A 72089-nucleotide genomic window follows, 5' to 3' on the forward strand; every position below is an offset into this window, starting at 1 on the left:
TAGCAACAATTCAAAGAAAAAACAATCTTAAAAGTGTGTATCTGGAAAACCAAATACGGGGGTTGGCGAGCGAAGCCCCCTAGTTTTTTAAAAAGCAATTTTAAGCACTTAGTTCGGCTAGACAGTGGTGTTATTAGCCTCTGAGGAATCAGGTAATGTCAGAGCTTATTTCTCCATGAGTAACTCGGTTATGTAGTCGTGTATATTCCGTTACACCCTGTTTGCCTGCCTAGCTTCGCACACGCTTTCAGCAGCCACAGGCAGAAGCGTCAACAGATATAAATTAACTAAGGCAAATGTTCGGACTATCGTATTTGTTCCTTCTCCATGCTAATATAGCTTGCCTCAATATTTCAAAAATCGCTAAATATATGTTGATGAGCTGAAGGTACAGTGCTGAACTCAGCAAAACAATTTTGAGAGTGACGTGTGTTATGTAGTCCAATCGAGAAACCTAACGCAATAATAACCTCGTTGAAGTAAAAATACCTTTGTTACAGTATTATTATTTCAGCAGCACTTGGTGTAAGGCATAAAGCATGTAAGATTAGATCTAATCTCATAATTATGAGATTTTATATTGTAATTACGAGATCTTATTTTATGATTAAGTAGTATACGATATCCTTATCCGGTAATTACCTATCTTGTAACAATGAAATTCATGATTACAAAATCCTTACATAATTACGTGATCCTTATGCGGTAATTACAAGAATTATGAGATACCAAGTCATAATTACGAGAAAATTGACCCACCCCACTCCCCCAGTATTTTTTCTTTAATGAATGCATTGCGCTTCCGTACTTATCGTTGAACTCACAGTAAATTGATAAAACAAATAATAATGAGTTCCATTAAGTGTCCACTAGATGGTGTGCATAACCACAGAAGTTGTCAATGTCAAAGGAAAACGTATTTAACAATGTTCAAAATATACTGAAACATATAAAAATCTAAGATAAGAATTATTAAATGCTGACTATACACATGAAGCACTGCAAGTTAAACAATGTACACACGTGAGTGCCTGCAAACCATACAACCTGATAGTGCAATATGTTTTTAGGTGGCACATACACTTGTAGTTGCACTCAGTTCTTCTGGTCACTTCTCTTTAGGTCATCATCTGTATAGGGTCAATATAGCCGCCAAGAAGGAGATGTTTGTGTTCTTCTCAAGATGGAGAAACGTTGTATTGTTGCTCTGCAGCTTCTGGCACACCTCCTGGACTGTTTCTGGGCCATTCACCAAGGAAACAGCTCAGGGACAACCCATCCCAGAGTTGCTTTGTTCAGTTGTGCCCTGTTCACGTCAACATTTTCATTCATTTGAAAGGAATGCACAAATGCAACTTCGGACAAACAAGAAAGTCATAAACTATCCCAGATGCACTGGTGTAGCAATGGATTGTGCAAAGTACATGGGCCTACGAGCTTGTTGGGCCATATCTCAAATTGAATTACAGATATCTAAAAATGCATATATTTTAAGATATCTAAAAAGCATTTTATGATATCTGAAATAGATTTCAAGACATCTTGAAATGATGTGCTGTACATTTTGAAATATCTGAAATGCATTTTAAGATATCTTAAATGCAATTCGAGATATCTCAAAATAGGTCCCTGTGCATTTTGAGATATCTCAAATACATTTCGAGATATCTTAAAATAACTTCCTGTGCATTTCAAGATATCTCAAATACATTTTGAGATATCTTAAACAAGAAGTTCAATTGAAAGAATATGAAATTTTACAAGAAGTGATTTCGAGATATCTCAAAATGTATTTGAGATATCTTGAATTGCACAGAAAGTTATTTTAAGATATCTGAAAATCTATTTGAGATATCTTAAAATGTGCAGGAAGTTATGTTGAGATATCTGAAAGTGCATTTCAGATATCTCAAAATGAATTTGACATATCTTAAAATGAATGGGAAGTTATTTTAGGATATCTCAAAATATAATTAAGATATCTCAAAAAGCATTTAAGATAATTTAAAATTCACTGTTGTTTGAGATAACAACATCTAAACCTAAATGTATCTAAAATACACTTTTAGATATCTAAAATTAATTTCACAATACTGAATCTTAAAATGGGTCTCCGCTCCATTTCAGATATCTAACAATGTATTTCAAGATATCTCAAATTGTATTTCAAGATATCTAAAATGCATTTAAAGATATCTTTAAAAGGACACTCAATTATTTCAAGATATCTCAATAGCATTTTCAGATATCTCAACATCACTTCCTGCTCATTTGAAGATATCTCAAATACATTTTAAGATATCTTATAATAAACAAGAAGTTCCATTGAAATAATAGGCAGTTTTACAGGAATTGATTTTGAGATATCTTGAAATGCATTTAAGATATCTTAAAATGCACGAAAGGTCAATTTAAGATATCTGTAACAGGTGTCTGGTCACACTTATAGGTAATCTAACTTAGACACCATTAAAATATCCGACAATGCCACCCAGTTTTATTAAGAGACTGGGAACTCCTGAAATTTACCAATAATAGCACACAGGTTTCTTTAAATTTGGCGGTGAGTAAACACACAATGAAAGACACAACAGTAATTTCAGAAAAAAGCAACAGTAAGTTATATTACACAAGACAATATAAGGTACATTAAAAAGATAAACGAACCTAACAAAACCTAAACATATCAGGAATTAATTTCCTGTTTTTTTAAGAGGAAAATACATAGTCCACACTCTAAAAGTCCGTTAAAAACAAGAATTGGAGGATACAACCTTTAGTGGTGCAGAGTCCAGTTGGTGCACTGTATTACCCCAACCCTTAATTGTTCAACTGTCCACGGATGCACTCTGTTCACTGGACACTCGTTCCCCTGCAGAAGTTGTGTCAAATTATTGAATCCCTGTCAGCGTCTCTTCGTTGTTCCTTTTTCTTCCACTTTGGGCTCCTTGTGTTGCTGGGACCTAGGCACGCCTCATTTCTCGTCTGTCAGCTTCGCTTGGTCCTTTCATGCGGATTCCCTCTCTCGCTGAACCCACATCCGGCGTCTCTTTGTGGAGCTGTCTCTTCCTCCCTGGAAGTGTTGCTGTCCTTGTGCCTCACGTCGTGCCAGCCAGGTACCCTTGTCTGCCTGCAAGCCCCTGTGCTCTGTCCGAGTGTCTTGGCAGCATTTTCTGTGGACTGTGCTACTGCCTTCTGCTGCCCAGGAGTTTTTAAATCTTTTCCAGTCCCTGCTGTTGTCAGTCCTGGACAATCAGTTTAATCAATGGCACATCTAAATTTCCTGGGTTTAACAATTAATGAAAACACAAGTTAACAAAGTGTATTGTTACCAACCATTAATGAGTACAGATCTGCGGAATCGAAACCAATATGGTCAAACATATTAATTTCAGGTAAATACAGACATCCTCCAAAGCCAGACTTCAAAGCGGTGATTGCTTTGCATGACAGCAAATACCTTCACAGACAACCCTGACACAATCAGTAACTGGATTATCCAGGAAATCAAAAAACAAGGTCCCCTTCTGACATATCTGAAAATTCATTTGAGATATCTTGAAATGCAGACACAGTTATTTTGAGATATTTGAAAATGTATTTGAGATATCTTGAAATGCATTTGAGATATCTTGAAATGCATTTGAGATATCTCAAAATGTATTGCAGATATCTTAAAATGTGAAGGAAACTATTTTAAGATATCTCAAAGCGAGTTTCAGATATCTTAAAAAGTAAATTACATTTTAAGATATCTGAAATTCATTTTGAGATATCTCTAAATGTTAATTCGGTTTCCCATAATGTCTTGTTGTTACCATCAATTCTGACCTCGATGGCTGACAATGAATTGTATGCTACAGCCTCCAGCCGATCTTCTCGTTGAACGCTATAGCGCCGACATTTCACTGGTGTTTTCCGTTCAATTGTTGTCATTTCATATACGTTTTAATCGACTGTTTTCGAAGTAGTTTAACTGTTGCTGATAGATCACTGTGCACTGTCGTCTACCTCCCGTGACGTTTGCATGGCTTACATGTTACAGCTGACTACACCAGTGACTGTTGCTGTGTGTGAATGGTCATTCTCCAAGTGAAAACTCTTATCAAAAACGACCTCAGAAGCACCACGTAGCAAGACGAACGTTGTGGCTTGGCTGTACTCTCAATCGAAAACAATCTTGTCAGACAATTTGACATGCCAAACATCGTTGAGACTTTTGCGCAACAGAAGGCACGAAAGTCAGTATTTTAAGGTACCCACTGTGGCAACCCCTAACAGAAGCAGCCGAAAGAAGAATAAGAAGTGATATCATAAGTAATATGATTTGTGGCTTGTCAGTCAGTTCAGTTTTTGTAAGCTTTAACAGTTTAACAAATCTATACTCTGTTTTATTGTGTACATTAGTATGGCTTACAGTGCATTAGTGTCACTACTGTGAGGATTTGTGAGCGTGACCACTTTATGATGTCCATTTTTTTAGAACTTGTGTAAAACAGGTCGATTGTATAGTAGTATCCTGTCAGTCGGCGTTGTCATTTTAATTTGTTACAAATTTAAATTGTTTCATTTTATAGCACAGAACAGTTTCTACTTTCTAGTATACGTTACATTTTACAAGTTACGCCTGCACAAACTGGTGAGGAAGGCAGACTCTATTGTAGGCATGGAGCTGGACAGTTTGACATCCGTGGCAGAGCGACAGGCTCTCAGCAGGCTCCTATCAATCATGGAGAATCCACTGCATCCACTAAACAGTGTCATCTCCAGACAGAGGAGCAGCTTCAGCGACAGACTGCTGTCAATGTCCTGCTCCACTGACAGACTGAGGAGATCTTCCTCCCCAAAACTATGTGACTCTTCAATTCCAACGGGGTGTGTGTGTGTGTTTGGGGTTTGGGGGTGGTAAACGTTAACATTATTCAAAGTTATTGTCTGTTTTTACCTACATTTTTATTACTCTTTAATTTAATATTGTTTTTTTGTATCAGTATGCTGCTGCTGGAGTATGTGAATTTCCCCTTGGGATTAATAAAGTATCTATCTATCTATCTATCTATCTATCTATCTATCTATCTATCTATCTATCTATCTATCTATCTATCTATCTATCTATCTATCTATCTATCTATCTATCTATCTATCTATCTATCTATCTATCTATCTATCTATCTATCTATCTAATCATCTTCTTGTCTTGGGAAAGTAGGCAGGTCTACATTTTACATATATTTATGTACAACTACTACTACCCACATCTCCCACATTCCATCCTCATAATAAACTTTTTTATTACAGCAACTGTAATAAAGCTATTTAAAAAGTTATTACAAATTTTATTTAGAGAGAGTTTGTTTCTGTCACCAGCATGACACCACTGCCCAGCCAGTCCCTAAGGATCTAGAAAGATAGATAGATAGATAGATAGATAGATAGATAGATAGATAGATAGATAGATAGATAGATAGATAAATACTTTATTATTCCCAAGGGGAAATTCAGTTTAATCTAGTTGTGAATAAATTACTAACAGTTATGCTAGACAGGAGGTGCCCACCTCAAACCGCTGCACAAGGGCCTTCGGCAAGCTAGCTATGCCCAGGTGCTTTTCGTATTAAAAGTTTGGTCAATTCTCCTCTTAACAGAATGTTTTATCTGATCTTTTAACTTCTAAATATTTCTGTGCACAAACTGGCTCATACAGCTTCCCTATTTTTTTTTACTAGACATTGTTAGAAGTATACTTATAAAAATAGTATTTATATAGGTATTATTGTTCAATACAGTGAAGCTATCATAGATTTAATTTAAGCATTCATCTGGTAAATGATGGATTTTTGTGTGTCTGGACCCTATTCTTCGACCAGTTTGCTTTAGAAATGCTGTCAAGAGTGCCAATGTATAGACAACACCGCACCAGTGATCACCCAGGCACAGCAATCCTCCCCATCACTGCAAGGTCAGAGTCCTCCAAGGACTACTTCTTCATGTAACTCTCAATTACTGTGCATTTTAAGTTTCCCTTACTCATATCCAAACGTTCTGTGACACAACTTTACATTGAATGTTCTTCTGATTTTGGAACTCATTTTTATGTTTTCTGGGTTGATGTCTTTTATGTGTATTTACCTGTTTTTGCCTGCTAGACTATTTTTTAGATGAGGGATTAACTTTAACACTAGACATGACTATTGAAACTCTCTCCAATTACAGTAACACAAAGGTGAATTTTGCAAATATGTTTCAATAAAATATTCACAAAATGCCTTTGTATTACATAAGATAAACACTAACTGGCTAATCAATATTGTGCTTTTTTCATCAATGGCCAAAACCACTAAAAGCTCAGAATTGTCTTAAAAAGACATACAAAAAAGTCAGAAAAGGATACTGCAGACATTTTATTAAAAAAATTGCATTATTTGCCAAATTAAGAATGTGATCATTTGATTCTTTCCTGGTACTAACAATTAAATATCATGACTGCTCCTTACTTACTAGGTCAGGAAGAACAATTCATGCATTCTCCCACAGTATCTTACTTTTTTATTTTTATTTATTTACACAATTACATAACAACTTCTAATTAGTATTTTCCTTATAATAACTTTAGATGAACATCAATCATAAACATTACGACCATGTTATTGGGAATATGTATTTTGATTTTAATACATTTAGCCATTTAAATGTCTTTATGTAGGCCTTCTTCTAGTCAATTCTCCAAAAATGGCCCCAGCTTTAATATCTGTTACTTCCATGGTTAATGTCATCTAGAGATATACTACTACTTGTACTACTACTACTAATACTACTACTACTACTACTAAAATAATAATAATAATAATAATAATAATAATGCTTAAAGTGGACTGGTGCAAGAAGTTGCTTACCAGCAGTCTTTACTATATACCTGTAGTGCTATCGAATGTGCAAGTATAATGAACCCCTCTGGAAACTCCAAGCACCTCCCTACCCACCCCCCAGCTAGCCAATTGAATGTTAGTGTATCTCTGCACTCAAATCATACAAAGAAAGTCCCCCACACACCTTCTCTCGTCCACCAAATGTTAATACATTGCGCAGCTCAGATCTGCAACGTCAAATAAATCAGTAAATCTAGGCCAGAGAGTACTGGTACTTACATAGAGTGTATCCACTTCAAGCACTGATAATAACAAAAACTGACCTGAGTCATATTTTCAAAAATGTGCTGGTTAGGTTTATTGGTGACTGTGCATCTGTGTGACTGTCATCCTGCCTTGTGTCCAGTGCTTCCAGGACAGATTCTGGACCACCACACCCCAGTATTGGATTAAAAAGGTTTGAAAATGTTATGTATAGTATGTTATTTTGTAATAATAATAATAATAATAATAATAATAGACAATTTACTATAATTACAAAGAAAAAAGGAACAAAGCTGCTTCATTAAAAATAATTTAAAAAAAAAACACTAAAGTCTCTTAACCTTATACTTTTAGCTCCAGAGTCTTAATAATTAAATGGAAACAAGGATGTCCTCTGTTTTCCCTAAGCCTGACAGCTTTCTGTGCCAAAGGTCATCTACTTTTTTGTATATAAACACCTATTTAGACATTACCAGGACAACTGTGATATACTTACTTCTTAGATTAATTTCTAGATGAGCCATATTCTAAAATACAGCTTTATCTCCACTGATTTTTCATTGAGCAGGCATGTTGACTCATTTTTGGTGGACACTACACACTCCTACCACCCTACACTGTGGCTTTGAAAGAAGAACTAAATAAGAAACTTTGACTTCAGTGCTCTGCATGTAAAGTTTCACACCGTTTTCTATCTCGCGTATTTAGTGTAAGCTAAGGAACTATATAAAATAATATAAGTAAGGTGAGAACGGCACAGTGGTAGCATGCTACCACCTTGCAATAAAAAGACCTGGTTTCATGTCCCAAGTGCTCCGTGTGTAGACTTTGCATGTTTTCTCTGTGTCACAGCGGGTTTTCTCCAGATGCACCAGTTTACACCTACTGTTCAAAAACACAAAGGCTAGATGCAGCCTCCCTGCAACCCTGCACAGGGTAAACAGATTTGCAAAACATGGACACAAATTGAACAGAACATATGCACCGATTTTATAATATTTTTTCATCGCTTTTGTTTTGGTGGTTCATTCCAGGACGTGGTAAAATTGATAGCAAAAGAAACACGTGATCTGATATAAAAGTATGTTGACTTCCGATTGAATGCTTACTCAGACTATTCTGCCTGTCAAATTATGATGCGCACCTTTCTCATTGGACGATGCTCTTCTAAGCAAGACCTTTTTTTTTCTTTTTTCTTTGCAGCCGTGGAAAGTCACTGCCTCGGAGTTTAAACAAAAGAGAACAGTGTAATCGGAATAGCAGGAATTAACCGTAGATGAGTGTTTGGTATTCTAATCTTAAAACTGAAAGTAATGCGTTCCGAAAAGTTAGGTCTGACTTGGTCTGTGACTGGAAAGAGCACCGCCTAGCGTCTGAACGTCACGAAGATGGAAGTGAAAGGAAAAGCACAGATGAAACACTTAAGATTCATCGACCCATAAATCCACCCGGCGGTTCCGTACAAGTATTCTTTTCAATAATTTAATATTTTTAATTCAATTATTTTTCAATTTCATAAGATAATCTAATGTTTTCAATTGTGTTGCTTACTTTATTGGACATCGGTAAGTTAAGTATTTGTTATTTGATTTTAAAAGTGAAAGCGCTGCGTTTAGCTATGATGTTTGGTGATTCACCAGCCCTAAACACTTATTCACTTCGTTATGTCTTAAGTGTTATTATTTTTCCAGTTTTTAATAATAAAATAAGCAAAAATGGAACGTGATGTATGTCGATGCACCAGGAGTATCTAAACAATAAAATCATTACTTGCACACCACTCATCGGTGCAAACCTGTACACGTCTGTCGTGAAAGTTACATTTAACCTTGCTCTTTAATTAGGAGCGAAGCTTATCTATCTATCTATCTATCTATCTATCTATCTATCTATCTATCTATCTATCTATCTATCTATCTATCTATCTATCTATCTATCTATCTATATCTATCTATTTTGATAATATATTTGCAATAAGGTTCTTGTATAGTGTACTCTATACATTTTTGTGTACTTATATAAAACATTACATATAAACAAATATACAGTGCATCCGGAAAGTATTCACAGCGCATCACTTTTTCCACATTTTGTTATGTTACAGCCTTATTCCAAAATGGTTTAAATTCATTTTTTTCCTCAGAATTCTACACACAACCCCCTATAATGACAACGTGAAAAAAGTTTACTTGAGATTTTTTCAAATTTATTAAAAATAAAAAAATTTGAGAAAGCACATGTACATAAGTATTCACAGCCTTTGCCGTGAAGCTCGAAATTGAGCTCAGGTGCATCATGTTTCCCCTGATCATCCTTGAGATGTTTCTAGAGCTTAATTGGAGTCCACCTGTGGTAAATTCAGTTGGTTGGACATGATTTGGAAAGGCACACACCTGTCTATATAAGGTCCCAGAGTTGACAGTTCATGTCAGAGCACAAACCAAGCATGAAGTCAAAGGAATTGTCTGTAGACCTCCAAGACAGGATTGTCTCAATGCACAAATCTGGGGAAGGTTACAGACAAATTTCTGCTGCTTTGAAGGTCCCAATGAGCACAGTGGCCTCCATCACCCGTAAGCGGAAGAAGTTCGAAACCACCAGGACTCTTCCTAGAGCTGGCCGGCCATCTAAACTGAGCGACCGGGGGAGAAGGGCCTTAGTCAGGGAGGTGACCAAGAACCCGATGGTCACTCTGTCAGAGCTCTAGAGGTCCTCTGTGGAGAGAGGAGAACCTTCCAGAAGGACAACCATCTCCGCAGCAATCCACCAATCAGGCCTGTATGGTAGAGTGGCCAGACGGAAGCCACTCCTTAGTAAAAGGCACATGGCAGCCCAAATGGAGTTTGCCAAAAGGCACCTGAAGGACTCTCAGACCATGAGAAACAAAATTCTCTGGTCTGATGAGACAAAGATTGAACTCTTTGGTGTGAATGCCAGGTGTCACGTTTGGAGGAAACCTGGCACCATCCCTACAGTGAAGCATGGTGGTGGCAGCATGCTGCTGTGGGGATGTTTTTCAGCGGCAGGAATTGGGAGACTAGTCAGGATAAAGGGAAAGATGACTGCAGCAATGTACAGAGACATCCTGGATGAAAACCTGCTCCAGAGCACTCTTGACCTCAGACTGGGGGACCGGTTCATCTTTCAGCAGGACAACGACCCTAAGCCCACAGCCAAGATATCAAAGGAGTGGCTTCAGGACAACTCTGTGAATGTCCTTGAGTGGCCCAGCCAGAGCCCAGACTTGAATCCGATTGAACATCTCTGGAGAGATCTTAAAATGGCTGTGCACTGACGCTTCCCATCCAACCTGATGGAGCTTGAGAGGTGCTGCAAAGAGGAATGGGCGAAACTGGCCAAGGATAGGTGTGCCAAGTTTGTGGCATCATATTCAAAAAGACTTGAGGCTGTAATTGCTGCCAAAGGTGCATCGACAAAGTATTGAGCAAAGGCTGTGAATACTTATGTACATGTGATTTCTCAGTTTTTAAATTTTTAATAAATTTGCAAAAACCTCAAGTAAACTTTTTTCACGTTGTCATTATGGGGTGTTGTGTGCAGAATTCTGAGGAAAAAAATGAATTTAATCCATTTTGGAATAAGACTGTAACATAACAAAATGTGGAAAAAGTGATGCGCTGTAAATACTTTCCGGATGCACTGTATATATATATATATATATATATATATATATATATATATATATATATATACAGTATGTATTATATGTATATACTTATATGCAAATATTTAAAGATATAATTTGCAAAATCTATTTATATATTTATAATATATACAAATATTTAAAGATGTAATTTGCAAAATCTATTTCATCATTGATTTTTCTCTTGGTCTTTATTTCATTTACACCAGCGTCCCTGCCATTCACTCACAGTGTTGATTTCTTGGAACCCACTCAGCCTCCTAGCATCCAAGAACATTTAGTTGATATTGTACTGGACTGCTACCTGGTGGAAGAAGGAGGAGGACGTATGGGAATGTTTGCTGCTAGTTTCACACGGGAAAAGGCCACATTTGTACTTCGGAAGATCCCTGTCCCAGAGGATGAAGCCCTAGACAGCTTTACAGAATTTCAGCCACCAGCATTTGATGAGGAGGCCCTCATCTTTGAGGTTACAGGTGAAAATCATTTCTAAGTTAAATAAATAAATCTTTTACATTTTTAAGGAGGCACAGTGGTTAACACGACTGCATTACAAATCTAACATCTTGGGTTTGAATCCCAGATCCAATCATTATTGTTTTGGAGCTTTTATGTTCTCCCTGTGTCTGCATGTGTTTTCACTTCTGGATGTTCTCCTACACCCCCAAAGAGGTGTGGTTTCAATTAATTGATGATTTCAAATTGGTCCTATTTGAGTGGAGGTGAGGGTGTGTAAGTGAGTGGACTATGCAATGAAATGACACTCTTTCTAGGGATGTTTCCTAGCTTCAGTGCCACAATCAGACTTCATGAGGTTCCATTCTATATAAAGCTTGGAGGCCCCTTGTTAACAAGTTACACCAGAATGTTTCACAAAGCATTGAAAAATGTAAAACATATATTTAATGTGAAAAATGCAAATTTTTTTTTAAATGTATGAAATTACTGATTACATATTAAGAACTACAATACACATAGAATTCACATAAACAAATTCTGAAAGTTTGTTAGGCTTCTACGGATTGTGAGGTCATAAGCTGTACTTGCTTAGCTTACGTCTAAATCTGGCACTGTCTAGCTCTCACCACTGCTGGGATTGACTCCAGCTCCCAGCAGCCCTGAATTGGATTGAATTATATTGTAAAGAGAACCAAATCTCATTGTAGGCAGACAGGCTTATAAAGCAACTACCATTACAGTAGAAAATGATACTCCTCAAAATTATTCTAATATTATAGTCAATAATGTCTAAAATGCCTAAAATATGACTACCATCAAACCATAGGGAGAATATTTTAAGTATTCAAACTATACAGTACAGAATTTCATAATGATAAAGATAATTTAAGCGGTTTAAAACAGAATGATACACTTGAATGATTATCTAAAAATTATAGATAATAGGTGCAGCTACAATTGCATAAAGAGTAAATGTTTTTGGTTAAAACAGTTCGTATATTTATTGGGAAACTGCATGTGAGATATTTTATTGTCATTCATTTTCATCTTTAATAGTGTCACACTGGTCCACTGGTTGGCACTACTTCTTTAAAGCACAAGGAAACTGGATTGAAATCATGACCATGTCAGTTTCTGTATGTTGTTTCCACATCTCCATAGCTTCATATGGGTTCTCTCATAGCACTTTAGTTTTCTCTTATAGCCTAAATATGTGTAGGTTAGATGGAGTGACCTCTCTACATTGGCTTAGTATTGTTAAATGTTAGGGTATGGGTATGTATGCCCTAGAATGTACTGGCTCCCTGCCTTGATTTGGTTCCTGCCATGTACCTAATAGCATGTGTACAGGCTGTAGCTCCCCACGACCCTTAATTAGAGGAAAGTGGGTTCAGAAAAATGTCGTGATGGTGTCTCAAGGTTTATTTGCATTTGCAACCTTCCATTTAAGGCAGAAAACAGCTACAGGTTTCATGATATCTATAGGTCCACACATTGTGAACCACAAATAGTATAGGGGATGAATCCCAGTCTAGGATCTTCAGTCTGGGACAGAAAATTTAACCAGCAGCTACCCCAAATACTAGTAAATGATAAATCTAATTTGTGCGTTCAATCAGTATAAAATACGCAATAAAAATGTAAGTAATAATTACACTTTTATAAGATGTAGTACTATAGTTTTCTTGCTGCAGTCCTTAAAATTTATAAAATATACAGTAAAAGAAAACTGAAAAATATTATTGTACCAAACAATACAAAGTATCCAAAAGCAATGTAATTTTCAGTGACATATAGATATGTATAATACACCTCATATTGCAAAGGGTGACAGTTACCTGGTCCTGTGATAAATGACAGTAGTTTTTCAATTAGGATTCCTCATCTATTGTGTTTCATGGAGAGGGCTAAGAAGTAGGTATCAGTATGAAGTGCTGGTACAGATTCTGTGATCTGACTGTTTTTCCTTGTTTAGCCTCATCAGTCCAGATTCCGGGAGCTGATGCCTTGCTTCATGCTGACTGCAATGAGCAGGAGGTTACCTGTGAAGTAAGTCAGTTTTACCCACGTGGTGAGAACTCTGAACATGAGGCCTGGTTTATTGGAAGCCTGCAGGTATCAGGAGGTGGGATCAGTCTTACTCTTGTAATGAAGACACAGCCAATGGTTGAAACAAAAGATGTCTCAATGAAGAAACAAAAGAAACTGGGCTTACCGCTTAGTGAATCTGGAACCATATTGATGTCTGGTAAGTTGCTTCCTGATTGTGATGTACTGAAATAAAACCTAAGATCCTGTAACAAAAACAACAACAACAACATTTATTTATATAACACATTTTCATACAAAAGCGCTATATCTATCTATATAAATGTAATGAATTATTATTATTATTATTAAATGATGTAGCTCAAAGTGCTTTACGTGATGAAGAAAGATAAAAAAAAGACAAAATAAATAAGAAAATAGAATTAGGGAGCACTAATTAACATAGAATAAAAGTAAGGTCCGATGGCCAGGGAGGACAGAAAAAACAAAAAAAAACTCCAGACAGCGGAGAAAAAAAAATCTGCAGGGGTTCCAGGCCATGAGACCACCCAGCCCCCTGTAGGGCATTCTACCTAACATAAATGACGTCACAATCAGTCCTCATTGTATTCAGGGTTCACATGGAAGAACTTGATGATGACGGTCATGTGGACATCTAGTCTTTAATCCATCAATCTAGGGACATCACAGTACTTTGATCAGGTGGTGGTGGTGCAGATCGCCACAACAGAAAACTGGAAAAGAACAGAATAGAAAGTAGGGGTTAGTACGGATTACGGAGCCACCAGGAATGATATTGATAATTAAATGCATATGAAAAAGCCATGTTAAAATAATGTTTTTTAAAGTGCTCCACCGTATTAGCCTGGCGAATTCCTATTGGCAAGCTATTCCAGATTTTAGGTGCATAACAGCTGAAGGCCACCTCACCACTTCTTTTAAGTTTAGCTCTCGGAATAATAAGCAGACACTCATTTGAAGATCTAAGGTTACGATTAGGAATGTAAGGTGAAAGACATTCTGAAATTTAGGATGGAGCAAGATTATTTAAAACTTTGTAAACCATAAGCAGTATTTTATAGTCAATTCTAAATGACATAGGTAACCAATGTAGTGACATTGAAACTGGAAAGATGTGCTCGGATTTTCTTTTCCTAGTTAAGATTCTAGCAGCTGCATTCTGCCCTTGTTGCAATCGATTGATGCCTTTTTTGGGTAGTCCTGAGAGGAGTGCATTACAGTAATTTAGCTGACTGAAAACAAAAGCGTGAACTAATTTCTCAGCATCTTGCAATGGTATAAGAGGTCTAACTTTTGCTATATTTCTTAAGTGAAAAAATGCTCTCCTAGTAATCTGATTAATATGTGATTTAAAATTTAGGTCAGAGTCAATAGTTACCCCTAAATTCTTTATCTCTGTCTTAACTTTTAATCCTAATCTTGTGAATTTCCCATTGGGATTAATAAAGTATCTATCTATCTATCTATCTATCTATCTATCTATCTATCTATCTATCTATCTATCTATCTATCTATCTATCTATCTATCTATCTATCTATCTATCTAATGCATCAAGTTTATTTCTAATAACCACATTATATCCCTTTTTGCCAATCAGTAAAATTTCTGTTTTCTCCTTATTTAGTTTGAGAAAATTACTACTCATCCATTCAGAAACACAAGTAAGAAATTGTGTCAGTGAATCAAGAGTGTCGGGGTCGTCAGGCGCTATTGATAAATACAGCTGTGTGTCATCAGCATAGCTGTGGTAGCTCATGTTATGCTCCAAGATAATCTGACCTAACGGTAACATGTAAATCAAAAAGAGCAGCGGACCCAGGATAGAACCTAGTGGAACACCATATAGAATATCATGGGTTTTTGAAGTATAATTACCACAACTAACAAAGAATTTTCTACCTGCCAGGTAGGACTCAAACCAATCTAAGATACTGCCAGAGATGCTCACCCATTGACTAAGGTGATTTCTGAGAATATTGTGATCAATGGTATCAATTGCGGCACTCAGATCTAAGAGGATGAGAACAGATAAACAGCCTCTGTCTGCATTTACCCACAAGTCATTTACTACTTTAACGAGTGCAGTTTCTGTACTGTGATTTGTTCTGAAACCCGACTGAAACTTATCAAGAATAGCATGTTTATTGAGGTGGTCATTTAGCTGCATAATGACTGCCTTCTCTAGGATTTTACATAAGAAAGGCAGGTTAGAAATAGGTCTAAAATCTTTAAAAGCAGAGGAGTCAAGATTATTTTTCTTGAGCTAGGGTTTAATTACAGCAGTCTTAAGACAGTCTGGGAAGACCCCATATCTAATGACGAGTTTACAATGTCAAGAATACTGTCAATTAGCACGCCAGATACTTCTTTGAAAAAACTTGTTATTGGGTCAAGGATGCAGGTGGATGGTCTCAGTTAAGAAATTATTTTATATAAATCAGGTAAATCTATTCCGGTGAAAGAATTTAATTTGTTTATAATGGAGTACTGGGATTTAAGAGGATCAGTATTGGAGAGATGTACTATATTATTTCTAATATCATTCATTTTTTGATTAAAAAATGCAGCAAAAGCCTCACAAGTTTCACTGTAGAAACTTTACAATAATTATCTAGGAATGTTTCAAGTGAAATTCATTCCATCATTTAATAAAGCAAAACCTGTAAATCCACTCCACTGCAAAATTGTTGTCCCAGTGTTAATACATGTACTTATGTACTTATTACGTTCACACAGAAAGAAGGGTCATTTATCATAATAATGGTACATTTAATTATATAACACATTTCACACTTTGATTTCAGCACAATGGGTTTTAAAGAAAAAGAGAAAAAATAAATAAATGCAGTACCAATTACACTTAGGATGTTTATATAATATTTTAATGAATGACATGGATGGGGTGGCACTCCAGTAGAATTATTGGTAGTACCTTCTCTGGGCAGATTGGATGGAGGGAAGAACAGGTGTCTCCAGGGAAAATATATTCCTATAGGACATTTTCTGGCAGCATCTCTCTGGAAGTAGTTCTGTTTCCACACACTCAGGGAATAGTAGTTTTAAGAGGGAGTCCTGTTAGAGTCTATCAGAACTGTTGGAAGGAGCATCTAGGAGGAGGCTCCATTGTTACTATGGTGCTTCTGAGCTACACTTCTAAGGTGCCAGGAGTCTTTTCAGTCTGGTTTTAAAAGGAACTGCTTTTCTTTTGCCTGGGAAGATGAAGTTGGGAGAAGTCATAAAGTTCGGTAGAGGAAAGAGAAGGAATAATGCTGAATTGTGTTGGAAAAACCAGTGGTACAGAGGTATTTTTTTTTAATAAATGTGTATTTAGTACCAAAGACCTCTATAGAACATAAGGAATTTGAAAAATGAGAAGAGTCAATTTAGTCCATCAGGCTTGTTTGATTATTGAATAACCAAAATGTCCCAATATCCAGATACTTCTTAAAGATTGTCAAGGTTTCAGTTGCAGCTTCATGACTCGGTGTTGTATTCCAAATTCCTACAACACCTTGTTTATAGGTGTGCTTCTTGGCTTCATTCCTAAATGAAAATTTCCTTAATTTCCACTGTTGTTCTTAAGTATGTGATTCTTGCTTAAGTGGAAAGAATTAAGATGGATGTACTTTATGAATGTTCTTGAGAATTTTGAAAATCTAAATTATGTCTCTACATAGTCTTTTCTGATTGACACAAAACAGGTTTATTTCTCTGAGTCTTTCAGAATATGACATGTTCTTAGGTCCTGGGATGCACATGGTTGCTGTCCTCTGAACAGCTTCAAGTGTTGCTATGTCTTTTTTGTAGAGTGGTGGCCAAAACTGCACACAATGCCCCAGTATCACTAGTTAATTATACAGTCTAAAGATCACGTCTCACAGTTTATATTCAAAGGTTTTTGAGATATAACCTAACATTTCTTTGCCTTTTAAATAGCTTCTGTTCATTGTTTAGGTGAAGAAAATGATCCTTGCCTTTTAAATAGCATCTGTTCATTGTTTAGGTGAAGAAAATGATGTGTCAACATAAACTGGTAAATCCTTTTCAGCAGTTGCTTCCACTAAGATCGTGTCTCCCATCTTGTGTTTTTAATTGACGTTCCTTTTGCCCATATGTAGCACTTTGCGCTTTTCTACATTAACCTTTATTTTCCAAGTGTTTATGAATATATCTGAAGATTGTTATTTTTTTATTGTGTTAGCTGCCTTCTCAGTGCCTGTCATTTCACTAATTCTAGTATCATCTGCAGATTTCATAAGTTTAGTAAAAATCCTAAACTTTATAGCATTAATATAAATCGGAAAAATTAATACAGCCAGACAAAGGGACTCCACTGATGACCTCACTCCACATGGAATATTCTTCTCTTATCTATACTCTTTTTCTTCTGCCAGTTAACCAATTTAAGATCCAGTTTTGTATGTTACATCTGATGCTTGCAGGTTCTAGCTTCTGAATTAATCTTTGGTGTGTGACCATATCACAGGCTTTTTGAAAGTCTAATTCAATTATGTTGGATGCTTTGCTTTTGTCGATTATTGCAGCTGTCTGTTCAAAAAATTCTAAAAGATTGGTTTGGCAGGATCTTCCTCTCATAAACTCATGCTGGCTGTTATTTAGTATGTTACAGTATTTTCATATAGGTACTTTTCTAATTTATTTGTTAATTTATTATAATTTTGTATGGTACAAAAGTAAGACTTATTGGTCTGTAATTACCTGGTCCATTTTGTCTTCCCTTTTTGAAGACTGGAGTCACATCTGCAACTTCCCAATCCTCAGGTGCTTCTTGTTTCACAAGTGACTGCTCAAATATGCCTAATAAGGTTTTATAAATGTTGTCTTTTGTATCATTCAATACAATTGATAAAATCCCATCAGGTCCTCGGGTCTTACTAGTCTTCAGTATATCAAGGTCTTGAAGTACATTTGACTCTTCACTGTAGTTGCCATAACCCTTGTAAACCCAGGACCATCGATAGTCCTGTACTGAGAAGAGCCAGGGCAATGAGGATACAAACTGACAAGAGTACAGTACAGTGCAAAATGTACCTACTGGTTTTATTATTCCAGTGTTCCAAAAATAAAGTACATTGCAGTCCTTCTTCTAATAAATAAATAATAAATTAATTCCAATAAATACAGTGTTCATGGTAAAGGATAAAATCAATAAATACATACTCTAACAAATAAGTTAAAATTGTAGGTAAATCACTGTCAGTAACCATTCATTAAATCCATAAGCCTCAGTGCCTACTTTTCAAACCTTATTCACATTTCTGCTGCTCACCCTGATGATCTGCCTTGCAGGAAAAGATGCTATTCAGCCTGCCACAATCCTGGCTTGCTTCCTGATTTTACTTCTGTCCCTTTCTGCAGTATACCATTATGACTTTCTTCCTCGTCACCTTTCTTGGGTCTTGCAGCCAGGCTGAGACACTGAAAGCTGCAGTCTCTCTCCCTGGTTCTCATCCCAGCCACCTCAGGCAGTACCCATTGGGGTGCTAGGAGGAGGTCTTCAATTGTCCTGCCACCTGACATTGGTCTAGCACAGTGGACTCAAACCCCAGTCCTGGAGAGCTGCAGTGGCTGCAGGTTTTCATTCTAACCCTTTTCTTAATTAGTGACCTGTTTTTGTTGTTTATTAACTTGTTTTGAATTAATTTTAATTGACTTGTTCTTGAAGACTCAGACCCCTTGTTTCTTTTTCCTTAATTAGCAATAATGAGATACATAATGAACCAAAACATGACTAGCAAACTGTGTCCATCATACAATATTTGACAATAAAGAAAGATGAAGGTCCCAGGAATGCTGATCTTCTCAGATCCCCAAAGCATTTTAACAGTGCTCTTAGAAAAGACAAAATAAACAATTTTGGAAACGTACACACCCCTGGAGTACCATACCACTTGTTCCTCTGTGGAATGTCTGCCATCCTTACACCACAGTGACTTGTACCCCAAACACTATTTCTAACCAATCACCCTCACTTTAACATCAGTCTTCTTTTATACTATTATGCGTGTGAGTGCCAGTGCTTTGATTACGCCCCAAACAGTATCAATGAGAAAAATGGCCATCAGTCACTTGCATATGAATTAGCCAGTTCCCTATTGAACATCCCTGGGACATATGGGTAGGTTATTACATACACCCACACTCCTTGAGCATGAATGAATTTTTTTTTTGTTAGAAAACACACACTGCTATGGACTCCTATGCACCTCATCAAAAATTCTTTTTAAATTACAACTGGTTATCAAGACACCCCCTATTTCCATATACTGGACATAGCAAATTTTTTAAATGTCCTACAGTGCCTGATTTCATATTACCAGTGGTAAAACATTCCACGCTTTTGGTGCATAAAAACAAAAAATACTTCTACAGTCATTTTATGCTTTGTTCTGTATTTGCTATCTCCATATATTCCATGTAACCGAGAGGTTAAATTTTATTTCTTAATTGGCCTGGTTAGAATGATATGTGATTGTGAGTTAGTGTACTTTGTGATGGATAGAGATCAAATCCATAACTGGTTACTTTCTAGTTCCCTATTTTAACTTATAACAGAAAATATAGGCTTTGAAAATTTATGGATGGTCAATTTAGTTATCATAAACAAAACATCAGACAGCCTTGTCTATCTAAAATTATAGTGAAATGGCAAAATATTTGAATGCAAAGATTGTACAACCCTATTACTTGAAAATAACTTCAATGTTATTCAATGTTAGGGGTCTCTCTTTGAACTGCCTTTCCCAAGGTTTCTTCCATTTTTTCCCTACAAGGTTTTTTTTTGGGGAGTTTTTCCTTGTCTTCTTAGAGAGTCAAGGCTGGGGGGCTGTCAAGAGGCAGGGCCTGTTAAAGCCCATTGCGGCACTTCCTGTGTGATTTTGGGCTATACAAAAATAAACTGTATTGTATTGTATTGTATTGTTACCAGGCAGGGTACTCAGAGATACATACATTTGTAGAACTAAATGAATTCCAGAATAAAAAATAGCCTGTGATGTTCCACTATAAAAATAGGGAATCTGTGCAAAATGTGATAGAGATACTGTAGTGTAAATAGTGTGGATTTGCATACCAGAGAAATACAAGCAGGGGTACACAGTGCTGCCCAGGGTGTGGGCACTGACTAAATTTCGGAAGGAAATATAGCCTACAATCTTCCCCTGTATTATTGAAAAATCTGTGCAAAATGTGGCGGAGATCATCTCAGCGGTGTGCAATTGCATATTGGACAAACACTCACAAATACACATTCAGTTTTATATATTACATATAGCATAATACTTTTATAGTATAAAGGTAAAGGTGCAAAATATGGGGTGGGTTCAAGAGAGGTCTGGAATACCCTAATTAGACTTCAGCTTTATATAATAATTCCATTGCCTTTTGTCTAAGAGTGCATATTTTTGTCACATCATGTGTTATGTTTATTCATGTTACATTTCTGAAAGAAACTCTTCTCCCATTTATTTTCATCTGTACCATTTTATGAGAAGTGCCTGGGTCAAAAAGAGATGTACAGTGTTGCCTGTCCATTAAGGAGCAATGTTCTTTTCTTCCTATTCCCCCGAGAAAAAAAAAAAAAACTCTTTTTAAATGAGTTTTGCATTTGCAAATTTGCACATTCAGCACATTTTAATTTCAATTTCATGAAACTGTACTTCCTGTTCTACTTATACTATATCACTACCTATATTTTTTTTATATTATATTTTTTATTAGGGTAGCACAGTGGTAGACCCGATGACTGACAGTAAAGAGACCAGTGTTGGCATCCCAGGTCCTCCATACATGGAGTTTGCATGTTCTGTCTGTTTTTTTTTTCCAGTTACTCTGGATTCCTCACACAGTCCAAAGACATGCAGGTTAGGTTGGACAGGAGATGCTGAAATGGCCCCTAGTGTGCTTATACGTGACTGCATTCATCCTGCGATGTACTGGTGGCCTGTCCTGGGATTGTTCCTTCCTTGAGGTCTATGCTTTCTGGTATAGGCTCCACAACACTGCTCAAGACTCAGTGGGTTTAGAAAACTGTATGGTATGGTATTTTATATAACTTAAGATATGAGATTCAGGCCTCTGGACAAACTCAGTGGTGAGTCTTGGTCAAACATGCAAATAGAAATTCCACTGTTGTGTTTACACGTAAGAATAAATCTGAAATCAACTGATTACACTACATTTATTATCAAAGGAAAGCCTCATATTTTTGAAAATGGCAATACCATTGTTTTTTAGGGTTTGGGCTAGGCCCCAAGTTTAAGTAAGAGGTACTGTTAATGCTACAAAGACATTTTAGACTGATTTGCACTTCCAACTTTGTGGCAACAGTTTCAGGAAGGACCTTTTTGTCTTTCAGAAGATTTATCCCTATTATACATCTTTGGCATGGACTGGAATGCCAATTGTGAGCCAGGTTGTTTCATCCAGCTTCATACCTGACCTCACAAATGTTTTTTTTTTTGGCTGAATAGGCACAAATTCCCACAGACACACTCCAAAATCATTTGGAAAGCCCTTCCAGAAGAGGCTGTTCTGTTTGAGGTTAGGAGCAACTCCAGAATAATGCCATTGGTCAGGCGTCCACAAATGTTTGGCACAAATGGAGTGTACAAATCTCACATGATCAAATGTTATAACCCTTCCAAAGTGATTTTGTGACAGATTTGATTTGAAATGATATAAAGGCAGTGTTAGACAGTTTATATAAATGAAAACATCCTGAATAATACTGATATTTACTAATTCATGTGGCACTGATATTATCATTTTTGAAATTACATTGATTTTAAGTGGTATTTATTTCTCGGTCACTGTAAATATACATGTCAGTGAATACATTTAAAACATGCACATGGTAAGATAAATAATGTAGTCAATGATGATCATATCGTATTTCTTATGTATAAAGCTCATTATGGGCGCATGGGTGTGTGTGTGTGTGTGTGTTTGTTCTTACAATTTCACATCCTTGATCCAATCTCAGCAAAGTTTTATACACATATCCCACTTTATAAATATACTATTTGCGTGCTCACAAAGCAGATTAGCAAATATTTGTTTTTCACAACTGTTCAAATACTGTTTTTTAGAAATGACTGGTGCTTTTTTTTGCAAATTCCAACAGTTAGGCTTTCATTTGCACTGAGGCCTTCCGACATTTGTTCTAGTTCAGTTGCATTCTAATGTTTGTCATTTATGTTATTGTTAAATATATTTTGTTTATGTTTAATATCCAAATAAGGTGCCACTCAACAGACAACTCTGAAAGCAGGAACCAGTGATGAAACTACCAGTCTAGTCTCATTTTTTTTTACTTATACACAGGTACACTAAAGTCTATACTGCATTATTTGTAAATTGGTTACATTAACCGTGAACAATGAATATTTGTATACTGAACTTTATGTAAAACGCGTCAGAAGTTACTACAGTAATGATCATTCCTTGATAGTCTTTCTTTAGTATTTAATATATTTTTGTTCAGGCAGTGTTTGAGACTGACTGAGCCAAACTTCCACTCTCTGACTGATCCGAACATCCAAAATTAATACTTAAAATTTGAAGCAAACTCCAATGTAAAGAACAGAAACAGACACATTTTTATGAGTGGTCCCAGAAGGATAAAAAAGAGAAAGTAGGCCTTGCCATATTCAACTTCTAACAGTTACATCATTAATCTTGATGATTTTTTACGAATAAATTGTAACACAAACACATTAGCTACGATGTTGCATAACAAATGATATTTAGTTCATTAACGAATAAACAAAAATCGCAAAGAGAGCCGCTGAATCCACAAAATAATTATAGGATGTTTATGGTAGATTAAAATAAAATTGCTTACTTATCTTATATATAATATAATAGCTAGCATATTTTAATCAAAATATAATCGCGAAATACGTTCAAAGTAGTGTAAAAATGATTGGAAAAACTAAGCCTTTTTAAAAGTATTTTGACAGATTAATTTTTGTTTTGTAGTGTAGTAATACGTTTTTACATGCAGAATTTTTGATATAAAAAAAGTCAATTAAATTAATATTATAATTAAGCTGATTTAATTCTATTACCACTACAACATTGTTACAATAAGAATAATGCAAAATGAAAATATAGTTAACAAAAACAAACATTAAGCAAGAAACAAATAATACTACAGATTTTTCATGATAACACTGTTAGTTTTCTTTACAGAGCACAATAGAAATGTTCTGAGCGTCAACTGGATGATAACATACATACAAGACCGCAAGCTTGTTACAGTCTGCTTTATACTGTATAAAGACAGAATGAGTCACAAAAATAGTTGGAATGCCAACCCGGCCAACTCTATTTAATTTCAAAAGCAACAGGGGCGTGGTGATGCTCAAACATAAAGAATGCTGGAAGTCATCTCCAGTTTGCCCTCTGCTGGTCGTTCTGAGTATCAACTGCATGATAACATGCATACAAAACTGCAAGATCACCCCACATCCCGCACCCTACCCAGAAGGGCGCGGGTTAGGGTTGATTTCACCCTACAGTATTTTTAGTCGACCAATGAGAAACATGTGTATCAAGTTTCATGAAAATTGCTCCAGCCATTTGGAAGTGATGGTGGAACATACATACATACATACATACACACACACATATATTGTCTTATATATATATATATATATATATATATATATATATATATATATATATATATATATATATATATACACATATACATATATATATATATATATATATATATATATATATATATATATATATATATATATATAGATTGGCATGTTGGTAACTTCATCAAGATTTACAATTTAAGAAATGACTGCTATGTTACCACGCATATATAAAGATGTGGCTCAAGCACACATGTTAAATATCAGAGAGGCATGGTATTCTTTTGGCAGCCATTTTATTTAAGGTTGAACTCTGTGCTCAGTGATTGACTGCACTTTATTTAATGACTAAATAGAAGAAAATGACTGAGATATAGTATGTTTTAATAATAGTCCTCGTGCTCAAGTGTGGATGCTTTTGTATTCAGCGGTTCACTGTTTATCATATAACTAATATGCATTCCTGTACCAATTAATATATTGATATTATTTACTGAAAAGTGTGTGTTTCAGAAATAAACCAGGAGTTATGAATGTGGAGCTAATACTATGCAGTTGCTATTGTGTATAGTTGCAGTAAGTAAACAGCTGTCTCTGTCTGTTCTTATGTAGTCAATTAATTGTAATATTCCACTACTGTGATGCAGCATAGATCCATGGCTGGGACGGAGGCTCCAGAATTAAAAATTTCATGGAATACTCTTTGTAACACCAACACGATTGGTAAAATGTCCTGAAGCTACAAAAATCCTTAAACATCTTTCATCATTCAAGACAAATGTGTACATACCAATAAGAAATTCCTGTAAAACCTCGAAATGACAACCACTCACAGTCACGCAGTGTGCTGGGATCTGGAAGATTAATGATTAAAGACATTAAGCAAGTAAAGAATATTTGAATATTTAACATTTTTAAATGAAAAATGTTATCTGATATACTTAGAACCCTTATTATGTTTTCAATACTGATCTGTAATTAAACATTCTGAGTGTAGGAAATTACATCTGATATGGTGCTTTAGTGTTTTATTAGCAAGCATTTATAACAGGCAGCATATTAAAAATAATAATCCTGGAAAGTTGCTAATGTTTGTTCTTATTGCTTGCTTCTTTCTTTTCTTCCAGTACAGTATAATGTGTTCACCCAGGCTCCTGTGGTTTCAACTACTATTGGGGGTTCTGTATTTCTGGACTGTGGGTTCAGAGCAGCACAGGACAACCAGGATATTTTTGTGGAGTGGCGTCTACAATACAAGGGTCATGGGAGGCAAATCTTTACTTTGGAGAGTGGACCAAATGTAACGGGAATAGGTAAGAATATAAAAGTCATTTGTACACAGTGCCTTTTATAATAGGCTTTACAATTATAGGATAGATGAAAAGATAATTCAAGTATGAGCTATAGCACAAGGAAATACTGAGATTTCAGGCAAAGTCTGGGACAGCCAAGTAATGTAATAACAGCTGCCACAAATCCCTGGTGACCTGCGATCCCATCTGGTATGGTCGCTATTTGTATCAGTAGAGTATTCAGGATGAAAATTCTAGTGGTGATACATAGGCCTGGGAGAGAGATCCTGTCTGAAGGGTGGAGTCATCAAGAGAAGCCTAGACAGGTTGTGTGTGTGTTTGTATGTGTGATAGAGAGTATGAATGAGAAAGTGAGACAAAGAGAGAAATGATAATGAAACACTTGAAGAGCAGAAATTACGGGAGCCACCCTTCTTTTTAAATTCATGGGTCTGTATACATGGCTGATGGCGGTCTTGGGAAGGATCCTTTTTTGAATTGCCTCAGTTCACAAATTTAGAAATTGAGGTCAAATAATGTTGCCTCTGAAAAGTGGTATGAGGCAGCACTAGTGGCATGAATGTACAGGCAGGAGACAAGGCTGAAAAATGATCATTGAAGCTGCACAGAAGGAAGATCAGGTACGTTATATTAGGCAACAAGCACCAGTCATGACAATATTTTAGAAAATAATATTGCCCTACTTGCAACCACCAAATGACAGAATTAAAAGATGTCTCAACATCATTTGCTCATTTGCTGAAATTCAAAAGCAGAAACACAAATGAATATTAACAAATTTCCAATTTTTGCTCAATTTTAAAAGTATTAAGTTGTGTTATACTGTACAAAATTATCCAAAATGATTCATGATAATGATAAAGGGTTGAAAGGTCTACCCAAACAATCCAGAAACAGACTAGCAGTGACAGTCACAAAGAAAATCTCACGTACACAAGAAGAAATGTATTTTCTAGACAAGAAATTGCATTGATCTTGACAAGGAACTTGTATCTCAGTAGCCTCTTAGGTTAATACCTGATTGTCTATTGGAGCTGTGTGAGTGTGTATGCATGTTCACAACTGTGCCTTGCAATGGACTAAATCCGATCCTTTGTTGATGATTGGCTTCCTGTAACTACTGTTATTCATGTAACTCTGTAATGAATGCCTCTGTATTGAAGTCTAGTCAATTGATAAATTCTCACTTATTCCAAGACAATATCTTTTTGTTTAGCATTTTTAAATCCCTTTCACCCAAGAAGAAAAAAAAAACCTAGCAATTCCCTTTTTTTGATAGGTGCTCTCACTGCTCAGTTATTTGCTGATGTGCACTGCTACTCAGCAGAACCTCAAAATGAAAACTGCTAAATTAATGATGGGATGTTAACATCAATGTACAGTATGTGCTTTTTTAAATGTTTTACTCCATTTGATGAATGTTACTACTTACAGCACTTTTGGCCTTTAATACTCTATTTATAAATATGCTGTTTACTCCTCAGGCCAAGCATATCATAACAACTCTCACATGGATGAGGACTTGGTGCGGACTCACCAAAATGTCTCCCTTTCCTTATCCAATTTTAAAGTTGCTGACGAAGGGGCCTACATTTGCCTAGTAACTTATGGACAATTCCAGGCCCAGCAGGTCATTAATGTACAGGTTTTGGGTAAGTGTGCATTGTGAAACATCATTTGTCATCTCATAATGTTCTTAAAGTCACCTCAAAGAAGGCAGAATCAAAGTAATCCAATAACAGTATGATTACACAAACTGTGCAGATATCTGGTCACGAGAAAGAGTACGCACCCAAAAGTGTTGTTGTTATCAGTGCACAACTGTATAGAGGAAAGGCCTGTTAGATTCTAGATTGAATACAATGTTTTCTGGGTAAGAAAAATGCATTGCAAAATGTCATGGTATGTCTTTCTTCCTCTCCTATATATTATACAGTGAGACTTTGCTGTTTAAAATGTATCAAAGTTGGTAATCCTCCTCCCCCATTCTGTTTCTCTTCTCGGTGTCCTCATGTCGTACCTGGTGCCACTATGCTACTGCCAAGTTGTTTCCCTGTCTATGGAAAAGCAATTTCAGATAAAGGATCACTCAAACCATCAGGTAGAAGGGTTCATTCATCAGATTGACCAGCCCACCACTTAGCTGAAGAATGGCTAGGGGAAGTGACTTGTTGGCTAAGGTCTCCAGGACTCTGACTGTGTCTGGCTTGTCTGACTTCTTTTCTATAGTCTGGCCATGGTTCTACAATTAGCTAATGGACAGATAAAGTTTTTCATTTATGTTAATTAGTTTCTACTTTGTTTTTGTTGTATTACAACAAATCTGTTTCCTCATATGTGATAGTACTGTTTTAGTGAATGGTATAATCAATTCTTGCATTTTGCCTTGTAGTTTGTACTATTGTATTGTATTTCTGAGGTGGCAATGACAGATTGACCATCTAGCTCAGTGAATAGGATAACTTGTATTTTGTTTTGTTTTTTGTAATTACCCCATTTTTTGAAACTCTTTACATGACCAACCTGCTTGGTAGGGCGTTTCTGAATTGGCTGTCACAAGATTTCTTCCATTTATTTCCCTGATATGTTTTTTTGGGAAATGTTCCTTGTCTTCTTAGATAGTCAAGTCTAGGGGGCCTGTCAAAATATAGGGCCTGTTAAAGCCCATTGAGGTATTCCTTGTGTAATTTTGGGCTATACAAGAAATACATTATTGTTGTGTGCAACCTTGGAGTGATGATCAATGAAAAGCTGTTTTTCAGGTACCATGTTGCTATGGTGGTCTTGATCTTATATATTCACTGTATACAGTATCCACAAGATAAGGCCATATCTGACTGAGTATGCGACACAACTACTAGTTCAGGCTTTGGTTGTGTCATGTCTAGACTATTTCACCTCTACTGCAACCAGGTGAGATTAGCATGTCACTCCTCTTTTAAGATCTATACATTGGTTCCATGTAGTAGAACTTATTAAGTTCTAATCCATGATGTTTGCCTAAAGAGTAGTCAGTGGATAAGCACCTATATGCTGTATATAGAGACACTTGTGAGGTCCTATGCTCCTTCTTGACTACTTGGGTCTGATAATTAATAGTGTATGGTGATTCCATCTCTGTGTGGCATTAAATCTCAGTCCAGAATCTTCATGTGCAGCTCCTGGTTGGTGGAACAAGCTTTCCACCAATATTTGAAATGCGAGCTTCCTTAATGTGTTCTAACTAGCATTTAAAGAATATCTTGTTGGGTGTATTTCTGTCTTAACTAATAGCTGTTAGATTTTGTAACCTAGTAATTATAACTTGCTTGATTTTTGTTCTGATCTCATCACTTGTGATGATCAATTTTATACGCTTGTTCTATAATACATGCTCTCAAACAGTCCGTAGACTAATGTTTTCTTGATTAGTTGGACCTGTTTTGTAAGTCACTCTGGATAAAAGTGTCTGCTTAGCAAATAAATAGCAATGTGAAAGTAATTCAGTTGTGGTGAACAGCACTGTCTGGGTGTTTAACTCCTTGAGGGTGGATGTCAACTTTTGTTGAAATTCAGTGGTAGAGGTTGCCAATCAACTGTAAATTGCAACAGAACTCACCAGTATATTTCAGTTTTACTGTCGTTGGTAGAAGGAAAGTTAGCTTTGTTGATTTGTCCTTGATTCCCTGCACATGCATAAGTAGCACAGAGCAAACAACCTCTAAAATGACATTGACATCTGGTGAGAGACCAAAGTGAATGAGCAGAGCAAAATACTCTGTGGATGACATTTTTCTTGTTATAGCTGAATTGAACTCTGACTTGTTGGACTCCAGTCTTGATACAAGTGATCTGGAGATGGAGATTGAAAACAAAAGTGAGGTACCAGCATCAACTGATCGTGGTGCTGAACATGTTCGTGAAGCTGATGTGCCTACAGGAACATTTTCCTGGGAGGACTGCCATTTACGATAACTAGAGGTACAAACCGGATTGTGTCACACTGTGACTGCCACCACCGCTCACCTGCCGTGTGAATACAGTCAGGCAGCAGACCCGCCACACATTTGTGTTGGCCATTGAGCCACCCCCATGCAGCTACTGCTGCCAGAGATGCAAAACCAACAGCAGCCACAGAACACAGCAACAGACATACTGTATTATGTTGCTTTATGTGTGAAACCATTGCTTTGTGTGCTTTTCAGAAAACTGAGTTTTTTTTAGAAAAAATATTCAGCCCTCAAAGAGATAAATTCAGTTACTTGCTCACTGACCTGACCTGCAGTCAATAGGGCTTAATCACTGACTAGAAGTGGAGGTCATAAATGAATCACAGTGATGTGTCTCTAATGGAGAGAAGGCATGGTTGAAATACTCTAAAGAAAAAAACATTATTTTTGAGAGTAAGGGAGTGGCATTTCAGGAGTGATTTGACCAATGAATAAACAAAACCAAACATGGTATCAGTTTAAAGTGCTGAGTTGTCACATCTTTTTAAGTTGTCAATGTTGTTTAATTTTGTTTTATACCTTATTGATGTTTAGCTCAGTTATTTTTGGCAGTGTCACGAGTACCTATGACAACCAGATTCAAAGGATGTTGTATTCAAAGCAGTATGTAGTTCTCTAAGATGAAAGCCTGGTTGTAAGGATATTTAACAATGCTCATTTAAAACGTATCTAATTTTGTTCCTCTCATTTGTTTTCATTGACTGCTAGCTATATTCAATCAACAGTACATATTTAATCAGTTGGCTGTTAATGAAAAACTGCATTGACATTGTTGTGTCTCTTCTAACATGAAGCAAACAAGTTATATTTCAAAAACTAAAGCACTGTTAATTTCAGCAATTAATGTGGAGGGGCAGAATTAATTCACTCTTTAGTTTTTTTTATTTATTTGCCTCTGCACTGCTAAATCAGGGCATTCTATGAAGTTCCACTAATTTTATACTATTCTTGAATCTAGTACTGTGTTATCTACAGTACTATATGTTTTGACTTTATCAAAAAATTTTATTATCAATAGATTTGTTAGATATGCACTGTTTCCCAAGCTCAACTTCACACAATGTATCCTGAAACATAATAATGACAGCATAATAGTCCAGTCCAGATAGTACTGCTGCCAGAAAGCTGCAGACACCAGTGTTTAATTCCATAATCATTGCTCCTGTGGGTTTATATTATAACATCTGTTTGTTGGACTGGAGAGAGACTAGTTGCTCAGATGTTGTGAACATTCAAAGGAAGTGGAGCTACCTGGAGAAGCTGGCATAAAAGGAGCAAGTGCAGAGTGTGGGAGGACCACTCAGATAGTATATTTATCTACAAACAGTTTGTTAGCATTTCCCATTGCTAAAGTCCAGGGACCTGGCTTCATGGCTGCAAGTGAGTATCCTGACACTGGATCATCTCACGTAGTTGCAGAGAGTGGATGAGGAAGCCAAGTGCATGGTGAACCTTCAGAGAAAGCAGCCCAAGAAGACAGCAATAGATATCAATAGATAGATAGCCTAGATGCTTTGTCCCTTGCTATTGTTAATGATCTTTGTAGTTTTTTTTTCTTAAAATTATCCACTGATCAGGTAACATGAGACTGGATGCCGGAGTGACAAATTGTATCATAATATCGTTCAATCACATGGCTAGCCATGGACACCATTCTTACAAACAACAGAACTGCTGCAATGTAAAGATACCATACAAATGTGGAACATCCATTCAAGATGATACCAAGATGACATTACCATCATAATGATAAATCAAAAATGTAAAAATGCTACAAAACATCTACAACAGCAAAGAATGTTCAAGAAATCATTTAAATCCTTCAAACTAGGATTTATCACAAGTTGGTTATTAAATTATTGATGGGTGGTCCTGAAAGAGACCGCTAATTCTTCTGCTACTAAAATCACTATCTTCTTCATATTGGCACATTAACACATAAAGGTCCTCTTCACATCACTTACCGGAGATCAGTGGAAACACCATTTATCATACTTTTCTCAACTTCATAAGCCTGGCAAATGCAAAGATCCTACCTGAACCTTGCCAGCAGCCACACACTCAGACCAATGGACCTTAGAAATGGAGAAATCTCTGCAAAGTGCTTGTAGGTAAGTGATATATTCACACATCCTACACCTAGCACTTGCTGCTTTTGTGCTAATATCTCCATGTAGGTTCATCCCTTCTGACAGTTCGCAAAGACCAGAGAAACTTGTCTATATCTCTGCTCTGATCCAAAAACATTACAATATTATTTTTATGGCATACAATTAAGTCTTCACACAACCATATTCATATTTCAGCATTTTATTTATTACTGTATGTACATGAAGGAGTTACCTCCTGTGCCAGAATGTTCCTAATTTGATGAGGTAATAAATTGAAGTCACTGTGTAAAAAATATTTGTAAAATTGTCAAAGAAAATGTCCTTTTAGTTTGTTTTTATGGAGATTGATTTAGTTATTTAAATTAGTAAAAATTGTATTCATGTTTTAAGAGATAAACAAAGAACACATGAGGAGAATTTTAAATTTAGGTGATTTGTTTGTACACTGCTGAGCCACTTTACTTTCTTCATTCTTTCATTTTAATGGTGAATGTAATACACTATCACGCTGTGATACAGACCTTATCTTACAGAGTATGCAGCACAACATCTGGTCAAGGCTTTGGTTGTGTCACATCTTACTTCTGACAGGAGTACATGCATGTGTTTTCAAGTTGCAGATGGTCCAGAATTCAGTGACCCATCTTGTATTTAACCATCCGAGATGGGCAAGTGGCACTCCCCTGTTTAGGTTGCTACATTTGCTCCTTGTAGCAGCACACATCAAGTTCAAATCCCTGATGCTTACCTACAGAGTAGTCAGTGGGTCAGCATTAACTATATGGAGACAGTTGTGAAGCCGTATACTCCTTCTAGCCCAATCAGGTCTGCTAGTGAACAGTATCTAGTGAAGCTGGCTTTGCATGATATCAAGTCTCAATCCAGACTCTTTTCCTGTGTAGTTCCTAGTTGATGGAACAAGCTACCCACCTCCATCCATAATGCTGACACCCTCATTGTATTCAGGAAGCAATTAAAAACCCATCTATTCTGTGAATATCTGTCTGATTGAATGGAAAAAAACTCTTCAAAATTTCTGTGATATTTTATATTGCTAGTTAATTTGTTGTTAGTTTAAGTTTAATTGCTTTATTGTTTGTAACCTATGATTTTAAATTTATTAGTAATTACATCCTTTCACTTATGGCATTAATCTTTTGTTACCTGTTCTTTTTTTTAAATTGTATTGATTTTATTGTAATCACACAACATTCCATACAAATAGATCAAATTTTACAAAAATTTGATAAAAAAAACAAATCAACCCCCGCCCCTGAGAAAGAGAGCATGGCCAGCAGAGTAAAACTTAGAGCTAGTAAAAATAAGTAAATAGATGAATTAATAAGTGAATAAAGATAAATGGAGAAGAAAAAGAAATGGGAAGTTAATCTGCTTCCTCAGTGCTTTAAAAGCTTATTCTAAAATGTTATTGATTAGATCCTGCCAGGTTTTGTAAAAGTTTTGCACAGATCCTCTAATTGAGATTTTGATTTTTTCCAATTTCAAATAGTATATAACATCAGTTACCTACTGCCAAAAAAAAAGGAGAGTTAGGATTCTTCCAGCTGAGCAAGATAAGTCTACGTGCCAATAGTGTAGTAAAGGTAATCACAGTTTGTTTGTCCTTCTCCACTTTAAGCCCATCTGGGAGTACACCAATCACAGCTGTTAATGGGTTAGGAGGGATTGTGACACCAAGGCTGTCTGAAAGGCATTTAAACATTTTGGTCCAGAATGATGTTAATTTGGTGCAGGCCCAAAACATGTGACCCAGTGAGGCTGGGACTTGATTGCAGCATTCACAGGTTGGATCTTGCCCTGGAAACATTTTGGACAATTTTAAACGAGAGAGATGTGCTTGATATATAATTTTGAGTTGAATAATTGTATGCTTTGCAAATATGGAGCTTGAGTGAATTCTATGCATTGTTACCTTCCACTCCGTTTCTGAGATATTGAGTGATAGATCCTTTTCCCACTGTCCTCTTGGATCTTTGAAAGGGTGGGACTGTAAAATGGTTTCATATATTGCAGAAATGCTGTCTGAGTCCTCGAAACTGAGCAATATTTTTTACAGCATAGAGGGAGGTGAGGAAAATTGGGCAGGTTCTGTTTAACAAAGTTTCTAATTTGAAGGTAGTGAAAGAAATATGTTGCTAGAAATTTAAATTTGGAATGTAATTGTTCGTAGGATGCAAAGACGTTGTCTATGTAGAGATCTATAAGTGATTTAATCCCAAATGCTTTCCAGATATTAAAAACTGCATGTTTGCGAGGGTGAAAAAATGTGGTTCTCAGCATAGGTGCCACAGATAAAAGCTTCTCTATCTTAAAATACTTCCTACATTGGTTCCATATTCTGAGTGAGTGAAGCACAATTGGGTTGTTAGTATATTGATGATAACTTGTACTTATTGGGGTACAAAGCAAGGAGTATAAAGAAGTACTGCAGGATTTTATTTCTATTGTGGACCAAGCCTGTGTATGCTCATCTATTTGTGTCCATGTCCAGGTTTTTATAGTTTGTATGTTTATTGCCCAGTAATAAAATTGAAAGTTAGGTAGACCCATGCCACCTTGTGCCTTAGGTCTTTGTAGGGTCAGTCTTTGAATACATGGATGTATTGAATTCCAAATAAATGAGGTTATGGTTGAATCTAATTTCTTAAAAAACAATTTATTGATGTATATTGGAATGTTTTGAAATAAAAACAGAAGCTTTAGAAGGATATTCATCTTAACAATATTAATTCTTCCAGCTAAAGTGAGATGAAGAGTTGACCATCTATGCAAGTCTTGCTTAATTTTTTGAATACAAACAGCAAAATTTTGTTGATAAAGAGTTTTATGTTTACTTGTGATGTTTACCCCTAGGTGTTTAAACTGATCTGCAATTATAAAAGGGAAGGTGTCCAATCTAATATTGTGAGCTTGAGAATTCACTGGAAAGAGCACACTTTTATTAAAACTAATTCTGAGACCAGAAATCTTTTGAAATTCTGTTAGTGCTGTTAGGATTGCAGACGCAGTATTTTGTGGGTCTGTTATATACAGTACCATATCATCTGCATATAGAGAAATTTTCTGTTCAAGTTCTTCTCTGATAATCCCATTTATCTGATCAGCATTTCAACAGTGAACCGCCAGTGGTTCAATGGCGATTGCAAAAAGTAGCGGTGACAAGGGGCATCCTTACCACGTTCTAGTTTAAAGTAGCCTGAATTAATGTTGTTAATACAAACTGAAGCTTCTGAATTGTTATACAGTAGTTTGGTCCATGCACAAATGTTCAGGACAAATCCAGATTTCTCCAATGTAGTGAAAAGGTAGTTCCATTCAATCATATCAAATGCTTTTTCTGCATCTAACGATTATAGTATCTCTGGGGTGATTGACTTGGTGGGTGAATATATTACATTAAACAGGCATTGAAGATTGGAAGCTAAGTGTCGGTCTTTAATAAATCTAATTTGATCTTGTGATATTACCGAAGGCAGCACATTCTCCATCCTTCTAGCTAGTACTTTGGCGAGTATCTTAACATCATTATTCAGAAGTGAAATTGGTCTGTATGATGCACATTGTAATAAGTCCTTATTTTGTTTAGGAAAGACGGTGATTAATGCTTGGCGAAAAGTTTGAATTAGAATTTTATTGTCTCTAGCTTCTATTAATGTTGCTAATAAAAGGGGAGCTAGCTGAGTGGATAATTTCTCATAAAATTCGACAGGGTAGCCATCAGGGCTTGCTGCTTTCCCACCCTGAAGTGACTTTATAGCATCTAGTAATTCTGGTAATGCCAAAGGTTTATCCAATTCCTCTGCACTGAGAGTATCTATTTGTGGTATTTGTAATGCATCCAGAAATGCATTAGATTGTCTCTTGTCTTCTTTAAACTCAGTAGAATATGTTACCAGTTCTACTATGCTTGCTGAACAAACAGGTCCTAGCCTAATGTTACTTGATTATGTTTACCTCTTTTGTAAATCGCTTTGGATAAAAACATCATCCAACTAAATAACTGTAAATGTTTTAAATTATTCTTCTTATCATACAGAATTTGCATAGCATGGTAGCATGGTTTTTATCACTGTATTTTTTTTTTACTATATTATACTTTTTACTATTTTACTTTGGGGCGGAGTGGTGGCTCTGAGGCTAAGGATCTGCGCTGGTATCCCGAAGGTTGCCAGTTCGAATCCCGGCCACTGCTCTGCTGGGCCCTTGAGCAAGGCCCTTAACCTGTAATTTGCTCCAGGGGCGCTGTACAATGGCTGACCCTGCGCTCTGACCCCAAGGGGTATGCGAACACTACCAAATTCCTAATACAAGAAATTGTATAAGGCAAAATAAAGAACAAAAAAAAAAAAAATTATGAGAAGGCCAAGCAGTTTTCAGTTTTATTGAAGTTTTAATCTTATTTATTCCCTTTATATAAAGTCCAATTTATGTCTCTCTCTTCCTTTGATTAGTGCCACCACGTGTCCAGCTAATCCCCAAGGTTCTTCAGTTTCAGAATGGTGCCACAGAGAAGGTGGTGTGTGATATGTCAAGCTACTATCCTTTGGATGTTCAGGTACCCTCAGTTGTCTGTCCCCCCATAAACCATGGCTTATCCATGACACTTGTCTTGCTTCCATATTTTTGCTTTTTTTTTTTGTGTGTACATTTCTGATTTTCCAGTCTGTCACAGATATATGGAAAATGTCTTGAACAGCCCTTGAACTAAGAGCTCTTCAATCACTGGGTATTAAAGGACCACATTCATTCTTTTCCATTACATGTGTTCCTGACAGTAATTGGTTTCTTTGACTGACCTGCTGAAGTGCTCCATTTCATAAAGTCATCAAGGGTGGGGTGACTTAGTTTTGGTCATTTACGTCAAAAACTTCATTCACACATTTAAATATATTACAGTTGAGTCACAGTTCTGACCTTTACAAATTCAGCTCTGATTTAAGGAGGCTTATACCAGCATGTCTAACCTGAATTGTTTAGGTGAAGTATATAAATGGCAGATAGGCAGAAGATATTGAGAGTACAAAATAGAAAAAAATATATCTATCATTTATGACCTATTTTTTTATTAGAAATATTACTTATTTTTGCATTTAAAATGTCTCTCAGTATCAGGTTCCAGGTGGTTCCTCAGTTCTCAGTGGCTCAAACAAATGTGAATGACCCACCTCTTTATGACATCTGAAATAAATTCATTATGTGCAAATAACCACAATACTTTATTTTTAATCCTATGCTATGTTGAAAATAATTATTCTAGTGTTAAAATATGGGTTATCATGCTGCCCCTAAGATTTTAGCTTTCTTTCTTTCTTTCTTTCTTTCTTTCTTTCTTTCTTTCTTTCTTTCTTTCTTTCTTTCTTTCTTTCTTTCTTTCTTTCTTTCTTTCTTTCTTTATTTGAAAGGGTCATGTAAGTTGCTACAAAAGTGAAATGTTTACCTTGGAATCAATCTCTTAACCTCATCTGTCAGTGTACATCTCACATAACAAAATTAATGGCTTAAATGCTTTTGCTTTTAGAAGTATATGACAATGGAAATAAATGTTTCCTGGAAATTTAGCATTCCCATACACAATATTCTGGGTTTCATTCAATTTCTTCATTTAGATTGCATGTGTATCATTTTTAAATAGAAGTTAGTCTGTTAATTTCTAAATATCAGTCATAGGGGGGCATGATGGTTTTGTTTTTTAAGATGGCTACATTGTAATTTACACCCCATTTTTTTAACAATACCAATTAGTAAGAAACTGATCCTATTTTATGGAAGTGAAACCAGTTATCAGGCTCACTCTGAAGACATTTAGTACATTGTGATATTGGCACTTGGTTGGTGCCGACCCGACACAGACTGACACCAGAGGCATGGCCAAAATAAACAAAAAGTCTTTATTTTCTTCAGCCATGTGACACGTCTTCCCCGTGTCCCACTGGCCCCACACAGTCCTGAAACACAAATAAAACACCCCAAATCACATTCTTCTTTCCTCCACTCCTCCCAAGGCAGCTTCGTCCTCCTCCTCCCAACTCTGGCGCCCTGAGTAGTGGCTGCAGGCTCCCTTTATAGCCCACCCAGAAGTGCTTCAGGTGGTAATTAACCTCAATTAGGCTGCACGTCTGGGTGTGGCTGCATTGCCATCCACATGGGCTCAGGAATCCTTGCAGCTTCCCTTGGCGGTGGCCACAGAGCCCAACCAGGATGAGCTCCGGTGTTGATGGCAACTCAGGGGGGCTGCCATCAAGTGTTCTGGGGGATGTAGCGTGCATCCCATGGCTGCTCCCCTGGATCCATTGTCGAAGGGGTGTCCCAGCCAGGCATGGGCCCTGGCCGTCCGCCACAGTGCCTTTCTGTCAGCGGCTCGTCCCACGAGGGCTGGTCTCCTCCAAGATGGGGAGTCAGCGTCTCCCTGTCCACGGCTCCATCCTGCAACAATAAAAGCACAAGAGCGGGAGGTGCTGCCCCGACGCCCGCGTCTTCCAGGCATCCTCCATGGACAATGCCTCCAGCCGTGGCTACAGCAGTTGCATTCAAAGTAACGCCACTCCCCTCTGGTGCGATCCTTGCGGGAGCGGAAACAGGACGGGTAGTCCTGCCCCAACGATCGCCCAGCTGAGGATGGCTGGTGGTTCTGCCCCTCCGCAGCGCAGCCCTCCACTGTCTGCAAGCAGACGGGCTTACGCTGTGCACTGTTTGGAGGCCCCTTCTTTTCCGGGGGTCTCTTCTTGTTCTGGGGTGCAACGACGGTCTGGGTCCCCTTATGGGAAGAAGTGGGACACCTTGCCGTTTGCACTCCTTTGGACGCCCGTGAGACCAGTGGTGGCAGTTGGGGCACGGCTGTTTGGTAGTCAATATCAAGCAGCTGCCTCCCTGCACACTCCTTTGCTGCGCTGTCAGTCATCGCGGCTGTGTCTCTTGTCGGAGGTACGGCCATGCGGTGCGCGGAACCAATCAATACCGCAGCCCTTTCATTCGCCACTCCCATATACTCTACGGTACAGGCGTCACTCACATGTACCGCCGCATCAGTACGGCGCTTGGTTGGTGCCGACCTGACAGAGACTGACACCAGAAGCACAGCCAAAATAAACAAAAAGTCTTTATTTTCTTCAGCAGTATGTGGCCCCACACAGTCCCGAAACACAAATAAAACACCCCAAATCACACTCTTTTTTCCCAGGGCAGCTTCGTCCTCCTCCTCCTGATTCTTGCACCCTGAGTAGTGGCTGCAGGCTCCCTTTATAGCCCACCCGGAAGTGCTTCAGGTGGTAATTAACCTCAATTATGCTGCACTTCCAGGTGTGGCTGCGTTGCCATCCACATGGGCTGAGGAAGCCTTGCAGCTCCCCCTGGCGGTGGCCACGGAGCCGAACCAGGATAAGCTTCGCTGTTTCATATTACCGGCCCCGATGCAACCCAGTGGGGCTGCCACCAAGTGTTCCGGGGGATGTAGCACGCATTCCATGTCTGCTCCCCCGGATCCAGTATCAAAGGGGCGTCCGCCGCAACATTTAAACTTCTAGAAAACCATTCAGCAATGTTTTTACTGATTATCTTAGAAAATAAAACCTCATGCATCCAAGTTATTTTATAATGCAATGGAAAAGGTAAATATGATTCTTGGTTTTCTCTTCTGTTTCCTTTTCCGGTGTCCTGTTGGTGGTGGCGTGCGCCACCACCATCTACCCAAAGCACCATGATGTTCCAACAATGATGGATGGATTAAAAGCCAGAAGTCTGTATGACCATCAGCATCAAGTGACTCCGTGAAAAGCCCGAACTACAAAGAGGACTATTTCATTTATGTTAGGTAGAATGCCCAAAGGGGACTGGGCGGTCTCGTGGCCTGGAACCCCTACAGATTTTATTTTTTTCTCCAGCCTTCTGGAGTTTTTTTTTGTTTTTTCTGTCCACCCTGGCCATCAGACCTTACTCCTTTCTATGTTAATTAATGTTGTCTTATTTTAATTTCTTATTTTGTCTTTTATTTTTCTTCTCTTCATTATGTAAAGCACTTTGAGCTACTTTTTGTATGAAAATGTGCTATATAAATAAATGTTGTTGTTGTTGGTTATAAAGCTGTAACCTGTAGGTATTGATTGAGGAGTAGGACACAATAAAAATTAATAGCTAGTAGTATAAGATGAATGGCAATGTGATGGACAGGTTTGTCTCTTTATTGTGACTGATTATAGTCCCGGGTTTCTTCCATAGAAAGTTTTTAGCTTCTGCCTGTGTTTATGTGGGATTCATCTGAAGATTTTAGGTTAATCACCCAGATACACAGTAGCTTTCTTTAATGAAGTGAATTGTGCTTAAAGAAATTGTTATCTCATTGCTATAAACATTTCAACATCAATCATTTGATCTAACCATCTTTACTTAGGTCTGGATTTGCATTCATACAGCTCTAATGGATATAAAGTCCTACTCTATTTTGATGCCTGTTAGTCTGCCTTGAAGGTGTTCAGCAGCACTGCAAACACATCAGTATATCAATGAAGACTTCAGCATCATTTTTCAGAACCCAACATTTATTTTGATTACCCTCAAAATATCTTTGCATTAGAAAGAAATGTTTAAAGAGAAAAACTGCTTTATTTTGAAATCTACATTGGAGGCCTTACACTATAAGCTGCTGTCTCCATGATGCTGAAGCCTATTCATTTACATCCAAACTGACCCATTAATATTTGTGTTTTTTTTTTTTCTTTTTCCAAATATGTGTCATTTCATAATGGCGGCCAGCGTATAGTAATATGTGATATGTTTGAATTTTAAATACGAACCTGAATAATCAGGCAGGCAATTGTAACATGTCCACCATAGCCTGCTGTGTAAAAACAACCTGAACTGAGTTATTTCTTTTAATTTGAAGACTGAAAGATGAAAGGAGATAATGTGATTTAGAGTTATAATTTCACTAGTGTATTTATGGAAATTCCTCCTTTGTTTATTTAAATTTTATTAATTTAATTAAAAGATTTTTACTAAAATTGATATTTCAGCCCAATGAAACTTTGATATTTCTATTCACCTAGTTATTCTATCTATTATCTGAACCCACTTATACCACTACAAGCTGACAGGTTTTTAGAGTATGCACTGGACACAATGAAGGGGTCAAGCATGTCCCGTCCATTATGTTAGACATGCAGATATCCATACATGTTCATACAGTGAAAATCAACTTACTGTGAAGTGCAAAATTGTGAATTTAAAGAAAAACAGACTACCTGGAACAAACTCACACAGACGTGGGAGGAATATGCAAACATTTTACAGTGAGTGCTCAGGCTGCAGTTTGAACTCATGTTCTATGAACTGTGAGGCATCAGTGCTAACCGCTGGAACACTGAGCACCTCGGCTCACTTTCAAAATAACAATGACTCAAATTCAAAGGTCCCCAAGTGCCTGCTTTGAAGTACTTTGATTGTTTGAAATCTACTGCATCTCTCTCTGCATAACTACTGTATATTTAAAAACAATCATTGTGAGAAACCTCTTTGCACAGTTTCTGTTTTCTGCACTTCAGCTACTCAATAAGTATTGAAAATTCATTTTTATTATTATTAACTAAATACTATTTTGTGTTTGTGAAGCTTTTAAAATGATTGCTCTGATTACAGCTCTCTATTGGAAATCATTTATTTCCTTTTATTATTGAAGATCTCTGAATGTAATGTTTCTCTATCTCAGAACAAAATTTAAATGTTATAGTAGGTCCCAACATGCCCACCAATTACTTTCTTTTTAATGCCTCATCTGTCTTTCCATCTCTTCCTCATCTCAGTCTCATCTGTGTTTTTGCCTTCCATCTAACTCAGGTTGAATGGACCCGACTGTCACCTTCATCTCCTACACCTGAGGAGCCCACACCTATTTCTCAGTTCTATTTCTCCAGCCATAAGCAGCACTCTGATGGAACCTACTCCCTTTCCGCATTCATCTTGATAAACCAGGACACTGCTGAAGTTGGAACTACTTACACTTGTAGTGTATCCCATGTAGCACTAGAGGTGCCAACTGTTATTAGTGTGACTCTGGTGTCAGCAGGTGAGTTAACTAACTTTAGTCCACAGGTACCACTGAAGAAATACGAGTGTTTTCTCTCTCTTTGGCCACAGTACTTTTGCCTGGGTGTCTCAATAGTTGTATCATATGAATAAACTGTAGAATGTGAAACCTCTTAGTGAAATAAGCTTTACAAACCTTGACAGCCATTGTGTTGGGGCAAACAATGTGTTAACCAAAGCTGACTGTTTTTCTATTTCATTTTACTTATAGATGAATCAAGAATCCTATTGATTTTTGGTGTTATGGTGGCAACTTTCATCTTCCTTTTTGCTGTCTATCAGCTGCTTTTGAAATGGAATACATCAAAAGGTACTACTGTACAAGTAAAAAGATGGGACCTTTGGCATCGAATTTAAAATGTAAAAAAAACAGTAATGAAGTAGAGGGTTTCTATATTTCTGACAAATAACAAAAAACAAATTTTTGTTTTTTAACTTACAATTTAAAATGTTTCATTTTTGGAAAGAAATCATTGATTAATGATTGGAGCATAGTAATACAAAAATCCATACATGACATTTCTTATAGTTTTTTATTTTTATTATTTTATTTAGCCAATGAAAATATCCAGATAAAAGGAACAATGAAGAGTATAAAGGCAAGTGTCTCATAAAGTCTTGTATGGTCATTTGTGAGTGTATTCCTGTTTTCATCCTTGCCACTTCACCTAATCATTGTACAATACATTTCTGTAAGTATTATCTCTCTTTTTTGTTTTGTCAAATAGATTAATTGACACACTTGGAAATCTAAGGTAGGTAAAAATAAACAATTCAATTTGTTTCATCCAGAGTGTTTTCCATTTAATATTTTGCCCTAAGTGAATCACTGCAGTCTACTGATAGTTTAATGATGGCCTGCTGTCACTTGAACAGGGCAGGGTCAATATGAGCAGTTTTTGGGTAGCTGAATTTGGGATTTAAGAAACTGAATTTTTTTACTTTTATTCTGTCATGTAATCCTTAAAATGTGTAATTCCGTTTTGTCAATATGCACATGTTTTAGTTAAAAATTGTAACCAAACTTTTTTTTTATAATGGTGATGATTATTGGAAAGATGCATTACTGATTTATTGTAAATGTTTAACTAAACCTAAACAAAATGAAAAATGAACACGTATATATGGTAAAAATTAAAATAAACTTTCTTGTGCATTTTTTTCTTTTAGCTAAAGACTTTTGATGAGGCATGTAAAGGATTTGTTTAATTTTTTTTACTTCTAATTTTTGCCTGCAGAAGTTAATTCCCTGAATGGAAGAAGGACTGAATAACACTGGAAGATATGCTGTTTTAACTTATTATTTTGCCTCATAAATCCAGAGAAAAAATGTTAAAAACAAAAACATTCAGTTATTGTTTTGGATTTTAGTGGCTTTGGAAAGGTATAATGGATTCTTCCTGTGTGTTTTTAGTAACACTATGGAGTAATCTGTATTTGTACAACAGAATAAGAGTGCAAAGGTCAAGGTTAGCCAACCACAGTATGATGAGTACATTAGTCAGCCCAGCAAGGAAAATAATGTCAGTCCTGATGGGACCAGCAACTAGTCATAATACTTGATCTACCTCATCATTTACTAGCATGTTAAAAAAATCTCAAAATGGTTTAACTGTGATGGTAGAAAGGGTTTCTCATGCAAGAAGTCAAGGTCTCTTTAAATGGTGGAGTTTTTAGTTACTGTATTATTTCATACATTAAAAAGCTGTTTACTTGAAAACAACTTTGAAATTAATTGTAAGGAATTTCATTTATGAAAATCACAGTGTGTGTTGAAGAGGAGGGTGGGTGAGGTCAGTTTCCGCATTGTAACCCAAAATCCTAATATAGGAAAGATGCAAAGAAACTTACAACTGAGAAAAGCTGCATCGAATTTGAAGAACCGCATTGTTTGAATGCAAAGATGAGCCTTAAAAGACTACTAGTCTATTAAAATAATAGGCTGAAATGGCAGGGACAAACAGTATAGTTCTCTTGTTTACTTACATGAACAATTCTGCTCAGGGTGAACTTCCTGCCACTCAGCTATTAATGCAAGGACGACTTCTAGCTCCCTGCTGATTCAAAAGTATGTAGATAATAATTCTATACCATACCATGGCATTTTCTAAGGCCACTTAATACTAATCGAGTTTGCGGGGTGCTGGAGCCTATCGCAGCAGGTACAGGGTGCAAGACAGGGGCAGTCCTCTGGACAGGACACCAGTCCATCTCAGGGGACACTCACATATACACACCCACTAGGGCCAAGTTAGCGTCACCAATCCTGGCGCCTTGTGCTTCCTATAGGCAATACTGTTGTTCCAGAAGAACTCTTCGTTTGGGCATAAAAAATAAGCCTATTGTCTTAGCCAAGAGTGGAATTTGGAGAATTCAAGAGGACACCACTTACCTGCTGAGAAGCTAAAGAAGGAAGAAGATAAATGCTGAACGTGTGTATATAGGCATTACCTGGAGATCAGTGTGTCCCGTTTAAGAGGTATTGTGCCTTAATAAAAGTGCATTTTAGGACTCAAACTTGGGTCCTTGTGAGTTGTGACTGGAGTTTGGTGTGTGACACGGGGCCGTCTTAATATATGGACGCATTGGCCACTGGCCAGGGGGCCTTAGGAGCATAGAGGCCCATGATATTTCTGATGCCTATGTATGTTTCTATTTTGCTATCAAAATGGGCCCCAGCGCACTACTTGCCTGGGGGCATATAATGCTGTTAGACGGCCCTGGTGTGACACCCCCTTTTGAGCACAATTTATCCTCTGTGTGTGTATACAATACATATATATGATATAAAAAGATGCTGCTAAGCACCTGCTAATCACCTACTTTTCACTTAATGTCTCCAGTAGTTCTCGGCAGATTTAAAATCTTTGTTATTTTTAAGATATTAATGTGAATTCTACAGATGGAATAGTTGCTAACTCATTGCTAAAGGCAGTTTAATGCAACAAAATGCAGAGCTTTGGTGTAAAGAATTTATGGAATTTTAATTTATCATAATGATCTGCTCAGTGCTAAAATTAATATCAAAACACTCTCTTTGTGTCTCTGTGAAGGAATTATTGACTGCTAGCCAAAACATACTCAAATGTTTAGCCAAAATTGAATGCTAACACTCCTGTGTTGTATCAAAAGACAAATATTACCAAAAATATACATTACTGGCTATATTACCCGTTAAAGATAAAAAGATATGAAATAAAAGTATTTGATATCTTTTGTCGTAAATGTACCCTCAGCACTCATCCTGTGCCTTTCTTCGGTGTCCTGGTGTGTCCAACCTGTCTTAGCTTCAGTGCTTCCTCCCTCAATTGCATTTATTTAAGGCTTGCTTCTCAAACTCTGTCATTCTAAAGCACTTTGCCTGCCTCCTGTCCACTGTTTGACTATCATCAATGTTAGATGGGCCTTCTTTACCTGCTGTGAAAACATGATTCATAATCTTGTAAGTATTTTCCATGTTTGAAGGTGACTGTCAGTGTTCCTTCTATGTTTTTCCTCTGTATTTTTGTGTACATCAGCCTCTTTTGTTTGGATCTTCCCATCTCAATTATGTTGATTCAGCAAACACAATGAAACTAATCAATCAGATCAAAGCCAAACTGACCAGTCAGATTGCTCAGAAGGACTAAACACACAGAGATATTTGCAATTTATATATAATTTTAGGCCCCTAAACCAAACCACAATACTGTCAAAAGTAAATTACTAACAATGTTTGGTTTATTGCCTGTCAGCTAAGCTAAATAGTCCAAGTATGACAGTCACAACTAGTTAAAGAGAAGTTGTGCAGGGAAACATGTCCCTAATCTCTTCAAGTGGGAACACCTTTTAATGTACTGTGTGTTTTAAAACTCTTATGATTTCAAATTGATAAAAGGGTTAAAGATTATTTCCATGCTGAGATGAAGGAAGGTAAAAGGCACAACATTTCGGCTTTATAGCTTTCTTCAGGTGTACAACTGCAAAGAAAAAGCAGGTAACATATAGTGGGAGGGATAGAGGGAACAATGCCGGGGAAGAGGAAGGAAGAAAATGTGAGAGAAGGTGAGAAAAAGTTGACATTAGAGAAAATGGAGGGAAAGCTAAAAAGTTAGTTGGTCAATAAGACCTGGAGAAACATGAGGACCCAGGCTGAAAATGAGCATTGCTCTTTCTGATTTTCTTTGAAAAGTATCTTTAAAAATTGATTTTTTTGTTTTTAAAAATATTGCAAACTAAAGGTAACATGCAGATGAATGGAAAACTGCTTTGAAAAACTGCAACTAATCAGTAAGATTTGCAGCCATTCATTTATATGAGTAGCAGTGTAGATTTCTGCACTCACTGTTTTTTCACTCATTTTATTTCCTTTTCTGAGTTTTCTAAAATAATGTGGCTTGCTTTTGCTGAAACATCAATGCATTTCTGCATATATAGACCAGATTGGGTACAAAAACTAATTTTCCAATAACACTTATAGAGATCTTGAGAAAAATAAAAAATTGGTTAGAAGTGGTTAGAATTTAAAGCTTAAAGAGATAAATATGTTAGTGTTAAGCAATGTGGCCTTATGCCTAAAAAAGCCGCCAATGTCGTCTCCTTCAATGACCCACTGGACAACTCTCAACAAATAGAATAATTCAAACAACTGCCATTTAGAAAGGAGAGCACAAAATTATGATCTCCTCTTAACATTTGTTACTCAAATGCAGCTGTGATTTCATAGATTGCCTGTGCCACAAGATGGTAGTATATCTGTGAGTCCCCACCAAAAGAATGGATTCTGTGCAACTACCTCTGACAAATTTGTCAAAAGCTTAGCCTTGGCAATGTATTATTTAGGCAAAATAATAAAATAATAGACTTGAACCTATTCTTCAAATAGTGATGAGCAAAACACACATTTTGATTTTCATATAGTTTTGTAAAAAGTATATCTAAAATTCACAGGTTATTGTCACATTTGCAAAATGCAAAAGTCAATGAAAATGTTTTTGTGGTTCTAGAAGTTTGTATTTTGGTGAAAAACAAGAAGTATTGCTTTCTAAATCCTCCTTTACACTTTTGTGATTACGCATTTTCTCTTCTGCAGCTGTGTAAAGCATTTAATCTGTACCACAATGGTAAAATCAAAATGCCTCTCATGCACAACACCACAAAGGAGCCACCTCACCATCTCACCCTACTTGATTATACTCACACTTCTGGTAAGCAAAGCTTGCTTTGAGCACCACTTGTACAGTCAGCACATAAAAAATAGTGAGAAGTTTGCCCCTGTCATTTGGCATTAGTAGATCATTTTATTAGAGCACCTCTTTTATATTTGCTTCTTAGAAGGAAACTCTTCCCTTCTAAAAAGTCTTCAAAGCCAGCACTCCAGATCTGTTTTAGATTTTATTATCTGCATTGTATGTGTCATGTACATTATTTGTTTAAGTTTCTTTCCAGTTCACTGTACTGCAGAATTTGAGATTCAGATTTTAAAAGTGAAATAAAAAACTTTGGAAATCATGTAGTAGCACTCAGTGTCTAAAATTAAATGTTATCTAAATATTTACAAAGTACAACATATTGTTTTGTTAATTTTGTAAATAAATATTTTTAATGTTCTAAAAAGTGGAATCATTAAAAAGTGGATTAAAAGTTCAGAAATTCATTTTCAGTCATTAGACAAAACCAGATTTTTACCAGGGAATTCTGACAACCTTACCATAAGCTAAAGGTAATTTGGAAATGCTTGACTTATTAATGTGGAGAAAACCCCTTCTAGGGCATAGGAGAGAGCCCACCTCATGATCAAAGACTTTTGATAGTCTATAGTAGAAATGCTCCTGAAGAGGCATTCATGGAGTGAAAAATCAACACACATCGGGAAAGTTTCAACAATTTAACAATTTTACAATTAAACAGCTTGATCTTAACTACATAACCACAGTTTTCTTTTCCTTGTAATTAGCAGCAGTAGGCAGAATTCAGACTAAATAGGAAAAAACTCATGTATGTGCATGATGAAAATTTCACACAGACAGCAACAACAATGGGATTCACACCCAGTCTCCTGAAGCATTTGTCAAAGTAGCACTTCCCATTGCACAGTGCTGGATTAACCATATAAGCAAAGTAAGCACATGCTTAGGGCATCAAAGGTAAAAAATTTTCATGGCCAAATTTATCACAGAAATTAATTAAATTTATAGCCATTTTCAAAATTTAATGAAAAATGAATAATGCCTCCCTATACCGTCACTGTTCGTAGATGGCGCCTTACACAGTCCGTTCTGCATACTGCTGCCATCTATGATGGGGAATTCCCGTTTCATGGTGATTCCCTTAAACGCCATGTTATGTCAAAATATTGTGAAAATAATTCAATTCAAAACAATATGTTTTTATATTTTTAAATAATAGTTAATAGTTGATTAAAAATTATTATCACGTAATTGTTGTGTTTTGTGAATTATCTGTTATTTAACTTAAAATAAATTTCTAGTGAGTAGAAAGTGTTATTTTCTGTTTTAAGCAAAAACAAAAAATCGTCCCAGTTTGAGGAAAAAATATTCTGGTAAGTCTATTTAATTCTATTCTTGGATATTTTTAAATTAATTTACATTATGTAAAAGTGAAAATCGTACAGCTGATTACTATTGGATAAAATTGTTTATAACTTTTTTACTAATAAAGATTTATTAACAAAATTTTCACAAAATATTCTTCAAATCTTGTACTAAGAATATGTGTAAATAGATTTGCTAAATTGACACAAATGCCATAAATAAATGGTAAATCTATGGTTTTCATGCCAAAATGAAAACCGTACATTTCAAAAAAAACCTTTAAAATCGACCCCAAACATTAAAATTTGTAAAATTTCAGATGCCATTTTCTCTTCAACAGTAATTTCTCAGCTGAACTTCAGCAGTTTCATTTATATGTGCTCCATAAGTACAGTGCAACAGAAAATGTAAAAACAAGATTCAGTCATGCAAAACTTTATAAAATAATTTTAGAAGACAATATTGAGTGTGCTTTTCCAAATGTACACATTGCCTTTCATATATTTTTAACATTGATAGTCACAAACTGCTCAGTTGAGCGCTCATTTTCTCAGTTGAAATTTATTAAAAATCCCCTCAGAACAACTATGCATCAACGCAGGCTGGATGCCTTATCTCTGTAATGTATAGAAGCAGATGTGTTACGTAAGATTGATTATGAAGATCTAATCAAAGAGTTTGCAAGGAAAAAAAGTAGGAGAAAATTATTAAGATAAAAATAAAATGAAGCATACACAAATAAATATTATTTTCCTTCTTACTATAAGTATGTTTGGTTTAATTTCGAATTTTCGATAATAAAATAAAATTTTATTTTCTAGTTCGTTATTGTTTTAATATTTTGAATTACTAGTGTAAGGGGGCATCAAAATTACTTAGTGCTTAGGGCATCTAAGGGTCTTAATCTGTCCCTGCCATTGCGCTTCCACATAAATGCGGTGATATATCTAAAGTTTCTTTGCTTCCAACTACCAAATTGCACGTCACCTCTTCACTAATTCACTATAAAACTATTTTTTAATGTGCAATTTTAATTTTTCTGCTTTACTGCTATATTTTGATGTTATTTGCTACTAATTTTGGTACACTGCCAGATTCTAATATGCCAGTTATACCCAGTAGGCACGAGACTTCAGAGGGCAACTAGAAGACAAGGACATAGTCAAAAAATCATAACGACAGTCAGAACCAGGAGAACAACTATCAGTACCCTAAGCCAAGAATCGTGACACAAAATAAAAGTTAGAAGGAGTATAGAGAATTCAAAAACCAGAGAAACAAAACAAAGAAAAATTTTCAATAAGGTTTAAGGGATTTTGGGATCAATGTAGTTGGATAAGGAAGCATAGCCCTAGATGACCATCTGTCAGGTGTTGTTGTGATTGACAGACCATGACTTCTAAGGACACACCCAATCGGGAATGGTCTTAGCAACGGGAATCAATAATAATGCCACCAGGATGGTGTGATATAAAAAATCAGAACTATATTACAAAAAAAATTAACCAATTTTGCACATTCTCCCAATGTGTGTATTTTTTCAGTATAATATAATATATAAATTTGAATGTCTGTCTGTCTGTATGTTGTCTATACAATGCTACACTTTTTGACCGATCTGGGCCAGTATTTGCATAGTTTCTCTCTAGAACCATACAGACAAGATAGACTACTTTTGGAACACAAAATTTTGACCCAGTGTTTCTTGTTTTTTTTTTCTTGTTTGTTTTTCTGTGTACTACAGATTGCACACCACTACCATCTGCTGGCTCAGAGCAAGTGAAACATCCAAACAGACTGAAAGCAGACCAGCAAACAAAATGAACAAAGTTTAACATTACTTACTCGGGCAAAGTCGTGTGCTGCTTCTACCTACTGTGATATAAAAAGAAGTATTGTGCACTTTTGCAGGGAGTGTTAGGTAAGGCTTGGTGTAGAGTGGAAGTGCAGTGCAACACAAAGGACATTCAAAGTGTTGTTTTTTAACTTGTGTTTTGACAGTGTTTCTTCATAATTTAACAACTATGAACTGTCCACCTTGAACTAAGGGCACAAGTCTGACATGACAGCATTCATGGCTACAACCCAGCATGAAGTTACCACAGTTCTGGAAACCAATCGAACCCAAAAAGAAAAAATTCCTAACTCACAAGAGCAGAGACATTGATAGAGAAGCAGTGTGGATGATGGATGAAACAGCTAGCAGTAACAACAAGATCACCATTTAAAAAACACACAAATCTTTTCTTTCTTTCCTTAACCCATTCTACAAATATTCCTAGGCAACATTGGGTTCTTTGTGTAGTAATATATAAAGGTCAGTCTGTTTGTGTGTGTTCTTTATACAATTTTTCCATTCTCTTAGTCCAATATCAACTAAATTTTGCTCACATATTCCACTTTGTCAGGAAGAGATACTAGACTAGTTTGGAAAACATAATTTAGGCCTTGTGTTCCTTTTTATTACAGTGAGTTTTAAGGACAGCACCTTCAGCCCTAATTCAAATTGATTCAATTTGTCACTGAGAGGGTACACTTTAAGAAACACCATTTATAGAAGTAAGAAGGGTCTTCCTTAAAATTACTTAACCAAGCATCACTTTATGTTGCTAATAGAATAACATAGTCACAAATAAATGAGTTACTTAAAAAAGCAAAATTATGGCTACACTTTTTGGTTTGCCAAAGAAGTTACATAGTCAATTCTTAAAAGAAAGAAAAATAAGACCTTGAAAATGTGACCTATTGCACAGCTCTCATGCTTTACTCTCCATCCTTCTGGTAAATGGGTTATGTCAAAGATAGCTATAGGACTACCATCTTACATGCCATGTTGTTTTCCATTATGTAATTTAATAAAAATATATGATTTTTCATAATTGCTTAGGTAAGGGTGTTGTATTTCTGTTTTTAAGTTTCATTTATATTCCCTGAAATTTCCTTCATGACTACATTACCTATAATGCTAACACTTTGGTCAAAAATATACCGAATTAGGCAGGGCCGGATTAAGATAAAATTGGGCCTGATGCTGCAGCGCAAAAAAGGCCTATTTTTTTTCGGAATTGGTGCATGTGCATTCGACCCTCACCGTACATGCGCACTCAGACCGACCAAGGAGCCTTAATTGCTTGCAACGCAATCAGCCAGCCTTTATTGAACATGAATAATAATAACGACGTAGTATCGTAACAACTCGAGATTAACATCAAACTATGTAACATCAACATTCAATAGCAATTGTCTGAAAAGTGCACTTAATGCAGAAAAGGCTAAACCAGATCAACTTAACCTAGGCATATTGTCACCCTAACTACTTATATTTCTGTTCTTTGAGCCTTAGCAAGCACAAATTCTTCGATTGTGTCAGTGAAGTCAAGGCTGCGCAGCAGCTCATGCTCAATGCTCATAAGCGCCAGCATGCTTAGCCTTCCAATACACCTCGGAGTCCTGCCACGTGCAAAAGTTCGCTGACGACACTGCTATCATGGGCTGCATCAGGAGTGGGCAGGAGGGAGGAGTATAGGAACCTAATCAAAGACTTTGTTAAATGGTGCGACTCAAACCACCTACACCTGAACACCAGCAAAACCAAGGAGCAGGTGGTGGATTTTAGAAGGACCAGGCCCCTCATGGACCCCGTGATCATCAGAGGTGACTGTGTGCAGAGGGTACAGACCTATAAATACCTGGGAGTGCAGCTGGATGATAAATTGGACTGGACTGCCAATACTGATGCACTGTGTAAGAAAGGACAGAGCCAACTATACTTCCTTAGAGGCTGGTGTCCTTCAACATCTGCAATAAGATGCTGCAGATGTTCTACCAGACGGTTGTGGTGAGCGCCCTCTTCTACACGGTGGTCTGCTGGGGAGGCAGCATAAGGAAGAGAGATGCCTCACGTCTGGACAAACTGGTGAGGAAGGCAGGCTCTAGTGTAGGCATGGAGCTATACAGTTTGACATCTGTGGCAGAGCGACGGGCACTGAGCAGGCTCCTGTCAATCATGGAGAATCCACTGCATCCACTAAACAGTACCCTCTACAGACAGAGGAGCAGCTTCAGCGACAGACTGCTGTCACTGTCCTGCTCCACTGACAGACTGAGGAGATCGTTCTCCTCCACACTATGCGACTCTTCAATTCCAACCTGGGGGGGGGTTGGTGTTAAGCGTTAACATTATACAAAGATATTGTCTGTATACCTGCATTGTTGTCACTCTTTAATTTAATATTGTCTTTATCAGTATGCTGCTGCTGAAGTATGTAAATTTCCCCTTGGAAATTATCTATCTATCTATCTATCTATCTATCTATCTATCTATCTATCTATCTATCTATCTATCTATCTATCTATCTATCTATCTATCTATCTATCTATCTATCTATCTATCTGTCTTTTCTGTCTGTCTGTCTGTCTGTCTTTCCTGCCCCACTGAGGACCGCAGCTCTCCTTTGACTATTCCCAACTTTGAGAAGCTGTGCTCGCCGGAGGCATTGGACACCATCATGCACATGCGTGGGCCTGCTTTTAGTTTTACCTTTACAGATAACCATTTAAATAGCCATCGATTTTTACTGTACAACTAACTTTCAAGGTGAAAAATTTACTACATGGCACTTACCGAACAATAATAAAGTGGCAAGAATCCCCAAGATATTGCAAAAAACGCAGCTAAATTACTAAGTAAACTGTTTATCGTAAAATTGATAGCATTAACTTGAAATCATCGATTAACAATAAACACAACAACGTTATAGTTACGTCACAGCGCAAAGAACAATAGTAACTGTATAATAAGTAACGCTTTGTCTAGGCATCCGAAAGTCGGCCTCCAAATTTCATTCTAAGAATTATTTTGAGGTTAATATAGCAAAGGAAAACTGTTCAGCTTCCAGAAAATTCTCGTCTGTTTTCATCTGGGCCTATTTCAGGAATGGGCCTAATGCTGCAGCATCAATAGCACCCACTTTAATCCGGCCATGGAATTAGGTAACACTTTAGTTTAAGTACTACAAAAATGCATCTATTACTCATTTACTTAAAGCATTAGTAAAGTGGATATTCATCGGTACAATGTGACATCCTACTAAAATAACTTCACTTTTGAATGGTCTGAGGTAGCTTAAATGAAACACGTCTCTTTTTATTACACACTTAAATGTAAGACCTGTGAATCCTACACATTCATAAGTAATTTTACCAGCATATCAAATACCATACTGCACAGAGGTAAAAAACCTGTTTACTTGTGCCTTAGATAATTAAGTCTACAGGAAGCCTTTGTTAAAGGTTTACTATACAAACAGAGTAAATGAGTAATCAATAGCATTACCTAAGCTAAAATGCTATCCAGATTATTACCACTATAATATCACTATAATTTCATGACTGAACATGCCCATGAACTAGTACAGGTTGATAGAAAATTTGTCTGGTGACTTCAAGATTAATTTAATAGCTGCTGACAAAGGAAGTTTTACAAATATGACAAGTAATGGTCAACACATTAAGTTTGTACTTTGGCAGAGTGTCCTGTTGGCACAATAGGATAATTTGACTGTAGAAAAAGGTGTTTTTACCTTCACTGTTGTTGTAGCTTTATCCTTGATTTCAAGCAAGAATGAATAATTTAAGATAAAATAGCCAGCCATTCCCTCAGTGCAGCAGCATGACAACCTTAAAAGCCCTGCTAGATAAAAAGTTTGATTAAAGTCTGACACTTTCCTGAAGAATTTTAAAGGAGGACCAATTACTCCCCCAGTAGGTGGTCCACTTTTAATGTTCTCTAAAGAAAATAGATATGCTTTTTAATAAAATCTGTATTGAAAAAGGTGTATACGTTTTGAAGACAATCTTCTGGAGTGTGTTAATTAAATGATAGAAGTGTATAAATGATCTTGGTGTTGAACATCATGTTCCTAAATGCATTCACTGCACAGTGTACACATTCATCAACTATCCTGTATGTAAGGTATACCAGCACTAGCATGCTATGAGATCCCATTGTGTTTACCTTTTTCTTAAAGGCCCATCACCTTAAGGGAAAGTCTGTGAAATGTGTGTGTAGTTTGACTTCTTTCATATACCGGAAACATAAAGCACATATTTTTCTTCACTGTAATTTTGAAAAGAATTTTGATGAATATTTGAAAAAGAAATGAGAAGCAAAAAAAAATATTTGCTGTAATTTTGAGAAGATGATGATATGCAGTAAACCTGAATTACGAGGGGTGTTCAATAATTTATCTACCTGAGTATGAATGAAAGTAGCAAGCATGTTGAAACAAGTCTGAGCATGTTGTGACATTGAGGTTACTCAGGCACAGTTGTGGCTCAGCCCGAGTCCAACATTCCAAGAGACAGGATGTCAGGAGAGTCCTTGTGTGAATCAAGTTAGCTTCTTCACAACAGCGCGCTGGGTCACATGTCAAGTTAATCACAGGCTGTCATCCGAGAATGTTCCAGCAGCTGAACCATCCATCCCACAGTCCTGACCTGGCTCCCTCAGATTATTTCTTGTTCAGAGTTTTGAAGAAATCTCTCCATGGACAGAGGTTTTCAAGTGATGAAGACGTCGAGGTAGCTGTGACATCCTGGTTTGAAAGTCATTGCAGGAAAAGTGGATGAAAAGTATGGAGCTATCAGGGAAAAATAAACAAATTTATTAAAACTCTTTTCTTTCCTATTGAGATGGATAAATTATTGAACGCCCCTCTTATCATTCTGGCAAACAGATAGGAAAATTGAACAATGAGACAACGTGAGAGTGTGAGATAGATCAGCGCACTAGGTACAATACACTCTGCTGTTAGATGTTGATCAAATATACACATAACCACCTCAGCCTTTTCCAGTTTATACTGGAAACAAAAAAAAATGGTCACACTCTCTAAAAGTTACCTACAACCTTGCAACTTTTCTAATAATATGATGTATCATAGCACATATCTTGTAATGAAGAAGAAACAGTATTAAGAGAATACTGTTAAATCGCTAGTTTACATAGTGATGGCTGAGCAATGGTAGAGGTTATTGTGTGTACATAATGGGAATTGTTATTTTAGTTAAAATTCCAATTCTGTACTCACTCTCAATCCATTTGACATAGCAAGCATGAATCAATAACGTACTGTTTAACTGTAGTGACACAAGTTGATAAGTGTGTGTCTAGGTATCAGTATCCAATGCAGAATGTTACTAGAAGGAAAAAAAAAACTTTCTTATTTCTTGTCATTTATTCTAAATGCAAGTCATTTCAAAATAAAACAAGCAAAGCTTAATATCATTCTTAAGGGTAATAAATTGAGCTTATCATTTTAAAATATAGATTTCTTTGAAAGTCTTAAAATTCTTGTTAATTACTAAAAATATTTATCTTCCTTCAGTGCCCAAGAGCTATTTTAGTTACAGAATCCTATTATTTGCAAGTGAAGAAATGTCACTGAAGTTTCAGTTTGCTGAAGTGTTTTTCTTTTATGCAGAAGACAGTGCCTGCAGTTTAAAAAGTGATATATGTATGAACGCTATATCTGCATGTCAAGGCTTGATAGGCGTCCAGTTGTACTCTTTTAGTTATTTCAGCTCCATCATTGTCAAAATTTACTTATAAATAATGAAGCAGATGGAGCCAGAAGTTTGCATTGTACTGACAGTGCAGTGTCTTCAAAAACTGAACTGGAACATACTTCGGTGACTTGAAAAGGAATTCACATTTGATGTTCCATAGGTAGCAGCCTCTTCCACATCTATTTTTACATTCTTACAAAGATTCAGGCTTTTAGACTAGGAAAATCTCAGCAGGGAGTATACCAGAATATTCTGCAGCGGCTGTGAATCCATTGAGGGGTGGGAGCTAAGAAAAGGAAGAATAAAAAAAGAAAAATGTAAAAATAAAAGGCACAAAAATATTAGTCCACTCTCCTTTTCACATCCTAAATAAAGATTTCTGATTGTGATGATAATCTTTCTTTTTTAAAACGTTCTAATATGATTAAAACTGCAATATAATATTTCTTAGACAAAATTGTGTAATCTTTATAAAAGCTTTTAATATAGCTGAGTGTCTTATACCTTTAATGGGTTAATCTTTAAATGGAACAGTTAATTTGAGCGAGCAATACCAGTAATTCACATTTTAATCTAATCAATATGAATGAGCTAGGCTATAGAGAGAGCACAAAAGTGGTTAAGGTGGTAATTAGGTCAGGAGACAAATTAAAATGGAGAGGCAATATGGTGTCATGGCTTAAGTGGTGGATTTTAAATCACAATCTCGGCAGTTCAGCTTTTTCCTTTGATTCATTTTGTTACATCTAAGTAGGCACTTAACTAATTTGAGCCCAGTTTGTAAAATATGTATGTAAATAATATAACTGTATCCCAGTCTAATAAGTTATCTTCCAGGAATGTGTCAACCAATTATATACAAATAACTAAAAATAACATTTTGCAGAGGACCTGCCTCATTCCGAAGCTTCACCGAAGCACTCTTTTACTTATATTTCTTATTGGTATCAAAAAATAGTCATGACTAGGACCAACAGAGTTTAGTTGCTAATTAGAAGAAAGGTTCAAAGAGTGATAACAATATTCGTCTGATTGTTGTGGTGATGTAGCATCTATTTTTAATAGCTAACCATGCAAAGTTGAATCAGATTTGAATTAATTCTACTACTTCTGCTTGCACAGTCCTGTGGAAAAATAATTACTGTTTCATTCACACTGATTTCACTCCCTGCCAATGTAGTAGTGATTATAAAATAATGAAACCATTGAAATCTTATTCCTGTGGTGCTGAGGTCTCTCTCTCTCTCTCTCTCTCACAGATCATGGGCCCATTTATTGTCAATTTCCATTTCTACACCTTCCTCCATGGTGATTTATACAACACTACTTGGCAATCTTAAAATTTGTTCATGGTTCATATCCATGTTGGAAAGCTTTCTAGAGCTTACAGGAATTCAAACTCTGTTTAGGACTGTGATGTAACAGATGCAATAAATGTAATGAATGATTTTACAATTGTATTCACTTCTGGACAAGCATATTCTCACAAAAAAAAGGAAAATCCGGAATTCAGAAAATCACCTGAGCTAATGTTCAAAATGGCATCAAAAAACACTTCTTCTTCTTCTTTCGGCTGCTCCCATTAGGGACTGCCACAGCAGATCATCTTCTTCCATATCTTTCTGTCCTCTCAGGCCCTGCACATTGGTGCCAAATTTAGAGTTCTTTTATAAATACAGTGGGTTCTGGAAATTGTAGTATTTCAGGTCCTGGCTCTAGTGGAAAGTTTAAAATTAATAACTCAAGCACCTTAAATAGAGCTAAGGATTATATTTAAGGAGTACATGAGATATTTTTTTAAATAATTATTACAGTAAAAATATTTGCATATTGCCAGTGGTTGATTTTTTAATGCTTGAAAAATATGCTTTACCAGTGCTTAAGAAATAGTTATGGCACTACAGAGAATCATGTAGTATCCAATGAATTTTGTGATTTCACCAATTTTATATTTTGTTTCTGTTTATACCTACTTTAGCTCTTATAACAGCTACCAAATGCCTACTACAGCTGTTTGCCAGAATTTTGCCATATTGTGTAACAGCAGTTGTTGAGTGCGTCTGAATGTCAAATATGTCACAAAGAAAAAATGACTTGCCACTATTTCACTCTGTTATGCTTATTTCTTACACAATGTTTATCTTTTCTTTTGTTTTGCTTATATTGATGACATATTCAGAACTGTATGATTTCTCGTTCTTGTTGTTAAGATGCATTTGTCATTGAGATGTGCCAGCATGAAAGCACTGTCTCAAGGTGTCGGGCAGTCGTCTTATTTAACAGAAGAAGGATTTTACAAGAAGAAGGAAAAAATACTTTGCAGAAAAAATAACGCCTTGAGAAGCAATAAGCATTCAATAAAACGTGTGGCTATGACTGTACATCAGTGTTGCTGTTTCAATATTGAGGTTTACCCTATTTTTAAAATTGCCTGATTTTCACCTAGAATATTTGCTCCTCTCTGCTCTTTAGATCATTTGAAACATTTAGTTCACTCCTTCAACACATTATTTGAAGACAAACTGCTTACTCCAAGGGTAAGCTTTTTTTTTGGTAATTCCAAAAAATTAATAACTTCTGTACTCTTCTGTTGTAAATACCCTTGTACAGTGCATCCGGAAAGTATTCACAGCGCATCACTTTATCCACCTTTTGTTATGTTACAGCCTTATTCCAAAATGGATTAAATTCATTTTTTTTCCTCAGAATTCTACACACAACACTCCATAATGACAACGTGAAAAAAGTTTACTTGAGGTTTTTGCAAATTTATTAAAAATAAAAAAAACTGAGAAATCACATGTACATAAGTATTCACAGCCTTTGCTCAATACTTTGTCGATGCACCTTTGGCAGCAATTACAGCCTCAAGTCTTTTTGAATATGATGCCACAAGCTTGGCACACCTATCCTTGGCCAGTTTCGCCCATTCCTCTTTGCAGCACCTCTCAAGCTTTATCAGGATGAATGGGAAGCGTTGGTGCACAGCCATTTTAAGATCTCTCCAGAGATGTTCAATCGGATTCAAGTCTGGGCTCTGGCTGGGCCACTCAAGGACATTCACAGAGTTGTCCTGAAGCCACTCCTTTGATATCTTGGCTGTGTGCTTAGGGTCGTTGTCCTGCTGAAAGACGAACTGTCGCCCCAGTCTGAGGTCAAGAGCGCTCTGGAGCAGGTTTTCATCCAGGATGTCTCTGTACATTGCTGCAGTCATCTTTCCCTTTATCCTGACTAGTCTCCCAGTTCCTGCCGATGAAAAACATCTCCACAGCATGATGCTGCCACCACCATGCTTCACTGTAGGGATGGTGCCAGGTTTCCTCCAAACGTGACACCTGGCATTCACACTAAAGAGCTCAATCTTTGTCTCATCAGACCAGAGAATTTTCTTTCTCATGGTCTGAGAGTCCTTCAGGTGCATTTTGGCAAACTATAGGCGGGCTGCCATGTGCCTTTTACTAAGGAGTGGCTTCCGTCTGGTCACTCTACCATACAGGCCTGATTGGTGGATTGCTGCAGAGATGGTTGTCCTTCTGGAAGGTTCTCCTCTCTCCACAGAGAACCTCTGGAGCTCTGACAGAGTGACCATCGGGTTCTTGGTCACCTCCCTGACTAAGGCCCCTTCTCCCCCGATCGCTCAGTTTAGATGGCGGCCAGCTCTAGGAAGAGTCCTGGTGGTTTCGAACTTCTTCCACTTACAGATGATGGAGGCCACTGTGCTCATTGGGACCTTCAAAGCAGCAGAAATTTTTCTGTAACCTTCCCCAGATTTGTGCCTTGAGACAATCCTGTCTACAGACAATTCCTTTGACTTCATGCTTGGTTTGTGCTCTGACATGATCTGTCAACTGTGGTACCTTATATAGACAGGTGTGTGCCTTTCCAAATCATGTCCAACCAACTGAATATACCACAGGTGGTCTCCAATTAAGCTGCAGAAACATCTCAAGGATGATCAGGGGAAACAGGATGCACCTGAGCTCAATTTTGAGCTTCATGGCAAAGGCTGTGAATACTTATGTACATGTGCTTTCTCAATATTTTTATTTTTAATAAATTTGCAAAAATCTCAAGTAAACTTTTTTCACATTGTCATTATGGGGTGTTGTGTGTAGAATTCTGAGGAAAAAAATGAATTTAATCCATTTTGGAATAAGGCTGTAACATAACAAAATGTGGAAAAAGTGATGCGCTGTGAGTACTTTCCGGATGCACTGTACATATTTCTCTTGATTTTTCACAGCTATGCTACAGGCTATGCTACTGTCAAAACTGTTTAGCCTCCATACATTTAGGCATTGCATACTGAGGAAGAGAATAAGGTATTGTATTTATAGAGACTTTTTATGGAGAGATTATCTCAATTTTATTCATATTTCAATTGTTTTTTTCTTTCCCCTAATCAGAAATTTGGTCACACCCACAGCAGAAGTAAAATGGTCACACCAATCTTTCTAACATAGAAAGTGCATGCATTAACTTACAGAAAGTGTGATCTATTTCTCTGCCACCACACAGGCATACTGTCTAGTGTCCATCCATCCATTTTCCAACCCGCTGAATCCGAGCACAGGGTCACGGGGGTCTGCTGGAGCCAATCCCAGCCAACATAGGGCGCAAGGCAGGAACCAATCCTGGGCAGGGCGCCAACTCACCGCAGTACTGTCTAGTGTTTTCTTTTTAATAGCTATGCAGTTTAATGATGTCCTACACTGCTTGACATGACAAACTCCACCCATCCATCCATCAATTTCCTAACTCCACCTAATCCAGTTCAAGGTGGTGATAAGCTGTGCATAAATTCAATGTGTATCTTTTCTGTGCCTCTTCTACAGCTCCTGTAGTGAGGTCAGTTTGTCTCCACATCTTACTGTTAGAAATGTCCTATGGGATTTTTTTCTTTTTTTTTTCAGAGATCAAAAGTCAAATTATACTGCCTTTTTCCCTTTTTTCTTGGTTTTATGATTAGTTTAAAGCTAAAGTTTCTCCAAATGAAGCTCACAAAATCATGTTCCCAGCTTAATGCAGCAGTTTGCAGTCTCATAAATAAACAAAATTCCAACCCAAGCTGCTTTTGCAAATGTGTATCTAATTACCTCACAGTAGTCCACTAATCTGAGGTTGATTGCAAAATGGACCAAATCTAAATGCACATGTTCCTTTTAAATTTGCCCACTTTAATGCAACAATTGTTTGCACAATTAGAAAAGAAATTAGTGGTCATGTAAATTAATCAGATTTAGCAAACTAAACAGAAAACTAATATTCCAGGTATTTATTTCCACTGAGTCATTTTTATTTAAAGCTCACTAAAAATAGCTACAGCTACTGTAAGGCAGGAGCATTAGTTGGATGGGTCGCTAGAATATCCTAAACTTCAGATAAAGACAGCCATTCATCTATTGACATGATGCCAGATGACAATCCAGTATGCTTTTAAACATTAATGCAGTAGGTTCATAGAATTATTATTGTCATATGTACAGAGACAATGAAATCCGTAGTTGCATGGGCTAATTAACAAAGTGTCATGATTAAAGAGTATAACTGCTGTAGATACCAGGAAGGAACAACAGGCATCTAGCTGGTTAAAGGAAGGATTCATGCCCATGCAGGAGGCCATAATGGAATTCGCAGATGAACAAGCCCACCGGGAGCAACTCATTCCCCCACACAACAGGTGACAGTGTTCCCCATGGCTGGACCATTTTAGGACACTCACAGGGTGGCACGGAAGTTGGAGCTGCAGCCCTGTCAGGGTCTTTGGGAACTGCCAGAGGTCACTGCCAGGGGAGGACTGCCCTGGTTCATCTATGAACTAGAAGTGTTTCTGAAGACTGACACAGTAAATAGGATGCAGATCCTGGGTCAACATTAAGAGACAGCCTACTGCCTCATTTAGTTTGAGTCAGAGTGAGGAGGCAACAGGCATCACTCAACTGGAAATGATGGAAAGGGAGAAGAAAAATGTATTATTTGTATTTCATTATTTTGCTATGTTAGATTAAAGAATCCATTATTTAAATCCATGACTGTTTTGTGTATTATTGGATCTGGGTTTGATGCTTGGTGGTGTCTCCTACTGGAAATACTACCTTACTTCAAAACTTTTATATTCTTTACCTTAAATTACCATCTTACCTTAAAACTTTGTGACAATTCCTTAAAGATTTTATATCCTGTCTCAGAATACACAGAAAGAAATGTGACTTTTCAGACTGTAATCCTAACTTTATGACATACATTTTAACACTAACCAACTCTTCCAGCATGATATATGTTCAGCTCCATCCTTGCTATTTATGGCACAATCAGCCCAGTTCATTGTGCACTGTAAAAGCTGAACACCACAGCATGACCCTTGTTATACACCCCATGGCTCTGATCTTCTGGGTGTATATATACTGCAGTTCCCTTTCTAATCCCAGGCTATGTTTATATCACTTAGGGGAGGCTCCTGGGTGACTGATTAGTCCAAACACCTTTTAGCTGCAGGATGATAATGTGTGGGCTTTATAATATTAGTAATAATGTGTACATCATGAGTGTCCAACTCCAATCCTGGAGGACCGCAGTGGCTACAAGTTTTCATTCTAACCATTTTCTTAATTAGTGACCTATTTTTGCTGCCTATTAACTTTCTTCCCTTCATTTTAATCAACATGCTATTTTAGCCCTGTAATTGTTTCTTTTATTCCTTAATTATAAGCCAAACAATAATGAAATACAAAATGAACCAATACACGAACACCCAATCTGTGTACATCAAAATAATAATAATAATAATAATAATAATAATAATAATTAATATCATAAAATAACAAAAGGTGAAGGTATCAGTAATGTTGATCTGCTCAGGTCCACAAAACATTTTGATGGTGCTTTCTGCTGTTGGCGAATGAGAACACTAACCAGACATGGAATTAAATAACAAGCTAAATTAACAAGAAGAATCAGCTTCTAATTAAGAAAATGGCTGGCATAAAATCGGTGGGAGTTCGAGATCCCCAGATTAGCTGGTCATCTGTTGGCTCACTTCTCATCTTGTTTTTGTTTTGCCGCCATTTAATGAAAAACAATAAACAAGGCAATTAAAATGAAGGGAATAGAAGGCAATTAACAGCAGAAATTGGTTACTGATTAACAAAGTGGCAGGAAAGAAAACCTGCAGACACTCAGCCCACCAGGGTCGGAGTTGGACACCCCTGGTGTACTTAATATAGCCATGAGATAGTTTATACTGTAATGTAAAGAGTGAGGACATGTTATTTCAGTTGGCACTTACTGAGCAGCACTTACATAATTTATCCTCTTTCCTCAAAAAATGTGCCTTGGGATCATGGTGTACATTATATTTAATTAAAGTGTGTGTCTTACAGTGATGTTGCTTGTGCTGGAACCAGGAAATATTAATCTTCTCTAGATCATGGTAAATCAGTGTTTACCAGTTTACTGATTTGAAGTATAAGAAATTAGCGTAGGATAAAAAACATTAAATACTTTGCATGTCTTCAGTCCACTGTGAAACTGTATACCATATAACCTGGATATTGTATCACATCAGATTTTAGTGTAGTATACATTTTCATTGTAGTCAAAACCACCCCCAATAACCCAAATAAATCAATAAAAATATAAATTACCTTGACATTTAATGCATTAAAATACTAAAAATGTAAAACCAGATGACTGTGTATTGCCAGTTTTAATAGAGAACTATCAATTAATAAAAAACATTTCCCAGAGTATTTAACAAAAGGACAACAGCATCCACCATGACCTTTACAATTTAAACCAGAAAGACTGTCTATAAAATCTGTACACTTAAAGATGATATTCACAGACTGATGTTCTCCAAACCTAACAAAATAGCTCTCCCAGTAGCACAGAGCTACATGTCAAAACAAGTGTTAAAAAATGTGAAAATTGGTTGGTCAAATCTTCACTGAAGAATTCTTGAAACGGTATGCCTGCAGCTTTCTTCTAATAACAGCAGGCACTACGAGACTAATGAAAGTGTGTGCAAACAAAGTTGTATCAGCTAGAGCTCATCCCTTCAATAAATTCATACATTATTAAAATTTATGGATATTTAAAGCATACTGTGCCTCTGTGGTAAAGGATAGTAAACAAGTTAAGCCTAACAGCAAATCTTGTCTGCTGATTTCCAACAGCGAAGGTTTTAATGCTACTTTTCCATCAATACTAGGAACAGGCAGAAACTAGAACTACGTCCATACCCTAGTTTCATTGAATTTTAGAGCAATTCTAAATGATGCTTTACTTGTACATTGATTACATTAAATGCAAGTAATGCATATGTGCACATGTACGCATATAAAAGATATAAATTAAACTACTGCAGGTGTTTTTCTTTGCTTTCTACCTTTTTATACTCTTGTTTGAGTTTTAATTTTTCTCTGCACTATTTTGCATAAAGCTTGTTTCTGCCAGTTTCTTTATTATAAGCCTATATGTTGTGCTGTTTAAGGAATAAAGTTTTAAAATTGCTTTGAACACTGAGAATATATGCTTCCAGCCTTAAACTGCTTCTGCCTGTCAAAGCCAGACTGATATCCTAGTTGCATATGGTTTTTAGCACAAAACAGGAGCTCAAAAAGAGGTGCTATCTGTACACGAATTACATTAAGTAACATTAACTCACTCACAAAGTCTGAATGTGGTAAATTAATGTTCAGATAATGTTTTTCGTGCTTTTTAATAGCTGTACTTTTTCTGAGAATTGTTTCATGCTGACACAGCAAATGTCTTCTCCAGCTTCTCTGATACTTTCTTGCTGTAGCTCAATGCTTACTAATTGTGTTCAGGACCAATAGAGGTATGCCAGGCTAATGCCATGGAACATATTAAAAAACTCCTACAACCCCACTTTAAAATTTGGCTTTTTCATAGCTTCATTGTAGGTCTACAACTAAAGGACTATGCATGAATTGAATTATTATATTTTTCATGGATTTGCAACCATTTTTAATTTTGACTTTTCTCTCCTTTTTCATTTTGCACCACAACCACCTGCGCAAAGTTCTGTGCAACTACCTTATGATGAATAAATGCAGATACTCTAACTGTCCATGGCACCCAGTGCATCAAATCCTCAAGGACAGTCAGTCAGTCATTGTCCAACCTGCTATATCCTAACACAGGGTCACAGGGGTCTGCTGGAGCCAATCCCAGCCAACACAGGGCGCAAGGCAGGAAACAAACCCCGGGCAGGGCACCAGCCCAACCGCAGGGCTCCTCAAGGACAAAGCCTAAAAAATAATAATGGAGTACTAAAGTATATTTATGTTAATTAGATTACCCAGTGGAGGCTAAATGGTCTTTTGGCCTTGAAAGCGTTACAAATTTTGTTTTCTCCTCCAGTATTTCACCCCTGTCGTTTTTCCTTTCCTCCCCACCCATGTGTTCTTATCATTGTACTAATCTTTAGATACTAAAAAAAAACAAATCTTTATTTAAGTTCTCTATTTTTCTATGAATAACATGTCTGATCTGGGGGCCAACAAAAATGCCTTCTTTGATCTTGGCGTCCGTTATTCTTGGGAACATCTATCTTAAATAACGAAAACCTTCGCCTACCTTGTTCAGTGTTTTCACGAAATTCTTTATGAGTCCCAGTTTTATGTGAAGAGGAGGCAAAAATATCTTTGCCGGGTTGACAAGTGATTCATGTGCCACATTTTTCTGTCTTGGAACTAACTTTTTACGGAGTGGCCAGTTCTGTCGAGAATAGTGCGACTCTTTGGCATAGCTGTCCCATTCACAGATGAAACAACAGTACTTTGTATAGTCGAGCTGCAGTCCTAGTAACAGAGCAACGACTTTAAGATCTCCACAGATATTCCAGTTGTGCCTGCTATACTGGACGTGCTTCAGCAACAGTTCCATATTCTCATACGTTTCTTTCATGTGTGCTGCATAGCCAACAGGTACTGAAGGATAAATGTTGCCATTGTGTAGCGGAACAGCTTTCAGGTTTAACATTGACGAATCAATGAAGAGACGCCACTCTTCCGGGTTGTGATCACAACCCAAGGCCGAGAACAATCCTTTAATGTCACAACAAAAACAGAGACTGTCGACTTGTGCAAAAAAGTTGGTTATATCATGATGTCGGTCTCGAAACACAGAAATTTTCGTACCTGGTGACAGCAAACACCATTCCTGCAGTCTTGAACCCAGCAGCTCGGCTTTTGCTTTTGACACACCCAAATCTCTGACCAAATCATTCAATTCAGACTGTGTTATCAGATGTGGATCGCCTGATGAACATGGTTCAAAATTGGGGTCAATGTCACTGTCAGTACCCTGCATTGCAGTTTCTTCATCTGGTTTGTCTAAGGTCCAGTCCTCTGGTGGTTTCGGAATTGGAAGACTGTCGTCATGTGGCACGGGGTCTCATTGCTGAAGGCAGATTAGGAAATTCAATTGACTTCTTGTATCTGGCAGAGAAACCAGACACATTACTCAAACAGAAGTAACAGTCCGTCACATGGTCTTTCTGTTCTCGCCATATCATTGGAACAGCAAACGGCATCGTTTTTCGAGTGCCTCTGAGCCAGGCTCTCAGACTGACAGTACATGTTGCACGGCAAATGTGAGGCGCCCATTCCTTATTTTGATCACCAATTTTCCAGCCAAAATACAGATGATAAGCTTCCTTCACAAGAGCGGTCATCCAACGTCTCTGAGGCGCAAGTGTATATTCGCCACAGATATAGCAGAATGTATCGCGGCTGTTATGACATTGACGGGACATATCGCCCGACACCAAAACGTCTATAGCATCAAGCTTACTTACTGTTATGCTACTACAGATACTATACTTTACTATACTGATACTATACATACACACTGACTATCTATATTAAACAAATGAGCAGGATCTGTGTATGCAATCTAACTTTATAGCATGCTGAGACAGCGTCAAGCTCATTCAGACCTGCCCAGGCATGCCCAGGATGTCAACTTCCACAGAAAAGCTTCCAACCTGGCCTGATTCCATTCTTGGACATGCCCAGGCTGCACAAACCGTTGTTGATACGTCACTTATAGGAGCGAAAATTTTGGATACAAATATAAGAAAAAATCATGACAAAACTGAAGATTTCTCTGAAACGGTATGTAATAGGTAAATTTTGATGTGATATTCATGATCAGCACCCAAAAATCTATAAGAAACACCCAACAATGTTGAAGAAGCAAAAACTTTGTTGTGCAGTGTTATATATCTACTATATGGTATTTAAGTGTGCATTGATTTCTTTTCATCTATTACATTTTATGTGTTGTTCATTCATTCTTATTCTTATGGATTTTTAATGTTTTTTTTCTTGAAACTTTTTGTTTGACAACTTGTAAAGTTATTTGAGCTACATCCAGTGTATAAAAATGTAGTTTAGAAATAATAATGTTATTGTTGATGTTGTTGGTGCCTGCATGATGAAATGAGCTGAAGCCAATCAGTGACCACAATATGACTTCAATTGAAAGAATTTCTGTTAGAGAGGGTTGCAGAAGCATAGCAGAAACAAAGTGAGTGAGGATCATTCATAGGTAATTCTTTGAAGAAACTTTGAAGAAATAAAACACTAAACAAACTTAAAATGGTTCTGCTTAGTTACTATTGGTCATAGTGAAGCAATGGAGCTCTGCTTTACTTGGTGGGCATTATACCAAATTAATTTCTAAAGGTTTTGTGTTTGTGTATTTGTTCATGCATTCTGGATGTAATGGAAAATATATTTAAGAAGAAAAGCATGATTAGCATTGGTTAACTCATACCTATGTATCATAAAATATTATAATGAAAAATAATGGCCATAAGTTTCATTTGTTAATAAAGACCAGTGAAATTACATTATTTGCAAGATGCAAGATACAATAAAGACGGAAACATCAGCACAGAGCCTCTTTGTTTTGCTGATTATGGAAAATGAAACAATGACAGTTTTAGCTAAGTTAATAAAGAATTCTTAGGAACCAGTCTTGTTCATTCCCCTATCTTTTCAATATACTATATGAACATTAATGTTCTTTACTCAATGGAAAAACAAATTTCAACCTAGCAACTACTATTTACCGTCCAACATTTCATTGATATGAAATGCTGAAGGAATTATGATAGATGTTTGAAATAGAAGCAGTGTGCATGATAGGACAGCAAGTGAATTCTAGAATATGAGCAACGAGAAATTTAAAGATAATTCCTGTTTCATAAGTGTTAGTTATAGGTTGCTGTGATCTCAAAGGATGCAGGTAGTTTAATGGAATCTTGACTATCTCCATTAGGAAATGTAGACTTCCATTTCTCCTTAATTAGTGACAGAAAAACAGAGCTAATAATGAAACAAATAAAATGACAGGAAAGCCTATGATGTCCATGTGGCTAGGCTTCATCATTGTCAAAATGGCTGAAGATTACAATTGCCTCTCACAGATTACAATAAGGAAAGAAATTATTACAGAACACTTTTCAATTCTGGACTATTTAAGAGGATGAAGAATTTACACTCTGTTATGTGTGGAACACTAACACAAGTCTTACAAGTACTTTTGTGAAGAGAACTCCAGGAAAGGATTTATAGCTTACATTGCAGCTCACACGTTTGTCTTTTGATGTTACAGTTGGAAGCACAATGACTTGCAAAAATTTCTCTTAGTCTGCATCTTTGGACTCGACCCCTACTGGGGATTATATAGCCCAAAGAACCAGCCCATGGCTGTCAGATGAAATTAACATCTGAAGACAACACACAAGTGTTACCAGACAAAGTATTTCACATTTCCATTTTTGTTTTCATTACCGGATGGCAATATACTGGAAGTCTGTTCCAGATCCCCAATTCTTTTTGTACATTTTTGTCTGTTCTCTTTTAGAAACCCATAACTTTTTAAAACTACAATAAGTACCTATTGTACAGAGAATAACCTATTTATGGTATAAACTGATATCAGAAATCAACATCCATAATTCTGCATCTGCAGTTGCCTTTCTGGTCAATTGTATGGATAACAGCACTAAAGAACAGCCTGTGTTTCAGTAGAGAAAGATGTGGCCTGTATATCAATACTATTCATTCTTTACTAGATCTTTGAACTATTGAACTGCATCATTTATATCTCGAGATCTATATCTCATAAAACAATTAAGATGTGTAAGGAAGTTACATCTAGAATGAATTTCTAGTCAAGTTCTCAGTACATTAATAGAACTGGAGAATACTTATATTTGGAAATATGCTGTGTTCAACTCATGAAGAACTCATTTAACTGACATTAGATGTTCCATGTAGAAATAGGAGGTTCAGCAAACCATATATCTCCTTCACATCTAGACTATTTTAAATAATGCTAATTATTTGAAAAATTAATACACTAATCTTGAGGACTACACATTTTTTATTGGAATAGAAACAAATTTCTAATGACCTTACCTGCATGTGTTCTCTGCTTTTTGCATACTTCGGCACTTTTTCCTCGCTTGTAAACAGCTGCTACACATATCAAGTGGTCGGACCGGGGCCTTAAATCTTTGAAGAAGACAATCTTCACATGACTCGGCACAGTGTGAATTGTTTCTGGCATGCCAGCAACTATATGACGCACTTTGTAGCTCCTTACTGCTTGTCCATCTTCAGGTTCTGCCCAGGATGCTGCTATTCTGTTGAATGTAACATCAGTCAGCATAAGGTGCTGAGGTGGCGGATATCGTTTTGCAACAGAAGTAAAGTGTTGATCCCTTGCATCTACGTCTGAAGTGTATATCATGTATTGGAAGAAAAGCAGAGAGAGATGCTCAGAGATGAGAAAGGAACAATGATTACAATAAAAATATGAGAGATGGAGCACCTCTGTTTACCTTTAAACGTTCTTGATTTCAGTGAATAAGGTTTCTTGGCACCCTGCTTAAAATGAGAAGTTGTGGAGATGAGGGATGATGAGTTTGCTTTCACTTGGACAACTCTAGCTTCCTTTCCTTCAGCTTTCACCTCAAGCGAAGCCACTCCACCTTTTGAGCCTATAGTCCTACCAGGCATGCCATGAAACAGTGTCTGGTAGGGATAGCGAGAATGGAAAGATGGAGGTATGGAGAGGTAAAGGGTTTGAGAACCAGACTCTGAGACCAATGATGTCCGTGGAGAAACTAAATAAAATGAAGGAAATAACTAAATTGAGCACTTGAAATTGTTTTTCACATTACCTGGCAATGAAAGTAGAAACAACATATATACTGTATATATATATATATATATATATATATATATATATATATATATATATACATACATATATACACCACATGTACAGATTGACACACAGCCTCATAATAAAATTACCTGGCAGATGACTAGTTGAAGTGTCTATGGGACTTTTTGATGTGTTCACTGATGTCAGAACAGAAATATTCACAGACTGTCTGGTCATATTATGACTTTCATTCATTTGACTAGAAGCCCCAATATCACTCTGAACTCTATTGAAGAGAATATCCAGTGAATTTTGCTTCTTGAAAGGGGAGCCAGACTGCTGCCAGGATGCAGCGGCTATATCAGGAATCTCATTACGCATATTGGGTCCAGGTAGAGGGGCAGAACCTAATGTGAAAGAAATGCTCATAATCAAAATAGGCTTATTGTGAAGCAAATATTAAGCAAGAATACAAAACCAAATGTTCCATAATTCAAAATCAGATGTAAATGTCACCACTTTTTAAATGCACCCGTTAACCCAAACAGTGTCTTTATATGGTTGTAACAACATAACACTCACCCACTACAGCCACACATAAGTCCACGACAAGATCCAGCAACTTGTCTGTATCCACAAAGAACATAGCTCTCTCACTGGTGGCCACATTTTGGATACCATGACTTGATCTTCCTGTGGACACCACTAGAACTAATATCCCAGCATCCCTTAACACCTTAGCAGGCCAGGCAACATCATCAGTAGATAAGCCATCTGTTACCCAAACTACAGTCTTCTGGACTGCATCTCGAGACCCATGCTCCTTAGTAAAGCCAATCTCGTATACCCACTTCAGGGCAAGCCCAGAATTGGTGCTGCCCATTCTTTGCTCCACATTACTCAAGGAGCTTAATATTTCCTGGACTGTGGTATGTTGTTGAAATGAAAACTCCAAAACAGGCAGATCACTAACTGACACAAGGGCAATCTGGACATGGTTGGGACCAACATTCAAGACAGAAACTAAATTTTTGAAAACTGAAAGAAAACTGGTGAACTCCCAGGGTGTGATGCTACTTGAGCTGTCCAAAAGAAAGATGAGATCAGTGCTTGCCTCTGATGACTTGCAGTAACCTGTGCAACAGATGATAAAGAAGAAAAACAAATTACCATTGTGAATCATTAAGATGCAACTAGACCACTTAAGAAAATACTCAAGCATAAACCTACCTTTCAGATAAGCAGGTTTCTGAAATAAATGAGGGATAACAGGTTCAAAAGTTGACATCAAATCAATCTGGACTATTTCCTTTATGCTTCCTTTTATATATTCTGCCAATAAAACTCAGCAACTCTGGCAAAGTGCCGATGGAATTTCCTGTTGGCTGTAAAAGGGCATTGCACTCTGATTGCTACTGGAAAGTATTGTTACTATAGTAACCATCTGGGAAAGTTACCATTTTGGGTCCAGCTGGTGACGCTGCTGATATCATAAGGCAGTACTACTGTAATCCAGCACTTTAGCCAAATGTAAACTGTTGCTTCAATCTATTGCAACATTAATTTCTTCATTTATGGCATTACCTTTTCGCTGATGTTTTCTCCAAATTTGTTTCTCATTCTAAATTTTAATTAAAACATACTTATCATTGCTTAAGGCTCATCTACATGGCACTTTTACAGAATACAATGAAGAAATTACTTACTCTCCTTCTGAGGTCTTTGGACCTTCAGCATTACTTTTTAGTAGTGCAATCTGTCACATTGCCAACTGTTTTTACATTCCTATAAAGACAGCACATCTGGGCTTGCTTAGGGCTATGTGTTGGAGACAAAAAAAACTGAGGGGCTCGTTGAAATGTATTTCAGATGGCCTATCAGTTAACAGGTGAAATAAATTTGGAGTGAACAGCAATATTCACTTAAGTGTGCCACACTGCATGATCAGCAAGTTCAGACACATTTATTATCCTTTATTGGCTTCTTCCTTTCTCGCAATACTTTTAAGCATATAATTTCACAATCTGTTTAGCCATACCTTGTATGCCATGTCATATCAATTAAATGTACAGTAATAACATACTCTTGTGATTGCAGTAAGTCTATTCTTGATGTTTGATGAACTTTGCCAGTTTTGGGCCTTGATGTCTTCAAGGGAAGTGGCAAGCCTAAAACTAATCTGCACGCCATATGGCCAGAGTTCACTAAGCACATTCTGAATACTAATTTTTTTTTCCTTTTTAAGAAAATAATTTTTACTATGATCATAAGGGCCTGTGCGTGAGACAGAAGGATCAGGCTTCACATAAAATT

The 72089-nt window shown here is 36.8% G+C and overlaps 2 protein-coding genes across 5 annotated transcripts in view; one reads left to right on the forward strand and one right to left on the reverse strand.

Annotated features, from left to right (window-relative positions):
• Window positions 1-8325: 8325 nt before the first annotated feature.
• LOC114657997 (tapasin-related protein-like) lies at window positions 8326-44118 on the forward strand. 4 transcript variants are annotated; one of them, XM_051931729.1, is made up of 11 exons: window positions 8326-8402; window positions 11004-11270; window positions 13229-13501; window positions 25083-25268; window positions 26753-26920; window positions 35841-35944; window positions 41215-41443; window positions 41675-41773; window positions 42019-42062; window positions 42192-42218; window positions 42702-44118. In XM_051931729.1, the coding sequence occupies exons 2-10, from the start codon at window positions 11123-11125 to the stop codon at window positions 42198-42200; spliced, it is 1260 nt and encodes a 419-aa protein (XP_051787689.1). In that variant the 5' UTR covers window positions 8326-8402; window positions 11004-11122; the 3' UTR covers window positions 42201-42218; window positions 42702-44118. The 4 variants fall into 4 exon arrangements, with proteins under 4 accessions (XP_051787689.1, XP_051787687.1, XP_028665845.1 ...); XM_051931727.1 differs by lacking the exon at window positions 8326-8402 and adding an exon at window positions 8412-8695 and having other exon boundaries at window positions 42634-44118; XM_028810012.2 differs by lacking the exon at window positions 8326-8402 and adding an exon at window positions 8412-8695.
• An 11346-nt stretch (window positions 44119-55464) lies between these two features.
• Window positions 55465-72089, reverse strand: part of LOC114657996 (von Willebrand factor A domain-containing protein 1-like) — a 17839-nt gene continuing 1214 nt past the window's right edge. The window contains exons 2-6 of the mRNA XM_028810011.2: window positions 70359-70910; window positions 69926-70183; window positions 69448-69732; window positions 69023-69340; window positions 55465-55851 (exon numbers count right to left, since the gene is read on the reverse strand). Of these exons, the coding sequence (XP_028665844.1) occupies window positions 55793-55851; window positions 69023-69340; window positions 69448-69732; window positions 69926-70183; window positions 70359-70910 (1472 nt within the window). The 3' untranslated portion in view covers window positions 55465-55792. The remainder of the gene's footprint in view (window positions 55852-69022; window positions 69341-69447; window positions 69733-69925; window positions 70184-70358; window positions 70911-72089) is intronic.

Source organism: Erpetoichthys calabaricus, chromosome 9, assembly GCF_900747795.2.
Source record: "Erpetoichthys calabaricus chromosome 9, fErpCal1.3, whole genome shotgun sequence".
Lineage (NCBI taxonomy): Eukaryota > Metazoa > Chordata > Cladistia > Polypteriformes > Polypteridae > Erpetoichthys > Erpetoichthys calabaricus.

Excerpts from the sequence above, each read along its gene's own strand:
- LOC114657997 (XM_051931727.1), top strand. The coding sequence starts at position 8,659 with ATGTTTTCAATTGTGTTGCTTACTTTATTGGACATCG. Across the intron at positions 25,269-26,752 it reads ACCAAATGTAACGGGAATAG|GCCAAGCATATCATAACAAC; the intron begins GTAAGAATATAA and ends TTTACTCCTCAG. Across the intron at positions 41,444-41,674 it reads TGTGACTCTGGTGTCAGCAG|ATGAATCAAGAATCCTATTG; the intron begins GTGAGTTAACTA and ends TTTTACTTATAG.